General features: G+C 43.5%; 1 protein-coding gene across 2 annotated transcripts; it reads right to left on the bottom strand.

Moving 5' to 3' along the window:
• Positions 1–21,240: 21,240 nt before the first annotated feature.
• Positions 21,241–64,278, bottom strand: LOC143768705 (Schwann cell myelin protein-like). 2 transcript variants are annotated; one of them, XM_077257358.1, is made up of 9 exons: positions 64,159–64,278; positions 63,520–63,628; positions 60,667–61,020; positions 54,042–54,332; positions 41,091–41,178; positions 38,055–38,091; positions 25,143–25,187; positions 24,438–24,494; positions 21,241–21,547 (listed from the first exon to the last, which is right to left on the bottom strand). In XM_077257358.1, exons 2-9 carry the CDS (start codon positions 63,560–63,562, stop codon positions 21,446–21,448), a joined length of 1,017 nt encoding a protein of 338 aa, XP_077113473.1. In that variant the 5' UTR covers positions 63,563–63,628; positions 64,159–64,278; the 3' UTR covers positions 21,241–21,445. The 2 variants fall into 2 exon arrangements, with proteins under 2 accessions (XP_077113473.1, XP_077113474.1); XM_077257359.1 differs by lacking the exons at positions 60,667–61,020; positions 63,520–63,628; positions 64,159–64,278 and adding an exon at positions 56,157–56,299.
• Between the last annotated feature and the right edge of the window lie 7,811 nt (positions 64,279–72,089).

The following is a 72,089-nucleotide window of genomic DNA, read 5'->3' as shown; positions in this document are numbered from 1 at the left end:
CAAAACCGCCCCCGCTCCGATCTCGGAAGCATTGACCTCAACCTGAAAGGGGAGAGAGACATCAGGCTGGCGCAACACAGGGGCAGACGAAAAGCGGCGCTTAAGTTCCCGAAAGGCCTCCACAGCGGCAGAGGACCAATCGGCAACATCAGCACCCTTCTTAGTCAAATCCGTAAGAGGCTTAGCAACACCAGAAAAACCAGTTATAAATCGACGATAAAAATTAGCAAAGCCCAAGAACTTCTGAAGACCCTTTAGAGAAGTAGGCTGCGTCCAGTCACAAATAGCCCGAACCTTGACAGGGTCCATCTCAACAGAAGAAGGGGAAAAAATGTACCCCAAAAAGGAAATCTTTTGAACCCCAAAAACACACTTAGAACCCTTTACACACAGAGAATTCTCCCGCAAGACCTGAAAAACCCTCCTGACCTGCTGAACATGAGACTCCCAGTCCTCAGAAAAAATCAAAATATCGTCCAAATACACAATCATAAATTTATCCAGATATTCACGGAAAATATCATGCATAAAGGACTGAAAAACTGAAGGTGCATTAGAAAGGCCGAAAGGCATTACTAAATACTCAAAGTGGCCCTCAGGCGTATTAAATGCGGTTTTCCACTCATCCCCTTGCTTAATTCGCACCAAATTATACGCCCCACGGAGATCAATCTTGGAGAACCACTTAGCCCCCCTTATGCGAGCAAACAAATCAGTAAGCAGCGGCAACGGATACTGATATTTGACAGTAATTTTATTCAGGAGTCGATAATCAATACAAGGCCTCAGCGAGCCATCCTTTTTAGAGACAAAGAAAAACCCAGCTCCTAAAGGTGATGAAGAAGGACGAATATGTCCCTTTTCCAGGGACTCCTTAACATACTCTCGCATGGCAGCATGCTCAGGTACAGATAGGTTAAACAAACGACCCTTTGGAAATTTACTGCCTGGAATCAGATCTATGGCGCAATCACACTCTCTGTGGGGAGGGAGAGAACCAATTTTAGGCTCTTCAAAAATATCCCCAAAATCCGACAAAAATGCCGGAACCTCAGAGGGAATAGATGACGAGATAGAAACCAAAGGTATGTCCCCATGAGCCCCCCGACATCCCCAGCTTAACACAGACATAGTTTTCCAGTCCAGTACTGGGTTATGAGATTGCAACCATGGTAATCCAAGCACTAACACATCATGTAAATTATGCAACACGAGGAAGCGAATCATCTCCTGATGGTCTGGAGTCATACGCATAGTCACTTGCGTCCAGAACTGTGGTCTATTACAAGCCAGAGGTGTAGAATCAATACCCTTCAGAGGTATAGGAACTTCCAGAGGCTCCAAATCAAACCCACAGCGCCTGGCGATGGACCAATACATGAGACTCAGAGCGGCGCCAGAGTCCACATAGGCATCCACGGTAATAACTGATAATGAACAAATCAGAGTTACAGACAGAAGAAATTTAGACTGTAAAGTGCCAATAGAAACAGACTTGTCAACCTTCCTAGTACGTTTAGAGCATGCTGATATAACATGCGCGGAATCACCACAGTAGAAGCACAAGCCATTTTTGCGCCTATAATTCTGCCGCTCGCTTCTTGACAGAATTCTGTCACATTGCATTTTCTCTGGCGTCCCTTCAGAAGATACCGCCAAATGGTGCACGGGTTTGCGCTCCCGCAAACGCCGATCAATCTGAATCGCCATTGTGATGGACTCATTCAGACCTGTGGGCGTAGGAAACCCCACCATGACATCCTTAACGGCATCAGAAAGGCCTTCTCTGAAAATTGCCGCTAGGGCACACTCATTCCACTGAGTAAGCACAGACCATTTACGAAATTTTTGGCAGTATATCTCAGCTTCATCTTGCCCTTGAGACAGGGCTATTAAAGCTTTTTCAGCTTGAATCTCCAAATTAGGTTCCTCATACAGCAACCCTAAAGCCAGAAAAAACGCATCCACATTGAGCAACGCAGGATCCCCTGGTGTCAATGAAAATGCCCAATTTTGAGGGTCGCCTCGCAGCAAAGAAATCACAATCTTAACCTGCTGAACAGGATCTCCAGAGGAGTGAGGTCTGAGAGAAAGGAATAATTTACAATTACATTTGAAATTCAGAAACCGAGATCTATCTCCGGAAAATACCTCTGGTGTAGGAATCTTAGGTTCAGAAATAGGAGTACGTATAACATAATCTTGTAAATTCTGAACCTTCGTAGCAAGATTATTTAAACCTGCAGCCAAACTCTGAGAGTCCATCCTTAAACCGGAGAGATCAGAGCCATTCAAGGATTAGAAGGAGAGAAAGGCAAGGCTGTAAATAGAGCAGAAATACAACTGAGCCAACTAAGTAGCAAACATGTGAGGGAAAAAAAAAAAAAATCTACAGACTTCTTTTACTCTCCTTTCTTCTGCCAATTACTTTAACAGTGGCCGGTCATACTGTCAAGATTCCCCAATGGCATGGGAACATCAGAAACACAAAATAACAGACTAGCCCTCGGGTGATGGAAACTCAAGCTGACCGTGACCTAAATCTACCACACAACTAACAGTAGCCAGGAAGCATTCCTACGGCTGCCTAGATGCCATGCGCCAGCCGGAGAACTAACTACGCCTGGAAGAGGAAGGAACAGACCTGGCTTACCTCTAGTGAAATTCCCCAAAGATGATAGTAGCCCCCACATATATTAACGGTGAGTTCAGAGGAAAAGACATACACAGTATGAAGGTAGATTTAGCAAAGCGAGGTCCACTTACTAGATAGAGGAAGTGTGATGTATTGTACATAGTCTGTTTAGCGTCTTGTGCTTGGGTGCGAGGAAGACACAGTAGACACAGGTTTAGTTATGACTTGCTTGTATTACTGCATACAAGTATGCCACAGGAAAAAAGGCTTTACACAATTGCAGGTACACAGGCAGGAGACATGGCAGATGACATAGCAGATCAGAATAAACGTTGAGTTCAACATGAAGCACAAACTGGTTCAGAGTCTCTCTCTGTGTTACTTCCCTTGCAAATGTAGATTAGCATGCAGCAGAGTTCCAGTGTCCACAAATACCAAGTCCAGACTTCCAGGAGCAGGTCACAGGCTGACTGCAGACATGATTCAGAAGCACTGATTGAACAGCTGAGGCTGCTTATAAAGGCAAGAGACAGAGAACAGGGCGGAAACAAGGAAGCTAGAAACTCCATACTGACTCAGGGCAAAGTAGCTACAACAAGACAAAGCAAAAATGGCGACGGAAAACTTAGGTTTCAATAACAGAAAACAACAGCAAATGTAGCAAAAATACTGAGAACCTTACAGGAAGGATACAAAAGAGGACTTCACGGTCAGCTGAAAAACCCTTTCAAAAACCCATCCTGAAATTACTTTAAGACTCCTGTGTCAACTCATGACACAGGAGTGTCAATTTCAGTCCACAAGAGCTTCCAGTAACAGGAAATGACAAACTGTAAACTGGACAAAAAATACAAAACAAAAAGGACAAGAGTCCACTTAGCTGATCAGCAGACTGGTAGCAGGAACATGCAACTGAAAGACTCAGGTTACAATGATGACCGGCAAGGAAGTGACTGAAGAGCAAGGCTAAATAGGGAACTCCCAAAACTGATGGAAGCAGGTGAGCTGAGGCAGAAAAGAACACACAAGTCTCCAGTACCACCAGCCACCACTAGGGGAGCCCAAACACCCACCATAACATCCTTAAGGCCCTCAGAAAGACCCTTTCTGAAAATTGCTGCCAGGGCACACTCATTCCATTGTGTAAGCATAGACCACTTCCCAAACTTCTGACAATACACTTCAACATCATCTTGACCCTGACATAGAGCCAGCAAGATTTTCTCTGCCTGATCCACAGAATTAGGTTCGTCATAAAGCAATCCCAGCGCCAGAAAAAACGCATCTACATTAAGCAATACAGGATCTCCTGGCGCAAGGGAGAATGCCCAATCTTGAGGCTCGCCACGTAACAAAGAAATAATGATTTTTACTTGCTGAATGGGGTCACCAGAGGAGCGGGGTTTCAGAGCAAGAAACAGTTTACAATTATTCTTGAAATTCAGAAACTTAGATCTATCCCCAGAAAACAAATCAGGAACTGGTATTCTAGGCTCTAACATCGGATTCTGAACTACATAATCTTGAATGCTTTGTACCCTTGCTGTGAGATGATCCACACCAAGACAGACCTTGAATGTCCATATCTAAACCTGAGTCCTGAACCACCCAGAGGTTAAGGGGAAAAGAAAGACAAAACACACTGCAGAGAAAAAAAAATGGTCTCAGAACTTCTCTTATCCCTCTATTGAAAAGCATTAACACTTTCTGGCCAGCTGTACTGTTATGGACCTGGTGGTTAGGAGCACCTGGAATGACCTGATAGTTAAACTGCAAAACAGGACGAGCTCTGGGAAGTGGGAGCTCTGCTGACCGCAACCCTAATCCTATTATCACACACACTAGAATTAGCCGTGGAGCGTGCCTCACTCTGCCTAGATGCCTCGTCACAGCCTAAGAGTTAACTACCCCTAAAGATAGAAATAAAGCCTCACCTTGCCTCAGAGAAATTCCCCAAAGGAAAAGGCAGCCCTCCACATATATTGACTGTGAGTTAAGAGGAAGGCACAAACACAGAAATGAAACAGGTTTCAGCAAAGGAGGCCAGACTTACTAAATAGACTGAGGATAGAAAAGGGATCTTTGCGGTCAGCACAAAAAACTACAAAAAGCCACGCAGAGTGTGCAAAAAGACCCCCTCACCGACTCACGGTGCGGTGGTGCCACTCTGCAACCCAGAGCTTCCAGCTAGCAAGGCAATATCATGATAGCAAGCTGGACTAGAACTTAGCAAGTACTAATAAATATATTCAGTACACAAATGAACAACAAATAAGCTTAGCAGTGACTTAGCTTCTGCTGGAGTAGACAGGTCATCAGAAAGATCCAAGAGAGATCTGAACCATTACTGATACATTGACAGCTGGCATCAAGATCTGAGTGGAGTTAAATAGAGCAGCCAGCCCAGTCCTAAACGGAGACAGGTGAGGAAGCAGCTTCAAGACCAGCAGCTCCACTTTCAGCCACCAGAGGGAGTCCACGGATGGAAGTACCATTTCTGACCACAGGAGGGAGTTCGAGAATGGAATTCACAACAGGGTAGGGCTGGTTCAAGGTTTTAGTGGGCCCAGGAAATGTGGACTACATCACGGTGGTGAAGCAGTGAGAGGTAAGTATTTCAACTTTGCAAGTGTTGTGATCCTGAGCAAGCAGGGAGGCCCACTCGTTCGCATTGGCACTGGCACAGGGCCCCTCAAAGTACGGCGGTGTGTTTGCACGGCGGGGGCGCCTCCCACCGGCAGCGACACTTTTGCGTACTCTGAGGGGCCTTGTGCCTGTGACGTCGCCAACGAGTATGCCCCCCTACCTGTTGAAGAAACCTGCACTTTCATCTGCACCTTCCTCTTTGTCCCTGTGTAAGGTGGTATAGTATGCGGGAAGGGGAACCTGACTTTCAGCAGGGTCAGATTGTGGCTGTGTAGCGTGCAAGGGGAATGTAGTGGTCTGGGTCAAAGTACCACAAGACTCATCTAGCACCGGCTGGGCAATGGGCAGGATGAGGAGGAAACACTGATATAGGCCCAAATAATAAAGTGGGCTAAATGCAGTTCAATATTGGTAACAGGAGTAACCAGGCGGCATTGCTTAGTTCACTGGAGGACAACTGTAATGAGAGGCAGACACAGTTAGTAGGCCCAAATAATAAAGTGGGCAAAATAAAGTTCAAAATTGGTAACAGGAGTAAACAGGCGGCACTGCTTTGTTCAGTGGAGAACACCTTTGAGCGGCAGACACCGTTAGTAGGCCCCAACCACCAATTTTTTTAAAAAAGCACTTAATGAGAGCCAGAAGGTTGAAGCTCAGGTTTATTCAGTTGAGGACAACACCAGGGAGCGTCAGACACCGTTAGTAGGCCCTAACCACCAATTTTTAAAAAAAAACCACTTAATGAGAGCCAGAAGGTTAAAGCTCAGATTTATTCAGTTGAGGACAACACCAGGGAGCGGCAAACAGACTTAGTAGGCCCCAACCACCAAACTTTTTTTTTTTTTAAAAAGCACTTAATGAGAGCCAGAAGGTTGAAGCTCAGATTTATTCAGTTGAGGACAACACCAGGGAGCGGCAAACAGAGTTAGTAGGCCCCAACCACCAATTTTTTTTTAAAAAACCACTTAATGAGAGCCAGAAGGTTGAAGCTCAGATTTATTCAGTTGAGGCCAACACCAGGGAGCGTCAGACACCGTTAGTAGGCCCCAACCACCAATTTAAAAAAAAAAAAACACTTAATGAGAGCCAGAAGGTTGAAGCTCAGATTTATTCAGTTTTGGACAACACCAGGGAGTGGCAAACAGAGTTAGTAGGCCCCAACCACCAATTTTTTTTAAAAAAGCACTTAATGAGAGCCAGAAGGTTGAAGCTCAGATTTATTCAGTTGAGGACAACACCAGGGAGCGGCAGACACCGTTAGTAGGCCCCAACCACCAAACTTTTTTTTTTTTTAAAAAGCACTTAATGAGAGCCAGAAGGTTGAAGCTCAGATTTATTCAGTTGAGGACAACACCAGGGAGCGGCAAATAGAGTTAGTAGGCCCCAACCACCAATTTTTTTTTAAAAAGCACTTAATGAGAGCCAGAAGGTTGAAGCTCAGATTTATTCAGTTTAGGACAACACCAGGGAGTGACAAACAGAGTTAGTAGGCCCCAACCACCAATTTTTTTTAAAAAAAGCACTTAATGAGAGCCAGAAGGTTGAAGCTCAGATTTATTCAGTTGAGGACAACACCAGGGAGCGTCAGACACCGTTAGTAGGCCCCAACCACCAATTAAAAAAAAAAAACACTTAATGAGAGCCAGAAGGTTGAAGCTCAGATTTATTCAGTTTTGGACAACACCAGGGAGTGGCAAACAGAGTTAGTAGGCCCCAACCACCAATTTTTTTTAAAAAAGCACTTAATGAGAGCCAGAAGGTTGAAGCTCAGATTTATTCAGTTGAGGACAACACCAGGGAGCGGCAGACACCGTTAGTAGGCCCCAACCACCAAACTTTTTTTTTTTTTAAAAAGCACTTAATGAGAGCCAGAAGGTTGAAGCTCAGATTTATTCAGTTGAGGACAACACCAGGGAGCGGCAAATAGAGTTAGTAGGCCCCAACCACCAATTTTTTTTTAAAAAGCACTTAATGAGAGCCAGAAGGTTGAAGCTCAGATTTATTCAGTTTAGGACAACACCAGGGAGTGACAAACAGAGTTAGTAGGCCCCAACCACCAATTTTTTTAAAAAAAGCACTTAATGAGAGCCAGAAGGTTGAAGCTCAGATTTATTCAGTTGAGGACAACACCAGGGAGCGTCAGACACCGTTAGTAGGCCCCAACCACCAATTAAAAAAAAAAAACACTTAATGAGAGCCAGAAGGTTGAAGCTCAGATTTATTCAGTTTTGGACAACACCAGGGAGTGGCAAACAGAGTTAGTAGGCCCCAACCACCAATTTTTTTTAAAAAAGCACTTAATGAGAGCCAGAAGGTTGAAGCTCAGATTTATTCAGTTGAGGACAACACCAGGGAGCGGCAGACACCGTTAGTAGGCCCCAACCACCAAACTTTTTTTTTTTTTAAAAAGCACTTAATGAGAGCCAGAAGGTTGAAGCTCAGATTTATTCAGTTGAGGACAACACCAGGGAGCGGCAAATAGAGTTAGTAGGCCCCAACCACCAATTTTTTTTAAAAAAAGCACTTAATGAGAGCCAGAAGGTTGAAGCTCAGATTTATTCAGTTGAGGACAACACCAGGGAGCGTCAGACACCGTTAGTAAGCCCCAACCACCAATTAAAAAAAAAAAAACACTTAATGAGAGCCAGAAGGTTGAAGCTCAGATTTATTCAGTTTAGGACAACACCAGGGAGTGGCAAACAGAGTTAGTAGGCCCCAACCACCAATTTTTTTTTAAAAAAGCACTTAATGAGAGCCAGAAGGTTGAAGCTCAGATTTATTCAGTTGAGGACAACTTGAATTAGGGACTGCAGACAGACTTAGTAGGCTGTCCCCTGTGGACCATGCATCCAACACATTAACCCATTGCACGGGGCATCCAACACATTAACCCATTGCACGGTAAAGGACACGTAATCTTCCGTGGCCATGCCTACAGGTCCATGCGTCTGTTGTCAGGTGTACCTTTGGACTCACAGATTGACAGAGTGCATGGACAATGCGGTCTTTTACATGCTGGTGGAGGGTTGGGATGGCTTTTCTCGCAAAAGAATTGTCAACTGGGTAGCTCATAGCGTGGTACAGCGTACTCCATCATGGCTTTATTAATATTAAATAAAATAAAAAAATAGGCTCTATGCACTGTAAAATAGGTTCCAGGGGTACACGGGCAGCATTGTTGTGGTCAGTGGAGGAGGATTGCAAGGAGGCACCGCAGACAGGCTTACTAGGCCTAAAATAACTAAAAATAGGCTCAAGGCAGTTTTAACTAGGTTACATGGGTACACAGGCAGCATTGCTGTGGTCAGTGGAGGAGGATTGCAAGGAGGCACCGCAGACAGGCTTACTAGGCCTAAAATAACTAAAAATAGGCTCTATGCACTGTAAAATAGGTTCCAGGGGTACACGGGCAGCATTGGTGTGGTCAGTGGAGGAGGATTGCAAGGAGGCACCGCAGACAGGCTTACTAGGCCTAAAATAAATAAAAATAGGATCAAGGCAGTTTTAAATAGGTTACATGGGTACACAGGCAGCATTGTTGTGGTCAGTGGAGGAGGATTGCAAGGAGGCACCGCAGACAGGCTTACTAGGCCTAAAATAACTAAAAATAGACTCAAGGCAGTTTTAAATAGGTTACATGGGTACACAGGCAGCATTGTTGTGGTCAGTGGAAGAGGATTGCAAGGAGGCACCGCAGACAGGCTTACTAGGCCTAAAATAACTAAAAATAGGCTCAAGGCAGTTTTAAATAGGTTACATGGGTACACAGGCAGCATTGTTGTGGTCAGTGGAGGAGGATTGCAAAGAGGCACCGCAGACAGGCTTACTAGGCCTAAAATAACTAAAAATAGGCTCAAGGCAGTTTTAAATAGGTTACATGGGTACACAGGCAGCATTGTTGTGGTCAGTGGAGGAGGATTGCAAGGAGGCACCGCAGAAAGGCTTACTAGGCCTAAAATAACTAAAAATAGGCTCTATGCACTGTAAAATAGGTTCCAGGGGTACACGGGCAGCATTGGTGTGGTCAGTGGAGGAGGATTGCAAGGAGGCACCGCAGACAGGCTTACTAGGCCTAAAATAACTAAAAATAGGCTCAAGGCAGTTTTAAATAGGTTACATGGGTACACAGGCAGCATTGTTGTGGTCAGTGGAGGAGGATTGCAAAGAGTGTCTGACACAGTTAGTACTCACAAAAAATAAATAGATGTTAATGTCTTGCAAACCCCCCCCCCCAAAAAAAAAAAAAAAAGTGTGGCATACTTAGGTACAGGGGTGGGCTCATCTGCTGAGTTTCTGACATAGTAATTTGGCAGTAAGTATTTACTGGTGTCAATATAGGACACTGACCCAGACTACTTTAACTAGCATCATAGATGTCAACAAATTGGTATTGTCAGTGTCAGGCATTGAATGATGTCAGCGCATACACTAAACATTGGTGGAGCTGTGAGAGATAATTTTGCACGTGGTAGAGCACAGTTAGAGCTGGGGGGGTGAACTCTCTTGTGGCCGGCGGTACCGTCCCAGGCCCCCTCATGTTACAACGGTGTGTCTGACAATGGGTGCGCGCCACCACCGCCAGAGACACTTTATTATACTATGAGGGACCCAGTGGCAGTGCCGTCGACCAAAAGCGGGCACACCCACCTCTTCAGACAAACGGCACTCTAACGGGTGCTTGCGCCAAGTGGCAAGACCACGGCCCCGTGGGGGGAGTTTTCCTATTGAGGGAAGTGTAAACATGTCATATGCTGGACAAACAGCTACTGCAAATTAAGAGATTGGAACACTCAGTAAGACCAGTCCAGAAGCAAGACCTTTTTATAGGAAAGCTAGGTGTCAGCCGGGAAAGGTGGGGCAAAATAATTTGAAATCCAGGAGTGGTTCATTTTAATGAAGGTTAGATCATCCACATTTTGGGTAGCCAGACGAGTCCTTTTTTCGGTTAATATTGAACCAGCAGCACTGAATACTCTTTCTGATAGCACACTAGCTGCTGGGCAAGCAAGCTCCTGCAATGCATATTCTGCCAATTCAGGCCAGGTGTCTAATTTGGATGCCCAGTAATCAAATGGGAATGACGGTTGAGGGAGAACATCGATAAGGGATGAAAAATAGTTAGTAACCATACTGGACAAATGTTGTCTCCTGTCACTTTGAATAGATGCTGCAGTACCTGTCCTGTCTGCGGTCATTGCGAAATCACTCCACAACCTGGTCAGAAAACCCCTCTGTCCAACGCCACTTCTGATGTGTGCACCTCTACCACCTCTGCCCTGTTGCCCCCTGCAGCTCGTGTGAGAACCATCACCAGCGCGGTGTGCTGGGAATGCCTGAATCAAACGGTCTACAAGAGTTGCTTGTTTGGTTGCTAATATTTGTTCGAGGTTCTCATGTGGCATAATATTTTGCAATTTGCCTTTATAGCGAGGGTCAAGGATGCAGGCCAACCAGTAATCATCATCGGTCATCATTTTAAGAATGCGTGGGTCCCTTTTGAGGATATGTAAGGCATAATCCGCCATGTGGGCCAAAGTTCCAGTTGTCAAATCTGCGGTTGTGCTGGTTAGAGGGGCAGTTACAGGCAAATCTACGTCACTTGTCTCCCTTAAAAAAACAGAACCCGGCCTTGCAACGTCACTAATTTCTGTTGGCCCAGGAGAAGCTTCCTCATTAAAAAAGTACTCATCCCCATCATCCTCCTCGTCCTCCTCATCCTCTTCGCCCACTACCGCGTCCTCTACACGGCCCTGACCAGACAATGGCTGACTGTCATCAAGGCTTTCCTCTTCATCGGCTGCAGATGCCTGCTCCTTTATGTGCGTCAAACTTTGCATCAGCAGACGCATTAGGGGGATGCTCATGCTTATTATGGCGTTGTCTGCACTAACCAGCCGTGTGCATTCCTCAAAACACTGAAGGACTTGACACAGGTCTTGTAGCTTCGACCACTGCACACCTGACAACTCCATATCTGCCATCCAACTGCCTGCCCGTGTATCCTCCCACAAATACATAACAGCACGCCTCTGTTCGCACAGTCTCTGAAGCATGTGCAGTGTGGAGTTCCACCTTGTTGCAACGTCGATGATTAGGCGATGCTGGGGAAGGTTCAAAGACCGCTGATAGTTCTGCATACGGCTGGAGTGTACGGGCGAACGGCGGATATGCGAGCAAAGTCTGCGCACTTTGAGGATATCTTTTCAGGAAGCACTGCACCACCAGGTTTAAGGTGTGAGCCAGGCAAGGAATGTGTTTCAGTTGGGAAAGGGCTATGGCAGCCATGAAATTCCTTCCGTTATCACTCACTACCTTGCCTGCCTCAAGATGTACAGTGCCCAGCCATGACTGGGTTTCTTTCTGCTAGAACTCTGACAGAACTTCCGCGGTGTGTCTGTTGTCACCCAAATACTTCATTGCCAATACAGCCTGCTGACGCTTGCCACTAGCTGTCCCATAATGGCACACCTGGTGTGCAACAGTGGGAGCTGCGGATGGAGTGGATGTGCGACTGCGGTCTGTGGACGAGCTCTCGCTTCTGCAGGAGGAGGAGGAAGAGGAGGAGGGGGGGCGAACGCCTAAAGCCAACTCTTTCCTTGACCGTTGGCTAGGCAGAACAGTCCCAATATTGCTGTCGCCTGTGGACCCTGCCTCCACCACATTCACCCAGTGTGCCGTGATGGACACGTAACGTCCCTGGCCATGCCTACTGGTCCATGCATCTGTTGTCAGGTGCACCTTTGTAGTCACAGAATGCCTGAGTGCATTGACGATGAGGTCTTTAACATGCTGTTGGAGGGCTGGGATGGCTTTTCTAGAAAATAAGTTTTTATGAAGAGGTAAGCTATAGGCTGGACCACGGTGAGTCATTGGACGTGGTATATCTCGATTTTTCCAAAGCGTTTGATACCGTACCGCACAAGAGTTTGGTACACAAAATGAGAATGCTTGGTCTGGGGGAAAATGTGTGTAAATGGGTTAGTAACTGGCTTAGTGATAGAAAGCAGAGGGTGGTTATAAATGGTATAGTCTCTAACTGGGTCACTGTGACCAGTGGGGTACCGCAAGGGTCGGTATTGGGACCTGTTCTCTTCAACATATTCATTAATGATCTGGTAGAAGGTTTACACAGTAAAATATTGATATTTGCAGATGATACAAAACTATGTAAAGCAGTTAATACAAGAGAAGACAGTATTCTGCTACAGATGGATCTGGATAAGTTGGAAACTTGGGCTGAAAGGTGGCAGATGAGGTTTAACAATGATAAATGTAAGGTTATACACATGGGAAGAAGGAATCAATATCACCATTACACACTGAACGGGAAACCACTGGGTAAATCTCACATGGAGAAGGACTTGGGGATCCTAGTTAATGATAAACTTACCTGGAGCAGCCAGTGCCAGGCAGAAGCTGCCAAGGCAAACAGGATCATGGGGTGCATTAAAAGAGGTCTGGATACACATGATGAGAGCATTATACTGCCTCTGTACAAATCCCTAGTTAGACCGCACATGGAGTACTGTGTCCAGTTTTGGGCACCGGTGCTCAAGAAGGATATAATGGAACTAGAGAGAGTACAAAGGAGGGCAACAAAATTAATAAAGGGGATGGGAGAACTACAATACCCAGATAGATTAGCAAAATTAGGATTATTTAGTCTAGAAAAAAGACGACTGAGGGGCGATCTAATAACCATGTATAAGTATATAAGGGGACAATACAAATATCTCGCTAAGGATCTGTTTATACCAAGGAAGGTGACGGGCACAAGGGGGCAGTCTTTGCGTCTGGAGGAGAGAAGGTTTTTCCACCAACATAGAAGAGGATTCTTTACTGTTAGGGCAGTGAGAATCTGGAATTGCTCGCCTGAGGAGGTGGTGATGGCGAACTCAGTCGAGGGGTTCAAGAGAGGCCTGGATGTCTTCCTGGAGCAGAACAATATTGTATCATACAATTATTAGGTTCTGTAGAAGGACGTAGATCTGGGGATTTATTATGATGGAATATAGGCTGAACTGGATAGACAAATGTCTTTTTTCGGCCTTACTTACTAACTAAGTGTCGACTGGGTAGCTCGTAGCATGGTACAGCGTAGTCCATCAGCGCTTTGAAAGCTTCGCTTTCAACTAACCGGTAGGGCATCATCTCTAATGAGATTAGTCTAGCAATGTGGGCGTTCAAACCCTGTGTACGTGGATGCGAGGATGAGTACTTCCTTTTCCTAACAAGAGTCTCATGTAGGGTGAGCTGGACTGGAGAGCTGGAGATCGTGGAACTAGCAGTGGTGCCGGTGGACATGGCAGACTAAGAGAGGTTTGGAGATGGTATTCTTGCCGGTGCCCTACATGCAGTGTTTCCTACTACGAACCTGGTGATTCCCTGACTGCTTTGGCCTGGAGACAAAAGCTGCACAGATACTGCAGGTGTTGCGGGAAATGGTGGGCTTACAGTGAGGGAAGGGATGGAGCGTTGCTGACTAGCTTCATTGGCCGAGGGTGCTGCAACCTTTAGGCACGTTTGGTAGTTAGTCCAGGCTTGCAAATGCATGGTGGATAAATGTCTATGCATGCAACTTGTATTTAGACTTTTAAGATTCTGAACTCTGCTTAAGGTAGTTGAACATTTTTGACAGATGACTTTGCGCTGATCATTTGGATGTTGTTTAAAAAAAATGCCAGACTGCACTCTTTCTACTATCGGATACCTTTTCAGGCATTGCAGACTGAGCTTCTTTAACCGGATGGCCATGCTGTCCTCCAACTGGTTTTGGTTTTGCCACGCGTTTTTGGCCAGATACGGGCCCGGCAGATGGAACCTGTTGTGATGTTGATGCCTGCTGCGGCTCCTCCTCCTCCTCCACTTCAGAACTACTGCCGCCTGCACCCTGTTCCCCCAATGGCTGCCAATCGGGGTCAACAACTGGGTCATCTATGACCTCCTCTTCTATCTCGTGTGCAACTTCGTCTGTGTCACCGTGTAAGCCGGTGGTATAGCGTTCGTGACGGGGCACCATAGTCTCAGCTGGGTTTGATTCTGGCTCAGTACACTGCGAGGGCAATGTTCTGGTCTGAGTCAAAGGAACAGCATAGTAATCTGGCTGTGGCTGTGCATCAGTGCACTCCATGTCCGATTCAACTTCTAATGGGCATGGCCTGTTAACTGTTTCACTGTCTAACCCAGGAACGGTATGTGTAAAGAGCTCCATGGAGTAACCTGTTGTGTCTCCTGACACATCCTTCTCTCTTGTTCTGGGTGAAGAAGACAAGGAAGCGACTTGTCCCTGACCATGAACATCCACTAACGACGCGCTGCTTTTACATTTTGCACTTTCAGAAGAGGGGGCAAAAGAGCTAGAGGCTGTGTCAGCAATGAAAGCCAAAACTTGTTCTTCCTGCTCCGGCTTTAAAAGCGGTTTTCCTACTCCCAGAAAAGGTAGCGTTCGAGGCCTTGTGTAGCCAGATGACGTTTTTGGCTCAACAACTCGAGACTTAGGTGCTGTACTGCTTTTACCACGACCACCTGATGCTCCACCACCACTACCATCATTACCAGCTGACAATGACCGCCCACGGCCACGACCTCTTCCACCAGACTTCCTCATTGTTTGCAAAACGTAACCAAAGTAATGGTATTTGTTACTGTAAAACAACTTATAAGGTGAACTCTAACTTCTGTAGGATTTATATACACCTTTATAGGTGGCTGACACTGAAAGGAAATCCAGGCCCAATGTTACACACTAGGTTTTCTGTGCCACAATAATTTGAGACAGATGGCACACACAGGACCGGCACTCAAGCAGAAAAGCCAATCTTTATCTCCCACTATTATTTTTTTTTTTTCAGGGAGAATTTACCAAAAAAAAAAAATGGCCCATTATTACACACTGGTTTTCTGTGGCACACAATGAGAGACAGATGCCACACACAGCAATGGCACAGAGGCAGACTTGCCAATCTTTATCTCCCACTATTTAATTATTTTTTTCAGGGAGAATTTACCCCCCAAAAAAAATTGCCCAGTATTACACACTGGTTTTCTATGGCACACAATGAGAGACAGATGCCACACACAGCAATGGCACAGAGGCAGACTTGCCAATCTTTATCTCCCTGCAGTAATCTCAGAAAAGTATGGCAGGCAGCTATAAAAAGTACTGCTGCACAGAAAAGTGTGGACAAACACAAAAGATAGCTGTGCAGAAAGGAAGGAACAACAGGATTTGTGCTTTGAAAAAAGCAGTTGGTTTGCACAGCGGCGTACACACACAGCAACACAGCTATCAGGGTCAGGGAGCCTTCTAGGGAAGCCCAATGAGCGACAGCGCTGAGGAAAAAAAATGTAGCTTCCACTGTCCCTGCAAACAAAAGGTGGTGTTGGACAGTGGAAATCGCTACAGCACAAGCGGTTTGTGGCCTTATGTTCCCTGCCTGACACTATCCCTGCTTCTGACGAAGCGGCACCTCTCCCTACGCTCAGATCAGCAGCAGTAAGATGGCGGTCGGCGGGAATGCCCCTTTATAGCCCCTGTGACGTGTCAGAAAGCAAGCCAATCACTGCAATGCCCTTCTCTAAGATGATGGGGACTGAGATCTATGTCATCACGCTGCCCACACTCTGCGTCCACCTTCATTGGCTGAGAAATGGCGCTTTTAGCATCATTGAAACACGACTTTGGCGCGAAAGTCGCGTACCGCATGGCCGACCCCACACAGGGATCGTATCGGGTTTCATGAGACGCCGACTTAGCCAAAAGTCGGCGACTTATGAAAATGACCGATCCGTTTCGCTCAACCCTACTGGTTATTGGACACACCATGATTTAACATGTCCTTTTTGTCACATTTTCCGGCGTACCATCATTTCTGCCCAGGCCTATTTCATGAGTTTTATTTTTGTTTGAATTATGTGGAAGCATGGCTGAAAAGCAATGTCTGACTTTCATTTGTTCATTTTCATACATCTTTTATTTATTATTACTTTTGGTAGATTCAAGTTATTTCTGTGACCATTGTGGGTTTTTCTGTCATTAAACGAGGGCTACCAACAATTTTGTGAGTGTGTAACTCACTGATTGGTTCTTTATTTGTGAAATACATTTATTTTGTCAGTGCATTACGCATCATTTTAAAGTTAAAAGGAAATTTTACCCGATATGACATATTATTAAGAAAAGAGGAACCTGGAAAGTGTTTTTCTCACAAAGAAATTTTGCAACGTGTTATGACTTATCGATCTTCATAATTAGAGATGAGTAAATCTCCAAAATTTTGCTTTGAGTTCGAATAGCCCAATTTGTTAGAAAATTTGAATTTGGACCCCAAAAAATTTATGACACTGAAGTCTACTAATCTTTTTTTCAATCTCTTTAACACAAACCACAAGCAACAGTAGTATCAAAGTGACTCTCATTACATATAACTATTGGTAAACGGGTGATAATCGGTGGCAACCAACAGCTTGTTTAAGGCCATGTTCGCATGTAGCATAAAAGTATTGTTTTATTATGTTTTTTGGCTATAAAATCTACTTGATTTAACAGCTTAACCCTATTCAGATCAACATCATTTACCCCCCAGTCCGTAACCAGACACATTCTGTTTTGTTTTTTCATACATGTCGTTTAAAAAGCTGTCCATTTTTTATCATTCTAATATTTAAAAAAAGTTTTCATCTTTTTTTCTTTATGCATGGGGTATCATTTTTCTGTTATAATCATAATTTCTTTTTAATACATTTTTTAACTGTCAGACATTGATAATAATGGAAAACATTACATTTTTTAAATAATTAGGAAGAACCACTAAAATACACATTAAAATGCGTTTCCCTTTCTTTATCAAATATTTTCATATACTGGACATGATTTTTCTTTTCAATTTGGGCAGGGATAGTAATGTTGATTTGGACAGGCAGTGTCCTTTTCTTAAATACTTTTTATTTATTTATTATTTATTTTTCCTTTATTTTATACACTGTGTCCTGGATACAGGTATAAAGAAGATCTTTGTGGTGCATTAAAACCTTAAAATAATTTAAACACTTTTTTATCTGATTTCCCGTGTAACTGGGCCTGCCTTATTAGCACCAGTCACAGAGGGAATATAGCTGTTACGGAACTGCACCACAGAACAAGGGAAGAAGGGGGAAAACTGACCCTGCACTATGGCTAGGCTGATACATCGTAGGGATGGAGTTGGCGACCCATTCCTTGCGAATAGACCCACTGACGATCCTAGGTTAATCTCAAGTGAAGACCTATAGATAGGGAGAAGGGGGTCCCTAAAAGATCTAAGGACTGGGTACAAAAGCAGGTCACCTCCTAACAGAAAACACAGAGAAGGCTGCAGAAACCAACCGAAAACAGAAACAAAAGATAGCAGAACCAGAGCTCTCAGAACTGCACAAATTACACACACAGAAGACAAAGCAAAGCACCAAGCCAGAACTCAAGCTTATTAACACTGTTGTCCAGCAAGGACTGGGAGGCAGGTGCTGGTTAATAAAGAGTGATACAAACACCTGACCCAAGACAAACCCAGCACCAGAGGGAAAAGACCCGCAGCCAGAACACCACAAGAAAATGGCGGATAGTCACAAACTAAACAGATTCTAACAATAGCTTCCTGACCAGTGTTGAGCGATACCGTCCGATACTTGAAAGTATCGGTATCGGAAAGTATCGGCCGATACCGGCAAAGTATCGGATCTAAGCCGATACCGATACCCGATACCAATACAAGTCAATGGGACTCAAGTATCGGACGGTATCCCTGATGGTTCCCAGGGTCTGAAGGAGAGGAAACTCTCCTTCAGGCCCTGGGAACCATATTAATGTGTAAAATAAAGAATTAAAATAAAAAATATTGCTATACTCACCTCTCCGACGCAGCCTGGACCTCAACCGAGGGAACCGACAGCGTTCTTTGCTTAAAATGCGTGCTTTTCCTTCCTTCCGTGACGTCACGGCTTGTGATTGGTCGCGTGCCGCCCATGTGGCCGCGACGCGACCAATCACAGCAAGCCGTGACGTAATTTTCAGGTCCTTCTAGGCATTCAGTATTTTAAAATTACGTTCCGGCTTTGTGATTGGTCGCGTCGCGGTCACATGGGCGACGCGACCAATCACAAGCCGGGACGTCACGGGAGGCAGGACACGTGCGCATTTTAAAATGCGCGCGTGTCCTGCCTCCCGTGACGTCACGGCTTGTGATTGGTCGCGTCGCCCATGTGACCGCGACGCGACCAATCACAAGCCGGAACGTAATTTTAAAATCCTGAAGGACCTGAAATTACGTCACGGCTTGCTGTGATTGGTTGCGTCGCGGCCACATGGGCGACGCGACCAATCACAAGCCGGGACGTCACGGGAGGCAGGACACGCGCACTTTTTAAAATGCGCGCGTGTCCTGCCTCCCGTGACGTCACGGCTTGTGATTGGTCGCGTCGCCCATGTGACCGCGACGCGACCAATCACAAGCCGGAACGTAATTTTAAAATCCTGAAGGACCTGAAATTACGTCACGGCTTGCTGTGATTGGTTGCGTCGCGGCCACATGGGCGACGCGACCAATCACAAGCCGGGACGTCACGGGAGGCAGGACACGCGCGCATTTTAAAATGCGCGCATGTCCTGCCTCCCGTGACGTCACGGCTTGTGATTGGTCGCGTCGCCCATGTGACCGCGACGCGACCAATCACAAGCCGGAACGTAATTTTAAAATCCTGAAGGACCTGAAATTACATCACGGCTTGCTGTGATTGGTTGCGTCGCGGCCACATGGGCGACGCGACCAATCACAAGCCGGGACGTCACGGGAGGCAGGACACGCGCGCATTTTAAAATGCGCGCGTGTCCTGCCTCCCGTGACGTCCCGGCTTGTGATTGGTCGCGTCGCCCATGTGACCGCGACGCAACCAATCACAAAGCCGGAACGTAATTTTAAAATACTGAATGCCTAGAAGGATCTGAAAATTACGTCACGGCTTGCTGTGATTGGTCGCGTCGCGGCCACATAGGCGACACGCGACCAATCACAAGCCGTGACGTCACGGAAGGAAGTAAACGCGCAAATTTTAAGCAAAGAACGCTGCCGGTTCCCTCGGTGAGGTCCAGGCTGCGTCGGAGAGGTGAGTATAGCAATATTTTTTATTTTAATTCTTTATTTTACACATTAATGTTGTTTCGATACCGATACCCGATACCACAAAAGTATCGGATCTCGGTATCGGAATTCCAATACAGCAAATATCGGCCGATACCCGATACTTGCGGTATCGGAATGCTCAACACTATTCCTGACAGCATAACAGAACGGATTGGGCCTCCGAGGCCTCAGCAGCTCCTGCTTGTTGCACTGAGTCAGTAAAGGAAGCTCCAGCATCTTGTTTTCTGTTACTGTATCTATAGCGCTTGATTAGAGCTGTGTTTGTGACATTTGAGAAGGCAGAGGTGGTAATAAACCATTTCTTCCTCCTCTATGGAAAATCAGCTCTGTCTAGTAGCCTGTTACTCACTCATGCCATCGTACAATCATACGCAACTGCTCTACTATTTCCCCCAAAGCTTAATCTGTCTCTCTCTGTATCTATGATGAGGAACATGTTTGTGCTTTGGGGTGGACTATGGGCAGGCCTTTCCTTGATTTCTCTGGCTTAGAGTAGGAAAATAAGACTCTGCCTACAGTCCCGCCCCGGAGCACAGGCGTATTATTAACTGAAAACTTCTAACACTGATTACACAAGAACCACAAGACTGACTTCTTCACCCCAGGTATCATTTTAATCAGTATAACAATGCCAACCTGACAGTTTTTGTAGTTTACTTAGCAAAATCCGGCTGATAAGTTCACTTTAAGATTTCTATACCCCCACATTTATATTAACAGGTAATGTGGTGCAGATATTTTCTTTAACATTACTCCATCCATTGACACTTTTTTTTACCAGACATTTCTAAATGAGGCAACACAGAGCAGAGAGATGTTATCACAATCACAGACAATTAATAATAATTATGGCACTGACAGCAGCTGCTCATTGCCCAACACAATGTCAGTGACTTCTAGCGCTCTGCTTCTGTCTCCATTAATTTCTTGAAAAAAAGAAATGCAAAGTGCAATAGGGTCTTATGCAAGCAATATACAGTGTGAACAATGGTTAGGTGCTCTCCTGATAGAGTTGCGTGTGACTCAACCACTAAAATTGAACAATTGTCAGCTGCTGCATCATACGCGGATGTGTGTGAATTATACCATAAAACAGAAGATGTGGACTTCAAATGCGCTGCTGATTCAAAAAAGTATCCAAAGACAGGATAAGATGGATGATGGTTTTTTGTCAATGAGATCCAAATTCAAATTTACTCCTTCGTCAGGACAACTACATGTGTATTCTGTCGTACAGTTGTGGCCATCACAAGCATCACATGATTTTTCGAGCAGTGCCAATATTTTTGTCCACCCCCTTTTTTATGTTTTGTGTGGAATTATATCCAATTTGGCTTTAGGACAATTCTTTTTGTGTTTTTTCATTTAAGACAAATTAAATGAAGATAATAATACCAAAGAATTTGTGATTGCAATCATTTTCAGGAAGAAACTGAGTATTATCTGACAGAATTACCGGGGTGTCAATACTTTTGGCCACAACTGTATATAGTTGGCACCACATTTATTATTGGTTTGGTTTTTTTACATTCTTTGGAAATCCATGGCTTGGTAAGGGGAGAGTGAAGAGTATGGTTTAAGATGCATCAAATTGTGCAAAAATTTGGGTAAAAAATGGTGTAAAGTTAACCAGATGAGGGGTAGTATAGAGTTAGATAAAATTGTCTGAAGATCCTTCAAATTTATCTCACTGCATGAGTCAAAAAGACCTCGCAGGTTAAATTTAACATCTGTGATTTTTATTTTTCTATCAGATGTTACTACATTCCAATATAATTTGAGAGATCCTTTAGGAAAAATATTTATTGTTTAAATCAAAACATAATAACAAGATGTTCCAGTTTTTATATGAATATTATTTAAAAAGCGTGAATTGTTTTAGAATACAATTTGAAATTTTTTTTCACATTTCCCATTATATTTTCACTTAATGTTTTTTCCTTTAATTCACATCACATTTCTGTTCCACTCCTTCTCTTTATCTCTCCCTTTACTTAGTTCGCTTTATAGACATGTCTTCATATACATGTTCATTTTCACAGGATTGGATCCCATTTTGTCCTTTTTTAGGTAAGGGGCAATGAGCTGTTGGCTGTAAAAGAAAAAGAGTTACAAGTTTATAAATATGATCATTTTCAAGGGTAAACTAGTGGTGGGAGAATGAAGGTGTTATTCCGCACTGCCGATGTGGGTGCCAAGAAACATGTTTAAAAGTTGGACCAACATCTTCCTGAAGAGAACCACAGTATTGACTGCGGAAGAAGTTAGTCCAACTTTGAAGCATGTAGAGAAAAAGAGGGTAATCCACATGTACCCATATTGTTACTTTGTTGTTTCTTGGCATGTACATCGGCAGCGCGGAACACCACCCTCATTCTCCCATACTAGATAATTACATCAGTAATCCCATTCTGTGATTGCTGCAGCAGCTGATCGAATCCTTTGTTATGGGTTAATACAACCCCTATAGGTGACCATTTCTTCTTTCACCTAACATTATTTTCCTCCCTTGGATAAGACCTAATTGAGATTGGTGCCCCCTAAATTTTCATTTTCAAAGGTAGAAGTGTTTACAAAAATCAACTAGATGATGTTAGTGCTCAATTAAATGAAGTATTAAATAGTTGTTTAGTGCTTCAAAGTTTAAGAGTCGGCTCAAAGATTGGCCAGTAGACCATTAGATCTCATGACTGCTTTTCACATTCTATTGTTAGGAAAAAATATTGCATAAAACAATTTTCGAAGATTACAAAATGGGTCTACTTTTTCCAGAATATACAGGTCCTTCTCAAAAAATTAGCATATAGTGTTAAATTTCATTATTTACCATAATGTAATGATTACAATTAAACTTTCATATATTATAGATTCATTATCCACCAACTGAAATTTGTCAGGTCTTTTATTGTTTTAATACTGATGATTTTGGCCTACAACTCCTGATAACCCAAAAAACCTGTCTCAATAAATTAGCATATCAAGAAAAGGTTCTCTAAACGACCTATTACCCTAATCTTCTGAATCAACTAATTAACTCTAAACACATGCAAAAGATACCTGAGGCTTTTAAAAACTCCCTGCCTGGTTCATTACTCAAAACCCCCATCATGGGTAAGACTAGCGACCTGACAGATGTCAAGAAGGCCATCATTGACACCCTCAAGCAAGAGGGTAAGACCCAGAAAGAAATTTCTCAACAAATAGGCTGTTCCCAGAGTGCTGTATCAAGGCACCTCAATGGTAAGTCTGTTGGAAGGAAACAATGTGGCAGAAAACGCTGTACAACGAGAAGAGGTGACCGGACCCTGAGGAAGATTGTGGAGAAGGACCGATTCCAGACCTTGGGGAACCTGAGGAAGCAGTGGACTGAGTCTGGTGTGGAAACATCCAGAGCCACCGTGCACAGGCGTGTGCAGGAAATGGGCTACAGGTGCCGCATTCCCCAGGTAAAGCCACTTTTGAACCATACACAGCGGCAGAAGCGCCTGACCTGGGCTACAGAGAAGCAGCACTGGACTGTTGCTAAGTGGTCCCAAGTACTTTTTTCTGATGAAAGCAAATTTTGCATGTCATTCGGAAATCAAGGTGCCAGAGTCTGGAGGAAGACTGGGGAGAAGGAAATGCCAAAATGCCTGAAGTCCAGTGTCAAGTACCCACAGTCAGTGGTGTGGGGTGCCATGTCAGCTGCTGGTGTTGGTCCACTGTGTTTCATCAAGGGCAGGGTCAATGCAGCTAGCTATCAGGAGATTTTGGAGCACTTCATGCTTCCTGGCACCTGCTCACAGTGCCAAAACCACTGGTAAATGGTTTACTGACCATGGTATTACTGTGCTCAATTGGCCTGCCAACTCTCCTGACCTGAACCCCATAGAGAATCTGTGGGATATTGTGAAGAGAAAGTTGAGAGACGCAAGACCCAACACTCTGGATGAGCTTAAGGCCGCTATTGAAGCATCCTGGGCCTCCATAACATCTCAGCAGTGTCACAGGCTGATTGCCTCCATGCCACGCCGCATTGAAGCAGTCATTTCTGCCAAAGGATTCCCGACCAAGTATTGAGTGCATAACTGAACATTATTATTTGATGGTTTTTTTGTTTGTTATTAAAAAACACTTTTATTTGATTGGATGGGTGAAATATGCTAATTTATTGAGACAGGTTTTTTGGGTTATCAGGAGTTGTATGCCAAAATCATAAGTATTAAAACAATAAAAGACCTGACAAATTTCAGTTGGTGGATAATGAATCTATAATATATGAAAGTTTAATTGTAATCATTACATTATGGTAAATAATGAAATTTAACACTATATGCTAATTTTTTGAGAAGGACCTGTAGTTCCATGGTTTTACATGTTTGTATATGGTATTGCGTCTTGTATTCATGGGAAAGAAGCTGAGTTGTAATATTAGACAAAACCTGTCAACGGCGTGGTACGGTTTTGGGAATTTAGATGAGAAATCTAATCTCAGTCATCCCTTTTAGTGCCATGGAAAATGGGGATCAAGGACCTTATATACTTAAACAAACAAAAGGATAAACATTAAGATTGAAAATGTATATTTCCAATTTTGTGTAGCTCTTATTACTAGGACCTGAAAACAAAGTAAGGTGAAAAGTTAATAATATTTCCAATTTTGGATTGGCCTAATTGCTAAGGTCCTAAAACAAAGTAAGATTAAAAAATTAAGAATATTTCCAATTTTGGGTTGGCCTTATTAAAAGGGTCCTAAAACAAAGTAAGATGAAAAATTAATATTTCAATTTTGGATTGGATTATGGCAATTTTTACATACACAAGGCTTTAATTCACTTATGTTTTTATGGGGGCTGTGGAATCGTATGGTCTTGATACTTTCTTTGGCCCACAGGTTATGCATAATATTTACATTGGTTTGGTTGGGCAATACTAACAGTGGTTTCATATTTGGCCTCACAACTAATTACTAAGTAAGAATATAACTATATTGATGATCTTACCTCTAGTGTGTAATAAGATGTTGTTTGTCGTTGTATTAGATCTGTGTATCTGGTGCTCTAAAATATAAATAAAATGATCAAATAAATATATGTAGAACATTTACTGCTTTTGCAAATGGGGCGTCCATGAAGGAAAAGTTACAACTTACTATTTCCTAGAATTATGTTAAGCAATCTTCTGCCTCCTAGCATCTTGATGGCATCAGGTTGTCCAAATTCAGATGTCTGGAGCCAAATTGTAACGCAAACTCATGTCTTAATAGCACACCTTGTGGTTTTGTTTGGTATTACACGTGAAACCAATTGCCTAATTATCAGACTCATGTTTCATTGGCTCTTGTAGGGTTAGTGACTATTGTTTTCAGATTATTATCTGAAGTGATAATAACATATATTTGTAAATTAAACAAAAATCTATTGTCTTATGTTGTCATCTATTGTCTTATGTTGTCATCATCATCCTTAATCTATAGATTATAAAAAGTAGCATTTACTCCTTATGTGTGGATGTAGTATTGTTCCTAAATTATTAACTTTTTACATTTTAATTTTAATCTGACTGTGGTAAAGGGTATACAAATAATTAGTAGTCAAAATACTAAGTAGATTATTGATAATTATTGCCAGGATAAGCAATAATAAAAAGCACATGAAGCGGAAATATTACTTTTAATTAAAACACTCAATTGTAAAAAGGTAACTTACGTTTTTAGATAATGTACTTTGCATTGGGTCAAACATACTGTTGCTCTGTAAAAAAGGAATTGCAGAAACTGAAGTGTATCAAAAACGTTTATAAAACAGCAATATTACACCTACAATAATGCCAATGCTCAGAAGTTTAAAGTTTTCCAAATAGGTAGTATTACCATAGTTGCAATTACTTTTTTTAAAACTGTTTTACTCTATTTACTAACTATTATTCCTGATCTTTTAATGTAATTTATACTAATTAGTAACACCTAATTAAACTGCAAAAGGTTTATTTCACCAGCCTAATAAGCCTTTTAGATTTTTCAGGTTTTATACATTCCATTCTTTCATTTCTCATTCAAGCCCAACCCACCCAGACTATGGACCACTTTCTGTACACCTTCCATATTTGTAAAGTAATCTTCATTACGTCCTAGTTCTTTATTTCTCCCTATGACCAATAATCAGTAATTGTTCAGTGACCAAACTCCGTTGTCATTAAAAAGGGAAGTTATGTAATTTGACTGACATAAGCAAGAAGACAAAGTCATAACAAAAACATTAAATGGAATGTTGTAACTGTTTAAAACTTAATGTTGTATTTGAAAAATTGGTTTCACAGAGGTTTTGATCATGTGATACTTTTGACAGTGCTAGACGTCTAAATTATATACTACTCATGCAAGTGGTAGACTGGTGGCCCATATGGCTAAAATCTCTGCTCTTTGCATTGTGAGCTTCACAATCCATCCCCATTCCCCACTTCTTCTGAGTGACAGGTGTAGTAGCCAAATAGAATCCCGCTACTTTTATCACTCTAAATTTCCATTTCACGCTGACTTTGGTCTTGATAAAACACAGTGGACCTACACCAGCAGATGACATGGCTCCCCAAACCATCATTGATTGTGGAAACTTCACACTAGACCTCCAGAAGCTTGGATTGTGGCCTCTCCACTCTTCCTCCAGACTCTGGGACCTTAATTTCAAATGAAGTGCAAAATTTACTTTCATCTGAAAACAACACCTTGGCCCAGGTAAGGCACTTCTGGTGTTGTCTATTGGTCATGAGTGGCTTGACACAAGGAATGTGACACTTGAAGCCCATGTCCTGGATACTTCTGTGTGTGGTGGCTCTTGAAGCAATGACTCTAGCAGCAGTCCACTCTGTTAGGGCTGGTGGAACACACCGAGTAAATATAACGATACTAAAGGTGCGTTCGCAGCCCAAGGTTCACCATGCAGGAGTGGAACCTGCTGCTAGGTAATGGCGACACTATATGGCGGCACTACACCAGAGTAGACACGGGTTCCATCACCCAGTCTGTACAGGAGCGAACTCTGTTGCTTCACAGAGTCGCAGGGAATCAAGGAAACGTTGTGCCCTGTTAGCTGCCACAGGGAGCAGCAAATGAATACTAGTAGGATCCCTGCAATTCACCCCCACAATGCTGGTGCTTGATCCCGCTCTGACCCTTTTGAGCCTGCACCTGAGCACGCTCTGAGACAGCTGCAGAGATCGAGTGGGAATTCCCACCCACACTGACCGATTGTCAGGAGTAAGAGAAGATAGCCGCACTGGCGGTCACTGCTGGTTAGACACAGTACAGATCGTGCTCTTGTTTATAGATTAGCCCTGTCAGGCGCTAGTTAACTACGACATTCGTGAGCATTCAGCATCACTAGGAATGGGAATGATTAAGGAGCAATCACCAGAAAAGGCATACAACCACACACACGATAACAGGTTTATACTGGCGCATGGCTGTGCGGACATGCGAACCTTTAATAGCTGTAGCTCTCCAGGACCTTCCTAGTGGACCAATAGGAGCTGCTGCAGGACCTGAGCATGTGACCCCCGACCTCCAATGAGAGGTCTTCCCTTGGGCGTGCTCAAAAGGAGAAAAGCAGGACTTAGTCCCAGGAGCGCCTGCTCACCGCTGAACAGTACTGGTTATAATGGCTGAACCTGGAAGTCCAGCAGTAACCAAATGCTTAGTATCTGTCCGAGCCAGGCGCAGGGACTGATATCTCTGCTGAGAAGACTCCACTGGGGCTGGAGGAGAATGAGAGACCACAGCAGAAGAGGTTCGAGATTCCCCCTGTGCAGCAGCGGGAACTCGACTCCTAACATTACCCCCCTCCTAGGACCCCCCTCCTTGGACCTCACTGCGCTCGACGGCTGTGCTCAGCAGGCTCTCAGGACCTCTCCTCTGGGCCATAACCCTTCCAATCCACCAAATAGAATTTTTTGCCATGTACCACCTTACACCCCAAGATAGCTTTCACCTCATAATCATCCATTGATGAACCTGGTGTCGGTGATACCTAGGTGTGGAGGAAGGGCCAGACAGTAGACCACAAGGTTAACCTGTTCCAGGACCTGAAGAGACCCAAGTAGCAAGGTGCAAACTTAGTGGACTCAACTTGCAGCCTGATATTACGGGCAGAGAGCCACAATAAGTCTCCAGGAGCAAAAGTGGAAGCAGGGTGCTGATGTGCAATGGCGGAGACCCTCATTCTCTCCTTGGAGGCCTGGATGGCATCCTGAGTGCGGCCCCAAATGTCACGTGCCTCCACAGACCAGTCCGCCACTCTGGAGTCGGTGGAAGATACGGGCATGGGCACAGGAACCCGTGGATGCTGGCCGTAGTTAGGGAGGAATGGGGTCTGCCCGGGGGAGTCAGCTACAGTGTTGTTCAGCGCAAACTCCACCCACGGTAGCAAAGATGCCCAGTCATCCTGCCTGGTAGAAACAAAATTTCACAGATTTGAGACCAGGGTCTGATTGGCCCTCTCTACCAACCCATTCGTCTCGGGATGGTATGCTGAAGAGCGATTCCGCTCGATGCTGAATAGACGACAAAACTCTCTCCAGAACCAAGACGCAAACTGGGGACCCTGGTCACTGACAATTTTGTCTGGCATACCATGTCGGCGGAAAATGTGTTTAATAAACAACGCTGCCAGGGCCCGTGCAGAAGGTAGCCATGGAAGAGGCACCAAGTGCACCATTTTGAAAAAATGGTTGGTGATTACCCAAATAATGGTGCAGCTACGGGACTTGGGTAAGCCCACCACAAAGTCCATCCCGACCATCTCCCAGGGCCTGTCCGCCACCGGCAGGGGGTAAAGTAACCCAGCTGGCTGTTGTAGAAGAGGCTTATTCTTGGCACAGGAGACACATGCCCGAATATAGTCTCCAACGTCATGGGCCATATGCAGCCACCAGTACTTCCTCGCCTGTAGCTCAGATGTCCTTTTGGTAGTGTTGAGGATTCCGATACCGCAAGTATCGCGGCCAATCAGAAGCCGCAACATTATCTAAGGTATTTCAAGCGCTTGAAAGACCTTAGATGATGTCACGGCTTTGTGATTGGTCACGTAGCGGTCACACGACCGCTACGCGACCAATCAGAAGCCGCGACGTCATCTAAGGTTTTTCAAGCGCGCATTCTTAGGAACAACGGCTCCCGGTTACAGCGGTAAAGTCCAGGGGCCGCCGGAGAGGTGAGTATATCTCTATTTTTTATTTTAATTCTTTATTTTACACATTGATATGGATCCCAGGGCCTGAAGGAGAGTTTCCGCTCCTTCAGACCCTGGGAACCATCAGGATACCTTCCGATACTCGTTGTCCCATTGACTTGGATGGGTATCGGGTATCGGTATCGGCGATATCCGATACTTTTTGGGTATCGGACGATACTATCCGATACCGATACTTTCCAGTATCGGATGGTATCGCTCAACACTACCTTTTGGACCCAAAATGTCCCCCCACTGTGGATGAGTGAGTCCAAGAGAGAACTTCCGGATGCAGACTGGATGGTACAAAAGTCTTTCCTGGAGGCTGTAACAACTCTACTGGCATCACTGCATGGCCTCGCATCTCTCACACTATCTTACCCACTGCTCCAGGTCATGATGTGGTCCAGTGGGGTCACTCCCCCGCACGCCCGCGCCAACCAGTCTGGGTGCGAGCATGACTGTTTGCACAGGCCATGGCCTCCGCTGTATCCCATGTGCTACCGCTCGCAGAGCATGATTAACTTTTTCCCTGCCCGTATGAGCAACCTGAAAAATTTGTTCCACCAAGGGTGGTTCAGATTGAAGAGACCTCTGACCCAATTATAGTCTCTAATGCTCTCTTCAAGCAACTTCAAGCCTATGAGGAGGAGCACTACCCATCTGACCCGCCTAGGTTCTATGGGAATCCAGAAGAATGCCAAAGCTTCCTGGAACAGTGTCTGCGCTACATCCTGCAGAATGCAGCTTGTTTTCCCTCTGACCTGATTAAGGTGGGCTACATCATGTCCTACCTAGCAGGAGATGCTTTATTATGGATTTGTCCCCTCTGGGAAGCGGGGGATCCTATTGTCATGAGTCTTGGGGCCTTCCTGGTGGCTTTCCGTAGAGTCTTTGACAAGCCTCGTCCTGCTGCTCCTGTGAAGTCTTCCCCATCTAGATCCGAGAGGCACTCCAGACGGGCGAAACCTGTGAAGAAACCTCCACATCAAGCCAGGACCGTCTGTGACCCTCCTGTTCCTCTACCCATTAAAGCAGCTACCCGTGTGAAGCCTAAGAAGGTTGATGTAAGTGGGCTGGCAAAGCAGCAGCCTGAAATCAGCCATATGAAGGGCATACAATGTCGCTGCTGTTGTGAGGAACCCCTGGATGGCCTCTGTCCAGGGGATCTTAAGCTCCAAAACCTCGGGCCAGTTGGAGAGGCTGCCCCTGGCGAGAGTACTTCCTCTCCATCTAAGTTAATGACTGTTTCTCTGCCTTCTGGGAGCTTTGGTGTGTCTAAGCCGCCTGTCATACGGAGTCGGTGTATGGTCTCCGTTCTTCAGCTCCAGAACCCAGTGTGGGCGTTGCCTGATAATGGCCAAACCCTGCTAAAGAGCAGTCTAGTCCTGCAAGGACAACTACAGCTCCAAGTTGGAGCCTTATACACGAAGAAGTTTGTCTTCCACATGCTGTCTGTTATGCCCATGGGTCATTCTGAGCCAAGGACTCTACCACCCGCTCTGGTCAAGGGTTCCAGTAAAGTGCTTCGTTTGAACTTACCCAGTCTTGAGAACTGTCTGATTCCCATGCGTCAAATACACTCAGCAGTGTCATCTTCTTCAGCTGGTCTGCTAGTCGACGAGTCAAGGTGTGCTGACGTCACCGAAGATGGGGAAACGGTGACGATGTCTCCACACACCTCCAGCGACTATACCAGTAAACTCTTAGTCGTCGAGTCAAGGTGTGCTAATGTCACCGAAGATGGGGAAGCGGTGACTATCTCTCCACACATCTCCAATGACTATACCTGTAATCCGTTCCTAGGAACATCCCCACCGCTTGGACGATTTCTTCTGGATAACGGGCACAAGATTGTTCCTATGTTTATACCTTCTGCGTCCTTATGGCCGGCTGGTGAAGATTTCAAGACTGAAGTTTGTTCACCTCAATTTTTCTCTGACCCGGTGGAGCTGTTCTCCACACTCATCTCTAGTGACTTTTCCTGTGTTCAGTACTCTAGAACATCTCTGCTATCTGAAAGTTTGTCTCTGGATATCGGGCAGAAGGTGTATCCTGTGAGTATTCCTTCAGCTTCCATGTGGCCGGCTGGTGAAGATAACAAATCGGTCCCTGCTTCTTGTCTACCCTGAGGAAATGGTCCAGTCCATTGAGAAAGCTAACCCTATTGGGTACAATGAGACTTTGCTATCTGAGATTTCTGATGAAGCTAACCCTGCAGTGCACAAAGAGACTTTGTTTTCTGAGATACCTGGTGACTCTCCTGCCGCCTTCTACCCTGAAGATGTCATGTTGGCCTGGACTATGTGTGCTCCCATCCTTCTTCTACAAGTTATTCTGGCAGGCTTGAAGAAGAGGGGCCATAAAGGGGGGGTACTGTAACAACTCTACTGGCATCACTGCATGGCCTCGCATCTCTCACACTATCTTACCCACTGCTCCAGGTCATGATGTGGTTTCTGTTTCTTGCCAGCTCCATGTTCTGTGTCTCTGCTCTCTGCATGCTTCATGGTTCTGTGTATAGAGGGGCGGAGCCTGAACTCTCTGGTTCTTATAGCAATCAGGTGCATCTGTCCAATCTGTTCCTGACCAATTACCAAGAGGCCTCCAGTATATAGTGCAGCTCCACCCAGTGTTCTGGGCCTGTGCAATGTGTTAGCTCAGTTAGTGTCTTGCTTCTGAGTTTGCCTGGCCTTGCTCTGAGTTACTCCCTCTCTGGAGGATTCTCTGTGTTATTTCCTAGGTCTTGTTGTCCGCCCACCAGGAGGCAGTATATCCTGGTCCCAGTGTCTTTGTCCTTGTGTCTTGTTCCATTGCCTTGTCTGTACTTGTCTTACCTCGGTCTCCTAGTCTTTGGCTTCCTTCCCTGTTGTCTTTCCTTGTATTCTCAGTCTGCTTACACTCCGCACTCTTGCAGCTCTGCCTGCTCTGAACCTTTGTGACTTTACCTCTGCTCCTCACTTCTGCGTTTCTGCTCCTTTCTACTCTGCTTATCTTCTGCTGTTGCAGTTATCCCTTGCTGCAGCTTCTCTCCACATTCCTTGTGGCTCTGCTCAGCTTTGCTGCAGAGACCCCTCACGCAGCTCCTCTCCGCTCCTTGCGGTTCTACCTATCTCCGCTCCTTGCGGTTCTACCTAGCTCCGCTCCTTGCGGTTCTACCTGGCTCCGCTCCTTGCGGTTCTACCTGGCTCCGCTCCTTGCGGTTCTACCTGGCTCCGCTCCTTGCGGTTCTACCTGGCTCCGCTCCTTGCGGTTCTACCTGGCTCCACTCCTTGCGGTTCTACTTCTCCTGGACTTGGCTCCGCCTCCAGCTCTTGGCTCCGCCTCCTGCCTGTCTGCACTTGGCTCCGCCTCCAGCTCTTGGCTCTGCCTTCTGCGGTTCTGCACTTGGCTCCACCTCCTGCTCTTGGCTCCGCCTTCTGCATTTCTGTTCTTGGCTCTAGCTCCTGTGCTTTCACTCTGCATCCGCTCTTGCGGTCTTTATCTACTTATTCCTAAGTCCTCGTGTCTGAACAGGTTCTTACCCGTTCTACATACCTACCTGCAGACCGGTCCCTACCGGTTCTTCCAGTGTACCAGTCTTGTCCACCAGTCCTGCCAGAGAGCCAGCCGTGCCCGCCTGCCTTTCCAGAGAGCCAGCCGTGCCCGCCTGCTTACGAGAGAGCCAGCCGTGCCCGCCTGCCTGACAGTGTTCCTGTTGTACCCGTCTGCCTGCTTATGTGCCAGCCGTGCCCGCTTGCTTGTCTATGTTCCGTTCCCCGGTGGGATCAGCAGCCACAACCAGACTCCACCCTGGAGTGGTACCTGGTAGCTTCCTATTGCACAAGTCTGACCTCACCATCAGAGGCTCCAGCGAACACCTAGGAAGCTACTTAGTTACGCCCCTTCCAGGGAAGTTTGGTCTGTGGTCCAGTGGGGTCACTCCCCCGCACGCCCGCGCCAACCAGTCTGGGCGCGAGCATGACAGAGGCACAGACTCTAGCAAAACCAGGGCAACAGTTCTTAGGTTCTCGGAAGAGACAATAAGCCAAGGCTCCTCTTCCTCCTCCTTAGATGATACACCAGAGCTAGAGAGAGAGCGTCAGCACGAATGTTCTTCTCCCCGGAAAGAAAATGGAGGGTGAAATGGAACCAGGAGAAGAACAAGGACCATCTGGCCTGGCGAGAATTTAACCGCTGGGATGTCTGTAAATAGACCAAATTCTTGTGGTCTGTGAATACTTGGAAGGGAAAGCATGCCCCCTCCAAAGATGTCTCCACTCCGAGAAGGCCAACTTCATTGCTAGTTACTCCCTGTCCCCGATGGAATAATTCCTCTCCGCTGGTGTGAAGGTCTTGGAAAAGAAGAAGCAAGGAAGCTTCCGACCTGGAGCATCCTTTTGGAAGAGGACTGTTCCAGCACCAATGGATGAGGCATCCATCTCCATAATAAACGGCTTATCTACATCGGGGCGATGTAGGATAGGAGCCCTAGCAAAATGAGATTTAATAGAAGTGAAGGCCTTGGAGACCTCCTCCGACCACAATTTGAGATTTGCTCCCTTCTTGGTAAGGGCTACCAAAGTTGAGAAATGGGGAATGAACTGGCGATAGTAATTAATGAACCCCATAAAGCGCTGCACCACTTTAAGAGAATGGGGTTCTTACCAGTCCATCACAGCCTGTAGTTTGGCAGGATCCATAGCCAACCACTGGGCGGCGATGATATAGCCCAGGAAAGGTAAGGACTCTTGCTCAAACACACATTTCTCCAACTTTGCGTAGAGGGAATTTGCCCATAAGAGGTCAAAGACTCTGCAAACATCTCTCCGGTGGGAGTCAATATCTGGAGAGAATATGAGAATATCATCCAGATAGACTACGAACGAGGTGGAAAGCATATCCCCGAAGATATCATTAACAAAATGTCCACCCACCATGGATGAGTGAGCCCAAGAGAGAACCTCCGGTCGCAAATTAGATGGCACAAAAGTCTTGCCCGGGGCACAGATTCTAGCAGAACCGGGGCCACGGTCCTCAGGCTCTCTGAAGAGACAATTAGCCGAGGCTCCTCCTCTACTGAAGACACTATGGAGTGGAAGAGAGCATTGGCATGGATGTTCTTCTCCCCAGAAAGATAATGGAGGGTGAAGTGGAAATGGGAGAAGAAAATGGACCATCTAGCCTGGCGAGAGTTTAGCCTTTGGCATTCTGCAAATAAACCAAATTTTTGTGGTCAGTATACACTTGGAAAAGAAAATGAGCTCCCTCCAGGAGGTATCTCCACTCCGAGAAGGCCAACTTCATAGCTAGCAAATCCCTGTCCCCAATGGAGTAATTCCTCTCTGCAGATGTGAAGGTCATGGAGAAAAAGAAGCAAGGATGCTTCTGACCTTGAGCATACTTTTGGAAGAGGACTGCTCCATCACTGACAGATGAGGCATCCACCTCCATTATAAATGATGCAGATGTAGATGTAGGATGTGAGTGCTAGCAAAATGAGACTTAATGGAGAGGAAGGCCTTGGAGACCTCCTCCAACCACAATTTGGGATTTGCTCCCTTCTTGGTGAGGGCTACTAAAGGAGCTACAGGAGTTGAGAAGTGAGGAATGAACTGGCAATAATAGTTATTGAACCCCATAAAGCGCTCCACCGCTTTGAGAGAATGGGGTTCCTGCCAGTCCATCACAACTTGTAGCTTGGCAGCATCCATAGCCAATTCCTGGGCGGAGATGATATAACCAAGGAAAGGCAAGGACTCCTGCTCAAACACAAACTTCTCCAACTTAGCGTAGAGGGAGTTTGCCCATAGGAGGTCGAAGACTTTGCAAACATCTCTCTGGTGGGAATCCAAATCTGGAGAGTAGATGAGAATATCATCCAGATAGACTACCACCGAGGAGGAGAGCATATCCCAGAAGATATCATTCACAAAGTCTTGGAAAATGGCTGGAGCTTTACAGAGTGTATTCATAGTGCCTATCCCTGTTGTTAAAAGCCATCTTCCATTCGTCCCCCTCATGGATGCGAATCAGGTTGTGAGCACCCCACAGATCTAATTTAGTAAATACCCTTGCTCCCTGTAGCCTATCGAAGAGTTCAGATATCAGGGGCAAAGGGTTCTTATTCTTAACGGTGATGGCGTTAAGACCCCTGTAGTCTATGCATGGACATAGTTCTCCGTTCTTCTGCATGAAGAACCCCACCCCTGCAGGTGACACTGACTTCCTAATGAACCCTCTTGCCAAATTCTCCTGGATGTATTGAGTCATTGCCTCTGTCTCTGGGAGAGACAGGGGGTAGACCCGAACCCGGGGAGGCTCTGCCCCAGGCAAGAGATCAATAGGAGAGTCATAGAGGCGGTTAGGCGGAAGCGTCTCCGCAGCCCTCTTGGAAAACACGTCCGCATAGGACCAATAGTGCTTGGGGAGAGAAGAAAGATATGCGGGTACCTCAGTAGTGGCAACCTGAACGCACTCCCTCAGACATCTGCCTTCACAAGATCCACTCCATCCCAAAATTCTCCCTGATGACCACTCTATATGAGGGGAGTGGTAACATAGCCAGGGTATCCCTAGCAGGATCTCGTCTATTCCCTTGGAAATTACAAGGGAAATTATCTCCTGATGGGATGGAGACATAGATAACGTAAATGGGATGGTCTGGTGTGTTATTTGTGAGGGCAGTGTCAACCCATTCACCAATCGTACAGTCACCGGATTGGCGAGCATCACCAGGGGAATTGCGTGGCATTGGGCAAAGGCAGAGGACATAAAATTTCCCTCCGCTCCAGAATCCACACAAAGCTCGACTGTAAGAATGTATGAGCCTAAAGTGATTGTCCCTTTAAAGGACGGTTTGGAGGAAAACACCGCTGTGCCTAGTGAACCTCCTCCTACGGTTACTATCCGCGGTCGTTTCCCGACCGCTGGGGACATGTCTTGACATAATGTCCTAACTGCTGGCAGACATTACAGACCATGGGTATTCGACTGGCCCGGGACTTAGGTCCCACTTGAGAAGCCTCCATGGCCTCATGGGGCTTGGACGCCAGAGCAGGAGATTCCAGAGGCCTTGCGAAGGTAGGAGCCATCTGAAACCTCTGCCTTACACTGGCTTCGCTCCAATCTTCGTTCGTTAAAATGAAGGTCAATGCAGTTGGATATAGTTAAAAGCTCTTCCAGTGTGGCGGGAATCTCCCTGGTGGCCAAGGCATCCATCACATGGTCAGCCAGTCCCTTCCAGAACACCGGGATAAGGACATCATCCTGCCACTCCAGCTCTGATGCCAAAGTTCAGAAGTGGATGGCAAATTGACTGACCATGGACAAGCCCTGTGTCAATGCCATCAGTTGGAGCGCCGTATAATGGGTGACACGAGGTCCCATGAAGACCTGTTTCAGAGAGTCCAGGAAGCGAGGAGCACTCTGCATCACATGATCATCACGCTCCCACAGCGGCGTTGCCCACTCCAACGCCCTGCCCGACTGAAGGGTTATAATAAATCCCACTTTAACCCATTCCATGGGAAAATGTGCAGCCAGGAGCTCTAGATGTATGGCACACTGGCTCACGAATCCCTGACACAGCTTACTGTCACCAGCAAACTTGTCTGATAATGGAAGATAGGATAATGTTGGAGCAGCGGTGGCAGTGGACAAACTGGCTGCAGCTACGCTAGCAGCCTGAACAGCGACTGTGGTGACATCCACAGCCAAGGTTGTGCACTCAAGAGCCGCCAACCTACCCTCCAGCTGCTGGATGTACCTTTGTAGACGCTGATCATCTGCCATTACTATCCAGACACTGGCGCTAGCATACTGTTAGGGCTGGCGGAATGCACCGAGTAAATATAATGATAGTAAAGGTGCGTTCGCATCCCAGGGTCCACCGTGCAGGAGTGGAACCTGCTGCTAGGTAATGGCGGCACTATATGGTGGCACTACACCAGAAAAGACTCGGATTCTGTCACCCGGTCTGTTCAGGAACTCTCTTGCTTCACAGAGTCGAAGGGAATCAAGGAAACGCTGTGCCCTGTTAGCTGTCACAGGGGGCAGCAAATGAATACTAGTGGGATCCCTGCAATTCACCCCCACTATGCTGGTGCTTGATCTCGCTCTGACCCTCAGTGGCTTTTTAGCCTGTGCCTGAGTACACCCTGAGACAGATGCAGAGATCGAGCGGGAGTTCCTACCCTACACTGACCGTTTGTCAGGAGTAAGAGAAGATAGCCGCACAGAGTGCGTACTGCACTGCACTGGCGGTCACTGCTGGTTAGACGCAGTACAGATCATGGTCTTGTGTATAGATTAGCCCCTGTCAGGCGTTAGTTAACTACAACATTCGTGAGCATTCAACATCACTAGGAATGGGAATGATTAAGGAGCAATCACCAGAACAGGCATGCAACAACAAACACACATGATAACAGGTTTATACTAGCGCATGGCCGGGCGGCCATGTGAACCTTTAATAGCTGCAGCTCTCCAGGACCTTCCTAGTGGACCAATAGGAGCTGCTACAGGACCTGAGCGTGTGACCCCCGACCTCCAATGAGAGGTCTTCCTTTGGGCATGCTCAGAAGGAGAAAAGCATGACTTAGTCCCAGGAGCGACTGCTTGCCGTTGAACACTACTGGTTATAATGGCTGAACCTGGAAGGCCAGCAGTAACCAAACGCGCAGTATCTGTCCCAGCCAGGTGATGGGACCGATGTCTCTGCTGAGCAGTCTCCACTGCGGCTGGAGGAGAATGAGAGACCGCAGCAGAGGTCGTTCGAGATTCCCCCTGTGCAGCGGTGGGAACTCGACACCTAACACACTCCTTGTGAATTTCCCCCAAATTTTTGAATGGCCATTTCTTAACAATCTGTTCTAGGCTGCGGTTTTCGTGGTTGCTTGTGCACCTTTTTCTACCACACTTTTTCCTTCTACTCAACCTTCCATTAATATGCTTGGATACAGCACTCTGATAACAGCTAGTTTCTTTAGCAAAGACCTTTTGTGGCTTACCCTCCTTGTGGAGTGTGTCAATGACTGCTTTCTGGACATCTGTCAAGTCAGCAATCTTCCCCAAGTTTGTGGAGCTACTGAAGCAGACTAAGGGACCTTTATAAAATCTTAGGACGCCTTTGCAGGTGATTTTTACTAATTATTCTAATTTACTGAGATACATATATATAATTGTGTATTATTATTACCTATTTAATTGTTTTTTTAACAAATTGTGATTTGTTTTTATGAGCACTGTGCAATTTGTTGTTGGGAAATATGATAAAAATCTTTTACCTCTGTGGAAACAGACTGTTAGGAAATAAATTAAGAAATAGCTTTGTAAATAATTCCAGTTTCAAACTAAATGTATTGTTTTGCAGGAAGTATTTCTTGGCAATCAACAAATTTAAATATATAGTCTTACCTCTGTTTTCTTTCTCCAAAAACAAGAGTCTCGCTTTCTAATAAGATACAAAAAAAGTTTTAACATATAGTAAATAGTAATATTTCACAATCATAAAATGTTATTCCCTCTCTGTACACAATTACAAATTCAGTATAAGACTGTTGTCATGATTTTGGATAATTAGATCAGAATATTAAAATTTTGCAACACAGTGTCAGGTTGTTCAATGGTCAAACCACACTACTTCATTAAAGAGTAATCTTCATTTGATTTTTTTTCATACCAGTGAAATAAGTATTGAACACGTCACTAATTTTCTAGGTAAATCTATTTCTAAAGGTGCTATTGACATTATATTTTCACCAGATGTTTGTTAACAACCTATCCAATCCACACAGGCAAAGAAGTCATCTGTAGATGTACATAAATTAAGTTATGCATAATAATGAGAAATCACACAGTGAAAAAGTATTGAACACAAAGTAAAAGAGGTGCAAAACCCATGGAAGGTCATGGCACCAGCTGAAATCTATCAGTAATTAGAAATCAATCCTGTCACTTAGTGAAAAATAACATCAGCTGGTTTAACTGATGGTCTATAAAAAGGTATTTCATTACTAAGGTGCCACACAAGAAACATCTCATGATGGATACAACCAGTGTGCTGTCTCAATACCTTTGCTACCTTATTGTTGCAAAGCATAGTGATGGCATTGGGTACAGAAGAATTTCTAAACTACTAAATGTACCCATTAGCAGTGTTGGGGCCATAATTGGGAAGTGGATATAACATATTTCACCATAAACAGGACACGGACAGGTGCTCCCCACAAGATTTCAGATAGAGAAGTGAAAATAATTATCAAAAGAGTTTTCCAATAGCTAAGGAACCTATGACGAGCTACAGAAAAACCAAAAATTGGCAGGTTCAATTGTATCAGAGAAAACTGTAAGTAATGTACTCAACTTCCATGGCCTTTATGCATGCTTCCCATGTAAGACTCCATTGCTGAACAGAAAGCATATTCAAGTGCATTTATTTTGCTCATAAACATTTAGACAAACCTATGAAATATTGGGTGAATATAGTTTGGTCAGATGAGACCAAAAGTGAATTCTTTGGATGCCAAAAAAACACTTGTTTGGAGGCCAAAAGCACTGGAAATCACCTCAAAAACACCATACCAACAGTGACGTTTGGAGGTGGGAGCATTATGGTATGGGGCTGTTTTTCAGCTTACGGCACTGGCAAACTTCATGTAATTGAAGGAAAAGTGAACAGACAAATATACAGAGACTGTCTTGAAAAGAATCTGCTGCCATAAACCAGGATGATGAAGATGATACGACGTTGGACATTTCAGCAAGATGATCCCAAACACACAGCCAAGGAAGCTCTCAATTGGTCTCTTAAAATGAAAATAAAGCTGCTAGAATGGCCAAGCCAATCACCGGACCTGAATACAATAGAAAATGTATGGAAGAAACTCAGAGTTCCTAGAAGGAGGCCACAGAAGCTTCAGGATCTGAAGAGTGTCTGTGTGAAAGAAAGGGTCAAAATCACACCTGAGCAATGCCTGCGACTAGTTTCTCCATACAGAAGGGATCTTGAAGCTTCATCACCATCAATGGCTTTTGCACTGCTTTTGTATTAAATAGATTTCAGTTACCGTGTAAAATACTTTTTCCCTTTTTTATAGGCCATCAGCTGAACCGGCTGACATTTTTTTTCACTAACTGGCAGGATTGCTTTCTAATTACTGATAGATTAAAGCGGGTGTCAGGACTTTCCAGGGCTTTTTGCACATCTTTTTCTTCATGTGTTCAATAACTTTTCCCTACGTCATTTCTCATTATTACACATACTTTAATTTACGGACATCTATGGTGATTTCTTTAATTGTGTGTATTAGATGGGTTGTTCCTGACATCTGGTGAGAATTTCGTGTCAATAGCACCTTTAGAAATAGATTTATAAAATTGATGATGTGTTCAATACTTATTTCACCTGCTGTAAATCAATAGTTCATATAAAAATAAGAAACATTGTAAAATATCTTATTATAGAAATCCACTTCTTTATCTTCTGAATGTTGCCACAAGTCTGCTTGTGTTAGTAGAAAAACTTTGGAACCCTGCCCATAAGTCCTTAATTCAGGAACATCACTTTTCAACATTAAACATTTCCAGATTTACAGCAAGTGACTTTTTGCAAACCAAGGAGGTTTCTTAGCATTTTTATTTAAACTGTGGGCGAAGAAAAAATTACTATGGGCTCCTGGAAGGAAAAAGGAATGAAACTTTCTCTTGGTAAAATATTTAATCTATTTCTATTTTTACTGAATTATGAACAAAGTTAAAAAGATTAAATAAAAGTTTAATTACAGACTTAAAAAAAAACAAATAAAAAATGAATTCCTGAATAAAACAACTCTTGTTTAGGTTGTCGTATGAAGGGTCATACCCTAACTAGGTATGGAAACAGATTAAAACCTACAAATATGTTGTAAAAAGCAGAACTTTATTTTTTTCTCCTAGAGGTTAACAAGTGATTTCTGCTTAGTTAATGAGGAAATGATGAAAAGTTGGTATTTATTTGTTGCTTACATGTTGCAAAATATCTTTAATTCCTCTTACATGTTCTGTAAAGCCATAAATACAATGTTTATACTAAGCTAATAACAATGTTTATGTGGAAACTTTCTTTCAAAATCGAAAGGTGAAAAAGACAACAAGAAGGGTAAAAAAATAATTGAAAGGATTATGTGATATCTGAAAAAAGTCCTATTTTTTAATGGATAGTGCATCACTATTGTCCATTTGCTGTGAATCACAACCTTTGGATTTTAGGGACTATGTCCTAAATTAGCTGGTTGTCAGACTTAACTGGCAGCAGAGAAAGGAGAACAGATTTTCAGCGATCTAAATACCAACTTATAAAAGTAGCCGTCCTTAAGTACAAATTTCTGTTACAAACTCTCATAAAATACAAAAAAGAGAATTCTCAGATTTGCTTTACTCGTTATTAGTAATTGAAACCTGATTGTACTATACCTCCATATGATGAAAACAACTGCCAAAACTAGAATGATACAAATGACTCCGATAACTGGTCCAATAAAATGATTTGTCTTCTGATCAGCTGTAAAAATATAAGAAGTATCTGTCCTTTTTATCATTATTTTACCACCATCAACATTTGCATAACTGCCACCAACATTAACATCACCACTGTTGCAATTATTGGCACCATTTTATTTATTGTTACCAGTATTTTCTTCCTTACCGTTATCATTATAACTTTTACCTCATGTGATCTCATTTTCAAACAGTGAGCTCTTCTAGCGAGGGGATGTTTTCCAGCTAGGCCAGAATGGATGTCTATCAGATCAACAAGCTCCTCTAGGGAGGTGATATTTTTCAACTTGGCTAGAGTGAATGTCTATCAGTTCAGCAAGCTCCTTTAGGGAGGGGATATTTTTCAACTAGGTTAGAGTGGATGTCTATCAGATCAACAAGCTCCTCTAGGGAGGGGATATTGTTAAACTAGGTATGGCCGGTATGGCCGGCTATATGGAGTATATATTGAGATCAAAGTATATTTATTTAATGTCCCAATTCGGGCATATTAATTAAAATATTCTCATATATGGCTCCCGACTCAAAAAGCTGTATAAAAAAATTGCCTGAAAAGCACAGCAGGTGTAATGGAATGTAAATTCCAATATCCAGCACAGTGGAAGGTCAATTGAACTAGTGCTGTGGTAACATTGCCATGTACCATAAATATTGAGATAGAAAAGTGCTATCACAACACCTATTCAGTGCCCAGCCTCGGGTATACCGATTACACTATCCCGATATATAGAATCTGGCGCAAATAATTGCTATCTGCTCATGTTAATGTGCAGTGCTGTTATGATCCGGTGGCTTTGGAGCTGCATGAAACTTTCTCAGGAGAAGTGGAATCTGTACTGACCGCAAACCCTGAACTAACACCGCAACTAGAAGTAGCCGTGGGGTGTGCCTAACAAAACCCTAGACACCTCGACACAGCCGAGGACTAAATACCCCTATAGATGGAAATAGGAATACTCACTTGCCTTAGAGCAGAACCCCAAAGGATAGGCAGCCCCCCACAAATATTGACTGTGAATAGGAGAGGAAAGACACACACACAGGCAGAAAACAGATTTCAGCAAAAGAGGCCACTCTAGTTAAACAGGGAAAGATAGGACAGAATACTAAGCGGTCAGTATTAAAACTCTAAAAATATCCACAGCAGAAAATACAAAAAGTTCCACAATCTAACTAAAGATATGGAATGTATATCTGAACTCCTGAGAATCCAACAAGACTGAGTAGATACTGATACAATCTAAGCTGGACAAAAAAACAATGAATAGCACTAAATCATAAGCACACAGCATGTGTGCCATAAAAACCAGACACTTATCTTTGCAGATTTGGCAGCAAGGCATAAGGAACCAGGCAAGGAGAAAACCTCCAAAAACAACGGACAACTGGCAAGGACTAATGAATCCTGCACGCCTAAATACCCCAGTCAGAACTACAATCATCTGATACACCTGACCAAGGCTGCAACTCAGAGACAACTGCATTACCACCTACAATCACCAGAGGGAGCCCAAAAGCAGAATTCACAACAGTATCCCCCCTTTGAGGAGGGGTCACCGAACCCTCACCAGAGCCCCCAGGCCGATCAGGATGAGCCAGATGAAAAGCATGAACCAAATCAGCAGCATGGACATCGGAGGCAAAAAACAAAGAATTATCCTCCTTGCCATAACCCTTCCATTTGACAAGATACTGAAGCCTCCGCCTCGAAAAACGAGAATCCAAAATCTTCTCAACCACATACTCCAACTCCCCATCAACCAACACAGGGGCCGGAGGATCAACAGAGGGAACCACGGGTACCACATATTTCCGCAATAAAGATCTATGGAAGACATTATGGATAGCAATAGAGGCCAGAAGCGCCAATCGAAAAGACACTGGATTAATAATCTCAGAAATCCTATAAGGACTAATAAACCGAGGCTTAAACTTAGGAGAAGAAACCTTCATAGGAACATGACGGGAAGATAACCAGATCAGATCCCCAACTTGAAGCCGGGAACCAACACCCCGATGACGATTAGCAAAACGTTGAACCTTCTCTTGAGACAACACCAAATTGTCCACCACCTGAGTCCAAATCTGCTGCAACCTGTCAACCACAGAATCCACACCAGGACAGTCAGAAGGCTCAACCTGCCCAGAAGAAAATTGAGGATGAAAACCAAAATTACAAAAAACCAAAGTAGCCGAACTAGCCCAATTATTAAGGGCAAACTCGGCCAATGGCAAAAAGGCCACCCAATCATCCTGATCAGCAGACACAAAGCATCTCAAATAAGTCTCCAAGGTCTGATTAGTTCGCTCGGATTGGCCATTTGTCTGAGGATGAAATGCAAAGGAAAAAGATAAATTAATGCCCAGCCTGGCACAAAAGGCCCGCCAAAACCTAGAAACAAACTGGGAACCTCTGTCAGACACAATATTCTCCGGAATACCATGCAAACGAACCACATGCTGAAAAAACAACGAAACCAAATCTGAGGAGGAAGGCAATTTAGGCAAAGGCACCAAATGAACCATCTTAGAGAACCGGTCACAAACAACCCAGATAACGGACATCTTGTGAGAAACCGGAAGATCAGAAATAAAATCGATAGAAATATGCGACCAAGGCCTCTCAGGGACCGGCAATGGCAAAAGCAACCCACTAGCACGGGAACAACAAGGCTTGGCCCGCGCACAAGTCCCACAGGACTGCACAAAAGAACACACATCACGTGACAAAGAAGGCCACAAAAAGGACCTACCAACCAAGTCTCTGGTACCGAAAATACCAGGATGACCAGCCAACACAGAACAGTGAACCTCAGAAATCACTCTACTAGTCCATCTGTCAGGAACAAACAGTTTCCCCACTGGACAGCGATCAGGTCTGTCAGCTTGAAATTCCTGAAGAACCCGTCGTAAATCAGGGGAAATGGCAGAAAGAACCACCCCTTCTTTCAGAATGCCGACCGGTTCCAGGACCTCAGGAGAATCAGGCAAAAAACTCCTAGAAAGGGCATCAGCCTTAATATTCTTAGAACCCGGAAGATACGAGACCACAAAATCAAAATGGGAGAAAAACAGGGACCATCGAGCCTGTCTAGGATTCAGCCGTTTGGCAGACTCGAGGTGAATCAGATTCTTATAATCGGTCAAGACCACAATACGGTGCTTAGCTCCCTCAAGCCAATGTCGCCACTCCTCAAACGCCCACTTCATAGCCAACAACTCCCGATTTCCGACATCATAATTGCGTTCAGCAGGTGAAAATTTATGGGAAAAGAAGGCACACGGTTTCATCAAGGAACCAGCAGGATCTCTCTGAGACAAAACGGCCCCTGCCCCAATCTCAGAAGCGTCAACCTCAGCCTGAAACGGAAGAGAAACATCAGGTTGACGCAACACCGGAGCAGAAGTAAATCGACGTTTAAGCTCCTGAAAGGCAGAAACAGCCGCAGAGGACCAATTCGCCACATCAGCACCTTTCTTCGTCAAATCTGTCAAGGGTTTTACTACGCTGGAAAAGTTAGCAATGAAACGGCGATAAAAAATTGCAAAACCCCAAAATTTCTGAAGGCTTTTTAAGGACGTGGGTTGAATCCAATCATGAATGGCCTGAACCTTGACCGGGTCCATCTCAGTAGATGAGGGAGAAAAAATAAAACTCACAAAAGAAACCTTTTGCACCCCAAAGAGACACTTAGACCCCTTCACAAACAAATCATTTTCACGAAGGATCTGAAACACCATCCTGACCTGCTCCACATGAGACTCCCAATCATCAGAAAAAATCAAAATATCGTCCAGATATACAATCAAGAATTTATCAATATAAGTCCGGAAGATATCATGCATGAAAGATTAAAAAACAGATGGAGCATTAGTAAGCCCGAACGGCATCACAAGGTATTCAAAATGACCTTCGGGCGTATTGAACGCAGTTTTCCATTCATCACCCTGCTTAATACGAACAAGATTATATGCCCCCCGAAGGTCAATCCTTGTAAACCAACTAGCCCCCTTAATCCTAGCAAACAAATCGGAAAGCAAGGGTAAAGGGTATTGAAACTTGACCGTGATCTTATTCAAGAGGCGATAATCAATAAAGGGTCTCAAGGAGCCATCCTTCTTAGCAACAAAAAAAAACCTGCTCCCATCGGTGAAGAAGATGGCCGAATATGCCCTTTGTCCAAAGACTACGCAATATAACTCCGCATAGCGGTATGTTCAGGCACAGACAGGTTGAAAAGTCGGCCCTTAGGAAACTTGCAGCCTGGAATCAAATCAATAGCACAATCACAGTCCCTGTGCGGTGGAAGAGAACTGGACTTGGGCTCATCAAATGCATCCTGAAAATCAGACAAAAATTCTGGAATTTCAGAAGAGGAAGAAGAGGAGATGGACATTAAAGGAACCTCATTATGAACCCCCTGACAACCCCAACTAGTCACAGACATAGACTTCCAATCCAGCACAGGATTATGTACCTGCAACCATGGAAACCCCAGCACGATAGCATCATGCAAATTATGCAACACCAGAAATCGACAATCTTCCTGATGGGCTGGCACCATGCGCATGGTCACCTGAGTCCAAAATTGGGGCTTATTTTTAGCCAAAGGTGTAGCATCAATGCCCCTTAAAGGAATAAGGTTCTGCAAAGTGTTATGAACTGGTGGTTTAGGAGCGACATGCGACGAGCTCTGAGCAGGTGGTAACTATACTGACCGCAGTTCCTGAGCTTAACACAACACTAGAAGTAGCCGTGGGATGTTCCTGTCACTCCCTAGACACCTTGTCACAGCTGGAGAACTAACTACCCCTAAAGGTAGAAACAGGAAAGCTATCTTGCCTCAGAGAAAATCCCCAAAGGATAGGCAGCCCCCCACAAATATTGACTGTGAGTGGAGAGGGAAATGACATATGTAGAATGAAACCAAGATGTAGCAAAGGAGGCCACTTCTAGCTAGATAGATAGTACAGGACAGAATACTGTGCGGTCAGTATTAAAACTAGAAAAATCCACCACAGAGTTTACAAAAAATCTCCACACCTGACTAAAGGTGTGGAGGGCAAATCTGCTGCCCAGAGCTTCCAGCTTAACTGAATATAACAATACCGATAAGCTGGACTAGAAAGAAAAACAAAGAATGTGCTGAACAATTAAGTCCACAACAAGTGGACTGCAAAAGAACAAAGCAAGGACTTATCTTTGCTGAACTGGTCAGAATATCAGGGAAATCCAAAAAGAGATGTGACTCCAAACAGGAACCATTGACAACTGGCACTGGCTGAAGGATAAGGCCAGACTAAAATAGCCGAGCCAGAAAGACAATCAGTGGAAGCAGCTGCTGTGCTAAATCCAAGGAGCAGCCGTTCCACTTAAAACCACCGGAGGGAGCCCAAGAGCAGAACTCACAAAAGTGCCACTTACAACCACCGGAGGGAGCCCAAGAGCAGAATTCACAACAGCAAAGGCTGCAAGGGAAAACCACAACGCCTGACAAACTCAATGTCCATTAAGTTCAAAGCGGCGCCTGAATCCACAAACGCCATGACAGAAAATGATGACAATGAGCAGATCAAGGACACAGATAACAAAAATTTAGGTTGTACAGTACTGATGGTAAATGAACTAGCGATCCTCTTTGTCCACTTAGGGCAGACTGAAATGACATGAGAAGCGTCGCCTCAATAATAACACAACTTATTCTGACGTCTGAATCCTTGTCGTTCTGTTCTAGACAGAAACCTATCACACTGCTTTGGCTCAGGACTCTGCACTGAGGACAATGCCACAGTACGCATAGTTCTGCGCTCCCGCAAGCGCCGATCAATCTGAATAGCCAGAGACATAGAATCACTCAGACTGACAGGCGTGGGAAACCCCACCATAACATCTTTAACGGATTCAGAAAGACCCTTTCTGAAAATTGCCGCCAAAGCATCATCATTCCATTTAGTCAACACAGACCATTTTCTAAATTTCTGACAATATTATTCTGCCGCCTCTTGGCCCTGAGACAGAACCAACAAGGTCTTCTCCGCTTGATCCACAGAATTAGGTTCATCATACAATAGTCCTAAAGCCTGCAAAAAATAATCTACATTAAGCAAAGCAGGACTCCCAGATTCCAGGGAAAATGCCCAATCCTGTGGATCGCCACGCAGCAGGGAAATAATGATTTTAACCTGCTAAATGGAATCACCAGAGGATCGAGGTCTCAAAGCAAAAAACAGTTTACAGTTGTTTTTAAAACTCAGAAATTTAGACCTGTCACCAAAAAACAAATCAGGAGTAGGAATCTTCGGCTCCAGAACAGGAGTCTGAACAATATAATCAGAAATTCCCTGCACCCTAGCAGCAAGCTGGTCCACACGAGAAGCTAATTCATGAACATCCATGCTAACACAAGACTCCTAAGCCACCCAGGGAAAAAGAAGGAGGAACAGGCAAAACAGACTACAGAAAAAAAATGGCTCCACACCTTTCTTCCCTTCTTAGATGCATTTAACTCATTGTTGTCCAGTTGTACTGTTATGATCTGGTGGCTTTGGAGCTGCATGAAACTTTCTCAGGAGAAGTGGAATCTGTACTGACCGCAAACCCTGAACTAACACTGCAACTAGAAGTAGCCGTGGGGTGTGCCTAACAAAATCTTAGACACCTCGACACAGCCGGAGGACTAAATACCCCTATAGATGGAAATAGGAATACTCACTTGCCTCAGAGCAGAACCCCAAAGGATAGGCAGCCCCCCACAAATATTGACTGTGATTAGGAGAGGAAAGACACACACAGGCAGAAAACAGATTTCAGCAAAAGAGGCCACTCTAGCTAAACAGGGAAAGATAGGACAGAATACTAAGCGGTCAGTATTAAAACTCTAAAAATATCCACAGCAGAAAATACAAAAAGTTCCACAATCTAACTAAAGATATGGAATGTATATCTGCACTCCTGAGAATCCAACAAGACTGAGTAAATACTGATACAATCTAAGCTGGACAAAAAAACACTGAATAGCACTAAATCATAAGCACACAGCATGTGTGCCACAAAAACCAGACACTTATCTTTGCAGATTTGGCAGCAAGGCATAAGGAACCAGGCAAGGAGAAAACCTCCAAAAACAATGGACAACTGGCAAGGACTAATGAATCCTGCACGCCTAAATACCCCAGTCAGAACTACAATCATCCGATACACCTGACCAAGGCTGCCACTCAGAGACAACTGCATTACCACCTACAACCACCGGAGGGAGCCCAAAAGCAGAATTCACAACACAGTACATAACATAACCATTAGAGATGTATAAAGCAGATTAAAACATTTGTGCTGCATATATGCATATTATAAATAAGTCCTTCCACTGACACCTGATGTATACATAAGAGCTCCTGGAGCTACCCAATAGAGCCTATGCAGTACGCAGTTATAGAGTTAACATGTTACCTGATATCGGTGTTTCAGCCGGTATATGGAGGAAGGGCAGGTCGTGCTCCCCTGTTCGCCCCTAGGTTAGAGTGAATGTCTATCAGATCAGCAAGCTCCACTAGGGAGGGGATGTTTTCCAACTAGGTTAGAGTGGATGTCTGTCAGATCAACAAGCTCCTTTAGGGAGGTGATATTTTTCAACTACGTTAGAATGGATGTCTATCAGATCAACAAGCTACTCTTAGGAGGTGATATTTTTCAACTAGGTTAGAGTGGAGGTCTATCAGATCAGCAAGCTCCTTTAGGGAGGGGATATTTTTCAACTACATTAGAGTGGATATCTATCAGATCAACAAACTCCTCTAGGGAGGTGATATTTTCCAACTAGGTTAGAGTGGATGTCTATCCGATCAGCAAGCTCCTTTAGGGAGAAGAGGTTTTCCAACTAGGTTAGAGTGAATGTCTATCAGATCAGCAAGCTCCTCTAGGGAGGTGGTATTTTTCAACTAGATTGGAGTGGATGTCTATCAGATCAGCCAACTCCTTTAGGGAGGGGATAATTTTCAACTGGGTTAGAGTGGATGTCTATCAGATTAGCACGTTCCTCTAGGGAGGGGATATTTTTCAACTAAGCTAGAGTGGATGTCTATCAGATCAGCAAGCTCCTCCAGGGAGGGGATATTTTTCAACTAGGTTAGAGTGGATGTCTATCAGATCAAAAAGCTCCTCTAGGGAGGAGATATTTTTAAACTAGGGTAGAATGGATGTCTATCAGATCAGCAAGCTCCTCTAGGGATGGGATGTTTTCCAACTATGTTAGAGTGGATGTGTATCAGATCAACAAGCTCCTCTAGGGAGGGGATATTTTTCAACTAGGTTAGATTGGACGTCTATCAGATCAGCAAGCTCCTCTCTGGAGGGGATATTTTACAACTAGGTTAGCATGGATGCCTATCAGATCAGCAAGCTCCTCTTGTGAGGGGATATTTTTCAACTAGTTCATCATGGATATCTATCAGAGCAGCAAGTTTTTAGGGAGGGGATATTTTTCAACTAGGTTAGAATGGATGCCTATCAGATGAACAAGCTCCTCTAGGGAGGGGATATTTTTCAACTTGGCTAAAGTGAATGTCTATTAGATCAGCAAGCTCTTTTAGGGAGGGGATGTTTTCCAACTAGGTTAGAGTGAATGTCTATCAGATCAGCAAGCTCTTCTAGGGAGGGGATGTTTTCCAACTAGGTTAGAGCGGATGTCTATCAGATCAACAAGTTCCTCTAGGGAGTTGATATTTTTCAACTAGATTAGAGTGGATTTCTATCAGGTCATCAAGCTCCTCTAGGGAGGTGATATTTTCCAACTAGCTTAGAGTGGATGTCTATCAGATAAACAAGCTCCTCTAGGGAGGTGATATTTTTCAACTAGGTTACAGTGGATGTCTATCAGATCAACAAGCTCATCTAGGAAGTGGATATTTTTCCACTTGTTAGAGTGAATGTCTATTAGATCAGCAAGCTCCTCTAGGGAGGGGATGTTTTCAACTAGGTTAGAGTGGATGTCTATCAGATCAGCAAGCTCCTCTAGGGAGAGGACATTTTTCAACTAGTTTAAAGTGGATGTCTATCAGATCAGCAAGATCCTCTAGTGAGGGGACATTTTCAAATAGTTTTATCATGAATATCTATCAGATCAGCAAGTTTTTTAGGGAGTGGATATTTTACAACTAGGTTAGCATGGCTGCCTATCAGATCAGCAAGCTCCTCTTGTGAGGGGATATATTTCAACTAGTTCATCATGGATATCTATCAGAGCAGCAAGTTTTTTAGGGAGGGGATATTTTTCAAATAGGTTAGAATGGATGTCTATCAGATCAACAAGCTCCTCTAGGGAGGTGATATTTTTCAACTAGGTTAGAGTGGATGTCTATCAGATCAACAAGCTCATCTAGGGAGTGGATATTTTTCCACTTGTTAGAGTGAATGTCTATCAGATCAGCAAGCTCCTTTAGGGAGGGGATATTTTTCAACTAGATGAGAGTGAATGTCTATCAGATCAGCCAACTTCTTTAGGGAGGGGATATTTTTCAACTAGGTTAGAGTGGATGTCTATCAGATCAGCAAGCTCCTCTAGGGAGGGGATGTTTTCCAACTAGGTTAGAGTGGATGTCTATCAGATCAACAAGCTCCTCTAGTGAAGTAATGTTTTCCAACTAGGTTGGAGTGGATGTGTATCAGATCAACATGCTCCTCTAGGGAGGTGACATTTGTCAACTAGATTACAGTGGATGTGTATCAGATCAACAAGCTCCTCTAGGGAGGTGATATTTTTCAACTAGATTAGAGTGGATGTATATCAGATCAACAAGCTCATCTAGGGAGTGGACATTTTTCCACTTGTTAGAGTGACTGTCTATCAGATCAGCAAGCTCCTTTAGGGAGGGGATATTTTTCAACTAGATGAGAGTGAATGTCTATCAGACCAGCCAACTTCTTTAGGGAGGGGATATTTTTCAACTAGGTTAGAGTGGATGTCTATTAGATCAGCAAGCTCCTCTAGGGAGGGGATGTTTTCCAACTAGGTTAGAGTGAATGTCTATCAGATCAGCAAGCTCTTTTAGGGAGAGGACATTTTTCAACTAGGTTAGAGTGAATGTCTATCAGATCAGCAAGATCTTCTAGGGAGGGGATGTTTTCCAACTAGGTTAGAGTGGGTGTCTATCAGATCAACAAGCTCCTCTAGTGAAGTAATGTTTTCCAACTAGGTTGGAGTGGATGTGTATCAGATCAACATGCTCCTCTAGGGAGGTGATATTTGTCAACTAACTTAGAATGGATGTCTATTAGATCAACAAGCTCCTCTAGGAAGTTGATATTTTTCAACTAGATTACAGTGGATGTCTATCAGATCAACAAGCTCCTCTAGGGAGGTGATATTTTCCAACTAGGTTAGAGTGGATGTCTATTCGATCAGCAAGCTCCTCTAGGGAGGGGATGTTTTCCAACTAGGTTAGAGTGAGTGTCTATCAGATCAGCAAGCTCCTCTAGGGAGGTGGTATTTTTCAACTAGGTTAGAGTGAATGTCTATCAGATCAGCCAACTCCTTTAGGGAGGGGATATTTTTCAACTAGGTTAGAGTGGATGTCTATCAGATTAGCACGCTCCTCTAGGGAGGGGATATTTTTCAACTAGGCTAGAGTGGATATCTATCAGATCAGCAAGCTTCTCCAGGGAGGGGATATTTTTCAACTAGGTTACAGTGGATGTCTATCAGATCAACAAGCTCCTCTTGGGAGGAGATATTTTTAAACTAGGGTAGAATGGATGTCTATCAGATCAGCAAGCTCCTCTAGGGATGGGATGTTTTTCAACTATGTTAGAGTGGATGTGTATCAGATCAACAAGCTCCTCTAGGGAGGGGATAGTTTTCAACTAGTTTAGAGTGGCTGTCTATCAGATCAGCAAGCTCCTCCAGGGAGGGGATATTTTTCAACTAGTTTACAGTGGATGTCTATCAGATCAACAAGCTCCTCTTGTGAGGGGATATATTTCAACTAGTTCATCATGGATATCTATCAGAGCAGCAAGTTTTTTAGGGAGGGGATATTTTTCAACTAGGTTAGAATGGATGTCTATCAGATCAACAAGCTCCTCTAGGGAGGGGATATTTTTCAACTTGGCTAAAGTGAATGTCTATCAGATCAGCAAGCTCTTTTAGGGAGAGGACATTTTTCAACTAGGTTAGAGTGAATGTCTATCAGATCCGCAAGCTCTTCTAGGGAGGGGATGTTTTCCAACTAACTTAGAATGGATGTCTATCAGATCAACAAGCTCCTCTAGGCAATTGATATTTTTCAACTAGATTACAGTGGATGTCTATCAGGTCATCGAGCTCCTCTAGGGAGGTGATATTTTCCAACTAGCTTAGAGTGGATGTCTATCAGATCAACAAACTCCTCTAGGGAGGTGATATTTTCCAACTAGCTTAGAGTGGATGTCTATCAGATCAACAAACTCCTCTAGGGAGGTGATATTTTTCAACTAGGTTAGAGTGGATGTCTATCAGATCAACAAGCTCATCTAGGGAGTGGATATTTTTCCACTTGTTAGAGTGAATGTCTATCAGATTAGCAAGCTCCTTTAGGGAGGGGATATTTTTCAACTAGATGAGAGTGAATGTCTATCAGATCAGCCAACTTCTTTAGGGAGGGGATATTTTTCAACTAGGTTAGAGTGGATGTCTATCAGATCAGCAAGCTCCTCTAGGGAGGGGATGTTTTCCAACTAGGTTAGAGTGAATGTCTATCAGATCAGCAAGCTCTTTTAGGGAGAGGACATTTTTCAACTAGGTTAGAGTGAATGTCTATCAGATCAGCAAGCTCTTCTAGGGAGGGGATGTTTTCCAACTAGGTTAGAGTGGATGTCTATCAGATCAACAAGCTCCTCTAGTGAAGTAATGTTTTCCAACTACGTTGGAGTGGATGTGTATCAGATCAACATGCTCCTCTACGGAGGTGATATTTGTCAACTAACTTAGAATGGATGTCTATCAGATCAACAAGCTCCTCTAGGAAGTTGATATTTTTCAACTAGATTACAGTGGATGTCTATCAGGTCATCAAGCTCCTCTAGGGAGGTGATATTTTCCAACTAGCTTAGAGTGGATGTCTATCAGATCAACAAGCTCCTCTAGGGAGGTGATATTTTTCAACTAGGTTAGAGTGGATGTCTATCAGATCAACAAGCTCATCTAGGGAGTGGATATTTTTCCACTTGCTAGAGTGAATGTCTATCAGATCAGCAAGCTCCTTTAGGGAGGGGATATTTTTCAACTAGATGAGAGTGAATGTCTATCAGATCAGCCAACTTCTTTAGGGAGGGGATATTTTTCAACTAGGTTAGAGTGGATGTCTATCAGATCAGCAAGCTCCTCTAGGGAGGGGATGTTTTCCAACTAGGTTAGAGTGAATGTCTATCAGATCAGCAAGCTCTTCTAGGGAGGGGATGTTTTCCAACTAGGTTAGAGTGGATGTCTATCAGATTAGCAAGCTCTTTTAGGGAGGGAATATTTTTCAACTAGTTTAGAGTGGATATCTATCAGATCAGCAAGTTCCTCTAGGGAGGTGATATTTTTCAAATAGGTTAGAGTGGACGTCTATCAGATCAGCAAGCTCCTCTGGGGAGGGGATATTTTACAACTAGTTTAATGTGGATGCCTATCAGATCAGCAAGCTCCTCTAGTGGGGGGATATTTTTCAACTAGGTTATCATGGATCTCTATCAGATCAGCAAGTTTTTTAAGGAGGGGATATTTTTCAACTAGGTTAGAGTGGATGTCTGATAGACTTGCCAACTTTGCCAATACTGTCTCAATTTTCTATTAGGGCAACAGCAGATATCACACTGCAACAAAAATGGCATGGTCTGGACATACTACTTACCTTTAATATTTATTTTCTGCACTGTCTTTATTATTTGTCCACCAAAATATGTAACTGTGCACTGAATTTTAGACCCATTTTCTGCTTCTGAGGGTTTGTAGACCACTTTGGATGTAACGCTCCACTTCCCATCTCCAAGGTCAGACATTTCGGTAGCATAAGGACCTAAGAGGTTCCAGGTAATGGTAGGTGGACTGGAGGCACAAGTGTAATTTGCTGTACATGAGATAGCTGTGTTTTCACCCACGACCATTTCATTTGGCACAAAAAATATTGGCTCCGGTGGTTGAGCTGTGGGCAGATTTAAAGAATGGTAATTTTTTTTTTAAAATTGTGATGTTCAATGAGAGTCACAGAAAAAAAGTATAAGAAAAAATAATGGAAGTGGGGATAAGTAACAAAAAAAAAGGATGAGGAACGAAAACAGGATAAGGGTATGTTCACACAGATATTTTTTCTGGAGTTTAAGGAGCATTAACTCTTTTAAAACCACAAGCAATTTAAAAAAACATGATCTTTGAATGGGAATTGGAGCGTTTCTGCTCCAAAAACTTCACAAAGAAATCAGCGTGAACACATCCTAAAGAAAAAAAAGTTAGAGACAGAGAATGGGAAAAGAAAGGAATGGAAAAAGAAGGTAAAAGTAACAATGATGAGAGAATAAATTCTAAAATGATCCAATACATTTAGAATTTTCCAAACTTTGAATATTCAAGCAAATCCAAATTTTTGGAAATTCAATTAGCTTCAATCCAGCAAAATTATGCCTTTTTACGGTCTGAGAAAGTGTTAAAAAAGATATTAACCCCTTACTGACATCGGACGGGATAGTACGTCCGATGTCAGCTCCCCTGCTTTGATGCAGGGCTCCGCGGTGAGCCCGCATCAGAGCTGGGACATGTCAGCTGTTTTGAACAGCTGACATGTGCCCGCAATAGCGGCGGGTGAAATCGCGATTCACCCGCCGCTATTAACTAGTTAAATGCCGCTGTCAAACGCAGACAGTGGCATTTAACTACCGCATCCGGCCGGGCGGACAGAAATGACGGCATCGCCGACCCCTGTCACATGATCGGAGGTCGGCGATGCTTCTCCATTGTAACCATAGAGGTCCTTGAGACCTCTATGGTTACAGATCCCCGGCAGCTGTGAGCGCCTCCCTGTGGTCGGCGCTCATAGCACACCTGATATTCTGCTGCATAGCAGCGAACAGCAGATTGCTGCTATGTAGCAGAGCTGATCATGCTGTGCCTGCTTCTAGCCTCCCATGGAGGCTATTGAATCATGGCAAAAGTAAAAAAAAAGTTAAAAAAATGTGAAAAAACCAAAAAATATATAAAAGTTTAAATCACCCCCCTTTCGCCCCAATCAAAATAAATCAATAAAAAAAATCAAATCTACACATATTTGGTAGCGCCACGTTCAGAATCGCCTGATCTATCAATAAAAAAAAGCATTAACCTGAATTACGTTTTTTTGGTCGCCGCGACATTGAATTAAAATGCAATAACGGGCGATCAAAAGAATGTATCAGCACCGAATTAGAATCATTAAAAACGCCAGCTCGGCACACAAAAAATAAGCCCTCAACCGACCCCAGATCATGAAAAATGGAGACACAACGAGTATCGGAAAATGGCGCATTTTTTTTTTTTTTTTTTAGCAAAGTTTGGAAATTTTTTTCACCACTTAGGTAAAAAATAACCTAGTCATGTTAGGTGTCTATGAACTCATAATGACCTGGACAATCATAATGGCAGGTCAGTTTTAGCATTTAGTGAACCTAGCAAAAAAGCCAAACAAAAAACAAGTGTGGGATTGCACTTTTTTTTCAATTTCACCGCACTTGGAATTTTTTTCCTGTTTTCTAGTAACCGACATGGTAAAACCAATGAGGTCGTTCAAAAGTACAACTCGTCCTGCAAAAAATATGCCCTCACATGGCCAAATTGACGGAAAAATAAAAAAGTTATGGCTCTGGGAAGGAGGGGAGTGAAAAATGAACATGGAAAAACGAAAAATCCCACGGTCATGAAGGGGTTAAACATAGCCAGCTATCACCTTCAACTTTCCCTGTTATCACAGCTACTCTTTGATCATCCTCTGGCTTCCTACCTTGATTCCTACCGACCATTGCCTTGGTCCCGGTCTCCTCTTTCCTTTTTACTATTCTTTTGGTGCTACAAAGACTTTGGCACAGGTCAGAATCTGTAATAAGATCTAGCTAGCACTGGAGTAAAGAGTGGACAGATGAAAGAGCATGGGCCTAAAGGTACCTTCACACGAAGCGACGCTGCAGCGATAGCGACAACTATGCCGATCGCTGCAGCGTTGCTGTTTGGTCGCTGGAGAGCTGTCACACAGAGCGCTCTCCAGCGACCAGCGATGCCGAGGTCCCCGGGTAACCAGGGTAAACATCGGGTTGCTAAGCGCAGGGCCGCGCTTAGTAACCCGATGTTTACCCTGGTTACCAGCGTAAAATGTAAAAAAACCAAACAGCACATACTCACATTCACGTCCCTCGCTGTCCGCTTCCTGTACTGACTGAGCGCCGGCCCTAACAGCACAGCGGTGACGTCACCGCTGTGCTGTGCTTTCACTTTCACTTTGCGGCGCTCAGTCAGTGTGGGAAGCGGACGCCGGGGGACGCATGTAAGTATGTACTGTTTGTTTTTTTTACATTTTACGCTGGTAACCAGGGTAAACATCGGGTTACTAAGCGCGGCCCTGCGCTTAGTAACCCGATGTTTACCCTGGTTACCAGTGTAAAATATCGCTGGTATCGTTGCTTTTGCTGTAAAACACAACGATACACGGCGATCGGACGACCAAATAAAGTTCTGAACTTTATTTAGCGACCAGCGACATCACAGCAGGATCCTGATCGCTGCTGCGTGTCAAACGAAACGATATCGCTAGCCAGGACACTGCAACGTCACGGATCGCTAGCGATATCGTTACAAAGTCGTTTCGTGTGAAGGTACCTTAAGAAGCTTAAGAGGTCCAACATTGAGGTGTTTTGGCAGGGAGAGGAGCAACTAGGTAAGTTTGATTTTATTTATAATTTTAAACTTCTGCCCTGCTAATCCACTTGATATGTTTGGCATTAAGAAACCTCAAAGCCAAAACAAAAGGACTCTAGCACATGGCCATATTTTCCGTAAGATTGCCTTCAAGAAAACATCGGATTGTACACAGACTAATGTTATTTTATGGGGCTGTTCAAATGTCAGATTCTTTCCTCGGACTGAGACAGTCAGAGAAAAACATTGCTGAGTATCCAAGTTTAATTAGATTATTCAGAAAGCACTCAGCCATTAAAGTCAATGAGTCCATGAAAACCATCGGACTGCTCTAGGATGAAATCTGAGTGCGGTTCGATTTTCACAGACTGACAGAATGGAGAAGATGGAATTTTTTTCCCCTCCTTCTCCTCATCTGATAGAATGGGATCACACTTTGATCAGAGTCTCATTTGCATAGATCGACCCTATTCTCCCAGTTGTGAGAATACACACTTCTGTGCACCTATCCTCATAAGCGGCAATTAAATACATTTGAAGGAAATTGAATTTCTTGTCCAAATTTGAGAAAATCTGCTGATTTCAAAATTGGGCAGTGTTAGGGGTCAAGTTCCCACCTCTGCACAGGGGGAATCGCGAGCTATCTCTGATGCAGTCTCCCATTCTTCTCCAGCCGCAGTGGAGCCTGCTCAGCGGAGACATCGGTCCCAGTGTCTGGCTCAGCCTGATACGTTGCAGATGATAACTGCTGCCTCTCCAGGTTCAGCCATTGTAACTAGTACTGGTCAGCGGCGAGCAGACATCTCTGGGACTAAGTCTTGCTTTTCCCCTTCTGAGCATGCCCAGGGGAAGATCTCTCATTGGAGGTCGGGGGTCACATGCTCAGGTACTGCAGAAGCTCCCATTGGTCCTCTAGGAAGGTCCTGAAGCTGTTCAGGTACTGCAGCAGCTCCCATTGTTCCTCTAGGAAGGTCCTGAAGTTGCTGCAGCTATAAAAGGTTTGCATGACCGCACGGCCTTGCGCTAGTATAAAATAACTTATGTGTTCTGCACCAGTGTGATCATGTGTATGTGGTTTCAGGGTTTGGCTGAAATAAGCCCCTAGAATACCGGCACCTCCGGTGAGGAGTTTTGTGTGAGTGGATTCAGGGCCTGGCTGATATAAGCACCTAGAATACTGGCACCTCCGGTGAGGAGTTTTGCGTGTGCTATTCTGACTGCATGACCACTGTTCACTCTATTTGGTAGCTGTGTTGCTCTGTGAGGTTAACAGGGCACAGCATTTTCTTTTCTTAAGTGACTCTGTGAAGTAACAGAGTTCACTTATACTGCCATGTAGTACCGTCAGTTACTAGCAGTGGGTTTTACTCCAGTACGGTGGACCCCGGGTTGGGAACGCACCGATTACTCCATAGATACAGTGGGGAAAAAAGTATTTAGTCAGTCAGCAATAGTGCAAGTTCCACCACTTAAAAAGATGAGAGGCGTCTGTAATTTACATCATAGGTAGACCTCAACTATGGGAGACAAACTGAGAAAAAAAAAATCCAGAAAATCACATTGTCTGTTTTTTTAACATTTGGTGGAAAATAAGTATTTGGTCAGAAACAAACAATCAAGATTTCTGGCTATCACAGACCTGTAACTTCTTCTTTAAGAGTCTCCTCTTTCCTCCCCTCATTACCTGTAGTAATGGCACCTGTTTAAACTTGTTATCAGTATAAAAAGACACCTGTGCACACCCTCAAACAGTCTGACTCCAAACTCCACTATGGTGAAGACCAAAGAGCTGTCAAAGGACACCAGAAACAAAATTGTAGCCCTGCACCAGGCTGGGAAGACTGAATCTGCAATAGCCAACCAGCTTGGAGTGAAGAAATCAACAGTGGGAGCAATAATTAGAAAATGGAAGACATACAAGACCACTGATAATCTCCCTCGATCTGGGGCTCCATGCAAAATCCCAACCCGTGGGGTCAGAATGATCACAAGAACGGTGAGCAAAAATCCCAGAACCACGCGGGGGGACCTAGTGAATGAACTGCAGAGAGCTGGGACCAATGTAACAAGGCCTACCATAAGTAACACACTACGCCACCATGGACTCAGATCCTGCAGTGCCAGACGTGTCCCACTGCTTAAGCCAGTACATGTCCGGGCCCGTCTGAAGTTTGCTAGAGAGCATTTGGATGATCCAGAGGAGTTTTGGGAGAATGTCCTATGGTCTGATGAAACCAAACTGGAACTGTTTGGTAGAAACACAACTTGTCGTGTTTGGAGGAAAAAGAATACGGAGTTGCATCCATCAAACACCATACCTACTGTAAAGTATGGTGGTGGAAACATCATGCTTTGGGGCTGTTTCTCTGCAAAGGGGCCAGGACGACTGATCCGGGTACATGAAAGAATGAATGGGGCCATGTATCGTGAGATTTTGAGTGCAAACCTCCTTCCATCAGCAAGGGCATTGAAGATGAAACGTGGCTGGGTCTTTCAACATGACAATGATCCAAAGCACACCGCCAGGGCAACGAAGGAGTAGCTTCGTAAGAAGCATTTCAAGGTCCTGGAGTGGCCTAGCCAGTCTCCAGATCTCAACCCTATAGAAAACCTTTGGAGGGAGTTGAAAGTCCATGTTGCTAAGCGAAAAGCCAAAAACATCACTGCTCTAGAAGAGATCTGCATGGAGGAATGGGCCAACATACCAACAACAGTGTGTGGCAACCTTGTGAAGACTTACAGAAAACGTTTGACCTCTGTCATTGCCAACAAAGGATATTTTACAAAGTATTGAGATGAAATTTTGTTTCTGACCAAATACTTATTTTCCACCATAAAATGCAAATAAAATGATAAAAAAACAGACAATGTGATTTTCTGGATTTTTTTTTCTCAGTTTGTCTCCCATAGTTGAGATCTACCTATGATGTAAATTACAGACGCCTCTCATCTTTTTAAGTGGTGGAACTTGCACTATTGCTGACTGACTAAATACTTTTTTTCCCCACTGTATATATTTGGTGCATTCCACCAAACCCTAACAGGCAGATTCTGTTATCACTAGAAAGTAATAGATATGAAAGGAGGACGGACAGAAGGGTGAAAAAGTGAAGGAAGTAAAATCATATCAGAAAAGAAATGCAGATCTTGAACGTTTTGGAGCATGATAAATATCCAAGAAGTATTGTTTCTCCTTGCGGAGATTGACATGCTAAGCATGCCGAGATGAGGAGACTTAAAGTTGCAATGCTCCTCTGTTAAATATGCTAATTATGCAAATTGTCTCTTCAGAGAGGAAGAGAACTAGAACTCTAGTGCCACCTATTGGAAGTAGCAATCCTAATCCTAAATGTCGACCCTTTAATGAGCCATTCTGGTTTGACTATTATCCCAAGTCATGTGACAAGTCTCATTAAAGGGTCGACATTGACTTGTAGGATTGCTACCTTCCAATGGGTGGAACTAGAGTTCTAGTTCTCTCCATCTCTAAAGAGACAATTTGCATAAGGAGCATGATAAAGAAAGGTTATTGACAGAGGGAGGAAAGAAGGTTGGAAAAAATAACAGAGGGAAGGTGCAGGGAGTAAGAAGGTCTCGTTCACCTGTGACTTCTAGTTGAACATACTGGGTGCTACCTCGATAAAAAAGTACTTTGTCTTCTTGTGGAAAATATGAGCGTTCATCTTGTCTGTTCACATTGTGAATTCGAAGAGTACAATTCAATGTTGTGCGTCTCACGAGCTCAGCACGGTTTTTGTAACTTGAGGATATTTGTGACACATCCGTACTATATATGATCCTCTCTCCACGTCGGGCTCCTTGCACATACCACACCACCTTATTCGTTTGGGCTTCTGCGGGTGACGTTCTCTTGTAGCAGGGAATCTCCACACAAGAGCCAAGTAATCCCTGAATGTTTCTTGGGAAGATAAACTTGTTTTCTTCACCCATACACACTGTTTGATAGAAAAACATAATTTATTAGTGTGCCGATCATAAACTACAGTTGTCTATGAATTCCATTTTAGTAAAGCACTTAGGCATAGACAAAAGTAAAGTAAAAAATGGTGATTTTGTTCACTTCTCCTTCCCCCAAAAATACAAAGAAGAGCAATCAAAAACTTGTCTGTATCTCAAAATTATGTTCATAAGAGCTTCAAGTTATCCCGCTAAGAAGAAGACCTCTGTTAATTTTGTGAAAAGAAAAAAATACAATTTATCTTGTGTTTCTATAGAGCAACACAATTAGAAAATACTTCTGAAAATATATATCTTTTTAAGGGTGCAAACTATATAATTTATTTTTATTTTAAGTCTCCTTGGCCTCCTGAGTAGTGTTGAGCGATACCGTCCGATACTTGAAAGTATCAGTATCGGAAAGTATCGGCCGATACCGGCAAAGTATCGGATCTAATCCGATACCGATACCCGATACCAATACAAGTCAATGGGACTCAAGTATCGGACAGTATCCCTGATGGTTCCCAGGGTCTGAAGGAGAGGAAACTCTCCTTCAGGCCCTGGGATCCATATCAATGTGTAAAATAAAGAATTAAAATAAAAAATATTGCTATACTCACCTCTCCGACGCAGCCTGGACCTTACCGAGGGAACCGGCAGCGTTCTTTGCTTAAAATGCGCGCGTTTACTGCCTCCCGTGACGTCACGGCTTGTGATTGGTCGCGTGCCGCCCATGTGGCCGCGACGTGACCAATCACAGCAAGCCGTGACGTAATTTTCAGGTCCTGAATGCAGAATTAGGCATTCAGGACCTGAAAATTACGTCACGGCTTGCTGTCATTGGTCGCGTCGCGGCCACATGGGCGGCACGCGACCAATCACAAGCCGTGACGTCACGGAAGGCAGTAAACGCGCGCATTTTAAGCAAAGAACGCTGCCGGTTCCCTCGGTGAGGTCCAGGCTGCGTCGGAGAGGTGAGTATAGCAATATTTTTTATTTTAATTCTTTATTTTACACATTAATGTTGTTTCGATACCGATACCCGATACCACAAAAGTATCGGATCTCGGTATCGGAATTCCGATACCCGCAAGTATCGGCCGATACCCGATACTTGTGGTATCGGAATGCTCAACACTTCTCCTGAGTCCTGAGTCAAGTCGTTTATGGAGACCACAAAAACATAAACATTGCAGAATTAATCAAAGAATCAAATACGATTTTTATACTAGAATATGGCGCAAACAATCGAAAGAATGAATAGTATAACAAAAGAACATGTTAGGGATTTGGAAATATGGAGATTAGAAAAAAATACCCCAAATTAAGAAGAAAGCCACACCTCATACATAAATTCCAAAGTCAACCCGTTTAAGTAACATAACAAGGACTATCATGTCTCCTTGCGGAGATTGACATGCTAAGCATGCCAAGATGAGGAGACTTAAAGCCGCAGTGCTACTCTGGGAAATACGCTAATTATGCAAATTGTCTCTTCAGAGAGGAAGAGAACTAGAACTCTAGTGCTACCTATTGGAAGGTAGCAATCCTACAAGTCAATGTTGACCCTTTAATGACTCTTATCACATGATAATTTGCATAATTAGCATATTTCCCAGAGGAGCATTGTGGCTTTAAGAGGCAGTTGGATGCCTCTCACACAGCCAAACCAGATCTCCGCTTTGCACTGAGGAGGGGAAGTACTCCGAAACACAGGGTCTGCAAATTGAGATTCTGGTTTGGCTATTATCCTAAGTCATGTGACATGGCTTGTTACAGGGTCAACACTGACTTGTAGGATTGCTACCTTCCAATAGGTGGCACTAGAGTTCTAGTCCTCTTCCTCTTTGAAGAGACAATTTGCATAAATAACAAGGACTGTCACATGCAGAACTCTAATAGTCATGGGATAACTTTTAGGATTACACATAACATCACATGAGCACTGCAAATACGACTTTACAACTTCTTTTTCTTCCACTTCTCCCAATAAACATGAGAAGCAAAACAAAGGGGGCAAATCATGATTTTAAGTTTGGAGGAAACTGTGGAGACAGCGGAATCCTAACAGTTTGTATGTTATAGATCATTAAGATTCCATATGTTAGAATCAGTGTTAAATTCTGTAAAATGTTTTCATTTCTTAACCCATTACTTGCCAAATTAGCAATTTTCATTTTTTTTTTTTTTTTTTTTTTAATGACAGATTTTTTATGATTTTGGTCCTAATGAATCAGAAACATAATTTGCAAAATTTTTTCAAGTATGGATTTTTCAGAAAAGGGCGTCAAAATATTCAATTAAAAATGACAATGACATGATTTCCTATTTTGTAAACATTCATTTTACAAACACAACACAAAAAATTGGACCTAATTATAAAAATTATAAAATCTTAGTTGCTAGAAGCTAAAGATTAGGTGTCCCCAAAAAAGGACATTGGTAGATAATGGGTTAAGGTCCCTATTGCAAGGAGAAAAATAGAAAATGTTTACCTTGTAAAATCATGGAAACTAGAAATGCACATTTTTCTCTCATGGTAGAAGATTTTTGAGAAATGTTGAGGCTCGACTGCTTTAATTGTCTAAATACTCAGTGTTATACCTAAAATAAAAGAAAAAAACAACAATATATGTAATATGTTCAAAGTCTCAGACATTGTTACAAGTGATTAAAACATATCAAGTGAAATATAAAATATGATAAAGAGCAAAGATACATAAGAAAAAAAGTGAAAAAGAAAGAAGAAAGAAAGAAGGAAAGAAGGAAAGAAAGAAAGAAAGAAAGAAAGAAAGAAAGAAAGAAAGAAAGAAAGAAAGAAAGAAAGAAAAGAGAAAAACAAAATAAAAGAAAGAAAGAAAGGAAAAAAAAGAAAGATAAAGGAAAGGAGAAAAAAAGAAAACAAAGAAAGAAAGTATATTTAGGCTGCTGCAATAATAACATTAATATTATAATAATATTTATTTAGATAAAATAGGGAGACATGATATTCAGTGGATATATGATAGATAGATAGATAAAAGATTTACATCAGTTCTTCACTTTACTGAAATTCAATTTACTTTAGATATAATATTTAATCACCTATAAGTAAATTAGTTGCAGATACAAATACTTCTATAGCATACACTTACCCCTTTCTGCCGGGTATAAGTCTGCCGATTCTTTGAGCCTTATGAAATACATCTGCTTTTTCTTTTGCTCATGATTCACTTCCCTTATGTGCTAATATGGCATCGCGGATCGGCCCTTACACAGCACAATAGGTAGAAAAAATAGAAAAGTAGGAATTAAAGTAACTAAATGAAATATAATGAATAGTGATTAGCGAGAATGCTCGGGAATGCTCTACACTCGCGCTCGATCGAGCGCCATGCTCAAGTCCCCGCCCCGCATGTTTTGTGGCTTTTAGAGAGCCAATAAAGATGTGGGGATTGCCTGCCATGCAAGGCAATGCCGTAGTCATGCTGGCAACTGGAATTACTGTGACTGGCCACCGTTTCAGATCATTATTTCTTTTTTGGACTCGGTGGCACGATGCTCGGCATACTCTCCTCTGGAATCAGTTCATGGACAGTTGCTGTAGGAGAAAGAGCTTAGATTAAAGGGAACCTGTCACCCCCAAAATCTCCAGCATTCTGTAATGCATTCTGTAATGCTGTAGACAAGACCCCGATGTATCCTGAAAGATGAGAAAAAGAGGTTAGATTATACTCACGTGGGGGGTCCAGTCCTATGGGCGTCGCGGTCCGGTCTGGCGCCTCCCATCTTCTTACGATGACGTCCTCTTCTTGTCTTCATGCTGCGGCTCTGGCGCAGGCGTACTGATTTGCCCTGTTGAGGGCATAGCAAAGTTCTGCATTGCGGAGGTGTCGAGCCGCTCTGACCTTTCCTGGTGCCTGCGCACTGCAGTACTTTGCTCTGCCCTCAACAGGGCAAACAAAGTACTCCTGCGTCAGAGCCGTAGTGTGAAGACAAGAAGAGGACATCATTGTAAGAAGATGGGAGGCCCCGGACTGGACCGCAATGCCCATCGGACCGGACCGCAGCGGGACCGCCCCTGAGTGAATATAATCTAACCTTTATTTCTCATCTTTCAGGATACATCGGGGGCTTATCTACAGCATTCCAGAATGCTGTAGATAAGCCCCTGATGCTGGTGGGCTTAGCTCATCTTTGATTTTGGGGGTGACAGGTTCCCTTTAAAACCAGCATATAGGCATCACTGCTCTGCCTCCATAGGTTGCTCCCGGACAGGCTGCCCTCTGTATGACCAGGCAAGAGAGGTGATGTCAGTAACGATACTAACATCACCACGTTGTCGCCGGGTCTCATGGAGAGCAGCCTGACAGGGAGAGACCTATAAAGTGTTGTTCTCTGAGCGAGGCTTCATAGGTTTTACTAGTTTTACTACAGAATCATTGGACATAGTGAGAACGCCATGGATTATAGAGCTGCAGAAATAATTTTAGATCTAATACATTGGTGAACAACGGGCTATATCTGTTTTTATTTCTTTAATTCTGTCTTTTTATTAATTTCAGGTTCCTTTTTGTAAGCTACGTTGAATTCACGGGACAATGGCGGACCTGCATGGCATTTTTTAAAAATAATAAATTGCTTAACCAGGGAGTAGGGGAGTGTTTTTTTTTTAAATAAAATATTTATGGGTATATGTTTTTTCTTTTTACACTTACAAGAATAGTAATGGGGATGTCTTAAAGATGTCAATTGGAATGAGCTGGGCAAAACACCATAATTATAATGTGATGTGATGCACCAATTCTGGGCTGTCTGCGGGCTTGTATTTTTAGACTGGTGCGGGCCCAATAATAAAGGACCTTCCCAGGCTGATAATATAAGCCTGCAGCTGTCAGCTTTACCTTGGCTGGTTGTCAAAAACAGGAGGGATCCCACATTGTTCTTTTTAATTTATTTATCTATTAGGTTTATCAATGTACAGTAAACTACACATAAGCATGGCACTAATATTATGACAACATTGTTTCCAGGAGCAACCTATGAGTCAGAGATGGTTAAAGGCATCTTCTTCATGCTACTCCAATCCATTTGAGCGCTGTTTTCATCCATTTCAGTAAATTTACTGCCTCCCTTAGCCCTCCTGTTAGGGTCTTCTACTACTATAATACTGCTCCCTATGTACAAGTTTATAACAATAATAATAGTATTATTACTATGTACAACAAAATAGCAACTATATTACGGCCCCTATGTACAACAAAATAACAACTATATTACTGCCCCTATGAACATGAATATAACTACTATAGTACTCCCCCTATGTACAAGAATATAACTACTATAATACTGCCTCCTATGTACAAGAATATAACTACTATAATAATACTCCCTATGTACAAGAATATAACTACTATAATACTGCTCCTATGTACAAGAATATAACTACTATAATACTGCTCCTATGTAAAAGAATATAACTACTATAATACTGCTCCCTATATACAAGAATATAACTACTATAATACTGCCCCTATGTACAAGAATATTACTACTATAATACTGCTCCTTTGTACAAGAATATAACTACTATAATACTGCTCCTATGTACAAGAATATAACTACTATAATACTGCCACTTATGTAAAAGAATATACCTTCTATAATAATGCCCCATGTACAAGAATATAACTACTATAATACTGCCTCTATGTACAAGAATATAACTACTATAATGCTGCTCCCTATATACAAGGATATAACTACTATAATACTGCCCCTATTTGCAAAAATATAACTACTATAATACTGCCACTTATGTAAAAGAATATACCTTCTATAATAATGCCCCATGTACAAGAATATAACTACTATAATACTGCTCCTATGTACAACAATATAACTACTATAATACTGCCACCTATGTACAAGAATACACCTACTATAATATTGCCCCTATGTACAAGAATTTAAATACTATAAAACTGCTCCTATGTGCAAGAAAATAACTACTATAATACTGCTCCTATGTACAAGAATATAAATATTGTAATACTGCTCATGTGTACAATAATATAAGTACTATAATACTGCCCCTATGTACAAGAATATAACTACTATTATACTGCTCCCTATATACAAGAATATAACTACTATAATACTGCCTCTATGTACAAGAATATAACTACTATAATAATGCCCCTAAGTGCAAGAAAATAAATAATATAATACTGCTCCTATGTACAAGAATATAACTATTATAATACTGCTCCTATGTACAAGAATATAACTACTATAATACTGCCCCTATGTACAAGAATATAACTACTGTAATACTGCCCCTATGTACAAGAATATAACTACTATAATACTGCTCCTATGTACAAGAATATAAATGCTATAATACTGCTCCTGTGTACAATAATATAAGTGCTGTAATATTGCCCCTATGTACAAGAATATAACTACTATAATGATCTTTTTATTTTAAAACTGACAACCATATATTACAAATATATTACATTAAAATCACAAGACAATAAATAACAAAGGAAATAAATAGCGTTGTTACATCACTTTACACGATAGCAGTGACAAATCCCGATACATGTATGTTCCTCCAGGTCACATTACCCGGGTTCCTCTTCATATCCTTCTTATATACAGCCTTGAGACTTTATAGGATCTTATACCTGACAGTATCACAGGACAGGACCTCCTTATTGATGAGCAGGCAGCACCGCGCACACCACAGGTGGTAGATGGTCACCACATTTATTATATACAGGGAGCTCCTGTTATACGCCCAGAGCTCAGGCTGGAAATCTCCGTACAGCAGCTGACCATATGACTGTCTCACCAGGTGTGGTAACTTTAGGGACAAGGACACAGACTCCCATACCTGCATACTAAAGGGACACTCTAACAGCAGATGCTCCATCGTCTCCAGTATATGGGGGCTCTCTTCTCTGGGACAGGATCTATCTGATACATTCCTGCACTTTAGATTATCCCTAACGTACATTTTACCATGGAGCGCCAGCCACGCTACATCTCTCATATGAGGGGGAACTCTGGGATCTAGCACGTTTCTTGCAGCCTGTTTTACATCTACACTTGGGGCACCCCTCAGTTGTACCTGAACACTGAAGTGAGAAGACAGGACATTCTTGTACAACTCCTTTCTACTGAGCTGCTTGACGTCATCATACAGGGTCCTCCATCTGATGACCTTACTTATTATGTGGACACCATACCAAGAAACATTATTCTTTATTCTTCCTGAGATTCTCTTGATGAGGTCCCCTACTGACCACACAGACACAAACTGCTGGATCTGGCTCTTAAACAAACAAGACCATGGCACCTTCTCCGAATTCTTACAAAACGAAAAATTCTTCATAAGAAACAAAAGATTGAAGAAGAGCTCTGGACAAGGCATGGAGAGACCACCATCCTTATGAAGGAGATAGACAATGTTTCTCCTGACCACATTCACTCTGTTACCCCACAAAAAGTGAAAGAAGACATTGGTAAGTCTAGGGAGCAGCGTATCTGGCACCGGGAAGACCACACTGATATAGAGGAAGAGCGGGAGCAGGAAGGTCTTCAGCAGGCAGATCTTCTCCAGATATGTCAGCTTCCAGTGTTTCCAGCTCTGCGCCTTCCGCTCACACACCACCAGCTTCTCCTCCCAATTCACCTTTCCATCATCTACAGCACCAAACACAACTCCCAGAATCTTTATCTGACCCTGAACTGTTCTGAAGGGCACAGAGAAGACATCATGGTCACCTCCCAACCACAGCGCCTCGCTCTTCTCCATGTTCACAGCGGAGTTAGATACATTGGAGAAGGCTGTAATCTCCTGCTGTAGAGCCACACAGTCATCTTTAGAAGATACCACAACCGACACATCATCAGCATAGGCACAGAACTTTACATCCTCCACCATACTCTGCAGGTGGCATCTCAGCCCTGTGAAATCCCTGTGATCCTGGACCCTTCTGAGAAAAGGATCCAGACTGAAGACATACAACAATGGGCTAAGAGGACATCCCTGCCTCACCCCTGACATAATCGCGAAGGTCTCGGCCAATTGACCATTAATCAGCGGCAGGCTTATAGCTCCCTTATACAGAAACTGCAGCCATTGCACAAACCGCACTGGGAGGCCATACTGCAACAACACTTGATACAGGTAGTCATGGTGGACTCTATCAAAGGCTTTACTCTGGTCTAAGCCCACAATATAAGCCCCCACATGGTGCTGCTTAATGTACATCACAGCTTCTCTCACCAACAGCAATGAGTCCTCTATCGTCCGACCCTTCACACCACAAGTCTGATTGGCGATGATGAGCTCACCCGTCACCTCACTCAGCAAGATCTTGGCCAGAATGTTATAATCCGTGTTCAGCAAAGACAATGGACGCCAGTTCTTTATATCTTTTAGATTTCCTTTCTTTGCCAAAAGAACCAGAACAGACTTATACTGAGACTGTAGGAGCTTCCCTGCAGAGGCAATCATTATAGACCTGCACCAGGTCCGGAGCTAATAAGTGCTAATACAAACAGGACAACAGTAAAGAAGCAAAAAAACAGCTAAAAAGAGCAGTGCATAAGGTGTAATAACACATGGGGGGATGCACTGAAAGACTGCACAGAGAATATTACTGCTGCACTACCTACAACACCTGAAGCATAGATGCCAGAACAACAAATACTGACGCCTAGGGTTGAGCGAAACGGGTCGATCATTTTCAAAAGTCGCCGACTTTTGGCTAAGTCGGCGTCTCATGAAACCCGATCCGACCCCTGTGCTTGTCGGCCATGCGGTACGCGACTTTCGCGCCAAAGTCGCGTTTCAATGACGCGAAAAGCGCCATTTCTCAGCCAATGAAGGTGAACGCAGAGTGTGGGCAGCGTGATGACATAGATCCTGGTCCCCACCATCTTAGAGAAGGGCATTGCAGTGATTGGCTTGCTGTCTGCGGCGTCACAGGGGCTATAAAGGGGCGTTCCCGCCGACCGCCATCTTACTTATGCTGATCTGAGCTTAGGGACAGGTTGCTGCCGCTTCGTCAGAAGCAGGGAGAGCGTTAGGCAGGGTCCACTAACCACCAAACCGCTTGTGCTGCAGCGATTTCCACTGTCCAACACCACCTTCGGTGTGCAGGGACTGTGGCAGCTTTTTTTTTTTTTTTTTCCCCTCAGCGCTGTAGCTCATTGGGCTGCCCTAGAAGGCTCCGTGATAGCTGTATTGCTGTGTGTACGCCACTGTGGAAACCAACTGCTTTTTTCAAAGCACATATCCTCTTGTTCCTTCCTTTCTGCACAGCTATCTTTTTTGTTTGTCCACACTTTTTATTTAATTTGTGCATCAGTCCACTCCTATTGCTGCCTGCCATACCTGGCTTAGATTACTGCAGGGAGATAGTAATTGTAGGACAGTCCCTGTTTTTTTTTTTGTTTTTTTTGTGGGAGATTAAGATTGGCATTTCTGCTACAGTGCCATCCCTGTGTGTGCCATCTCTCACTGAGTGGGCCATAGAAAGCCTATTTATTTTTTCCGTGATTTGTGTTCTAAATTCTACCTCAACACAAAAACACTACATCAATCAGTGGGAGAAAAATATTGGCCTCAGTCAGGGCTTGTGTGCCACTGCTGTGTGTGCTATCTCTCATTCAGTGGGCTATAGAAAGCCTATTTATTTATTTATTTTTTTTAATATTATTTGGTTTCTAAAGTCTCCCTGAAAAAAAAAAAATACCTAAAAAAACAGTGGGAGAGTAATATTGCCCTTTCAGCTTGTGTGCCAGTCTTGACTCCTGGGTGTGCCACCTCTCTCCCTCTCATTCAGTGGGCCATAGAAAGCCTATTTATTTTTTTTTTAAAATATTATTGGGTTTCTAAAGTCTCCCTTAAAAAACAAAAAATACATAAAAAAACAGTGGGAGAGTAATATTGCCCTTTCAGCTTGTGTGCCAGTCTTGACTCCTGGGTGTGCCACCTCTCTCTCATTCAGTGGGCCATAGAAAGCATTTTTTTTTTTTTTCCTTGATTTGTGTTCTAAAATCTACCTCAACACAAAAACACTACATCAATCAGTGGGAGAAAAATATTGGCCTCAGTCAGGGCTTGTGTGCCACTGCTGTGTGTGCTATCTCTCATTCAGTGGGCTATAGAAAGCCTATTTATTTATTTTTTTTTTTTCTTATTATTTGGTTTCTAAACTCTCCCTGAAAAAAAAAAAAAAACATAAAAAAACAGTGGGAGAGTAATATTGCCCTTTCAGCTTGTGTGCCAGTCTTGACTCCTGGGTGTGCCACCTCTCTCCCTCTCATTCAGTGGGCCATAGAAAGCCTATTTATTTTTTTTTTTAAATATTATTGGGTTTCTAAAGTCTCCCTTAAAAAAAAAAAAACATAAAAAAACAGTGGGAGAGTAATATTGCCCTTTCAGCTTGTGTGCCAGTCTTGACTCCTGGGTGTGCCACCTCTCTCTCTCATTCAGTGGGCCATAGAAAGGCTATTTTTTTTTTTGGTTTTTTTAATATTATTTGGTTTCTAAAGTCTCCCTGAAAAAAAAAAAAAAACATAAAAAAACAGTGGGAGAGTAATATTGCCCTTTCAGCTTGTGTGCCAGTCTTGACTCCTGGGTGTGCCACCTCTCTCCCTCTCATTCAGTGGGCCATAGAAAGCCTATTTATTTTTTTTTTTAAATATTATTGGGTTTCTAAAGTCTCCCTTAAAAAACAAAAAATACATAAAAAAACAGTGGGAGAGTAATATTGCCCTTTCAGCTTGTGTGCCAGTCTTGACTCCTGGGTGTGCCACCTCTCTCTCATTCAGTGGGCCATAGAAAGCATTTTTTTTTTTTTCCTTGATTTGTGTTCTAAAATCTACCTCAACACAAAAACACTACATCAATCAGTGGGAGAAAAATATTGGCCTCAGTCAGGGCTTGTGTGCCACTGCTGTGTGTGCTATCTCTCATTCAGTGGGCTATAGAAAGCCTATTTATTTATTTATTTTTTTTCTTATTATTTGGTTTCTAAAGTCTCCCTGAAAAAAAAACAAAAAA

Source organism: Ranitomeya variabilis, chromosome 4 (genome assembly GCF_051348905.1).
Source record: "Ranitomeya variabilis isolate aRanVar5 chromosome 4, aRanVar5.hap1, whole genome shotgun sequence".
Lineage (NCBI taxonomy): Eukaryota > Metazoa > Chordata > Amphibia > Anura > Dendrobatidae > Ranitomeya > Ranitomeya variabilis.
Note: the sequence above shows the minus strand (reverse complement) of the source record. Positions and strands in the feature narration are given on the sequence as shown.

Bases quoted from the DNA above. Each gene is read 5' to 3' on its own strand.
- LOC143768705 (XM_077257358.1), bottom strand. From the start codon at position 63,562: ATGAGAGAAAAATGTGCATTTCTAGTTTCCATGATTTTACAAG. The intron at 24,495-25,142 runs GTAAGTTACCTT...TTTATATTTTAG, and splicing joins AAAGTACATTATCTAAAAAC to AGCACCAGATACACAGATCT. The intron at 21,548-24,437 runs GTAAGATCATCA...TTTCTTTTACAG, and splicing joins CATCTTATTACACACTAGAG to CCAACAGCTCATTGCCCCTT.